General features: G+C 42.1%; 1 long non-coding RNA gene across 1 annotated transcript; it reads right to left on the bottom strand.

Annotated features, from left to right (window-relative positions):
- Positions 1 to 47,903: 47,903 nt before the first annotated feature.
- LOC116048445 lies at positions 47,904 to 70,044 on the bottom strand. Its single transcript, XR_004104640.2, has 3 exons — positions 69,937 to 70,044; positions 50,166 to 50,174; positions 47,904 to 47,915 (listed from the first exon to the last, which is right to left on the bottom strand). It is a non-coding gene; the product is annotated as an uncharacterized LOC116048445 (long non-coding RNA).
- Between the last annotated feature and the right edge of the window lie 2,045 nt (positions 70,045 to 72,089).

The raw sequence follows: 72,089 nt of genomic DNA, 5'->3' as shown, positions 1-72,089 counted from the left end.
TTCTGAGAAAAACATTCATTGTGACTATATGACCTCCCCATAATGCTAACTCAGTAATCTACAGTTGGTAATACAGCACCGTAAAGAAAAGACCTTTACGACAGCAGGTGTGGTAAAAACACTACTGCTTTTGTCCAAAGCGTCCGCTAGAATCAACACAAACTGAAAGTTACATATAGCCACTTTAATCTGAGTCTGTCAGTAGCAAATCGAGCACTTGTGAAGGTAAATACAAGCTGGACAATTGCCCTATTAACTTACATTGTAGCTTGTTTCACCGCTGCCGACTGCAGCGATCTCTCTTAATACTGGACCAATGTCAAAGATTGTTGTTCCCATCAGTCACTTAGACACAAAGACATAGGAAAATAGGGTTGAAAGGTTTGAAAAAAACAGTAGTTACCCTTTAACATCACTACCAGCAGGACTTGCAACCCCAACCATAAAGTGTTGTTATTTAGGCTTAAATTACAAAAAAATATGCTTGGCCGGTGGATTTTATCATCTACCCACTACCACTAGACATGACGTTAAATCACACCCTCTAGTGTAATTTTGCTATTATATAACAACGGATATCAACTAATTAACAGTTATTGTTACATCCCTACTGTGTCTTGGGGCGGAGGACGCTAACAGTTAAATAAAACCAGTGGTAAAACCAAGGGAAAGGCGGAAACAGTTCAAGATTAATCAAATCCTTTATTATTAAACTAACAAACAACTGAATATGATCTTTTTTCTTTTTTTATTATTATTTTTGGGGCTTTTAGTGCCTTTATTGGATAGGACAGATTAAGATGGGAAAGTGGGAGAGAGAGGGGGTCGACATGCAGCAAAGGGCCATGGTCATGCTCTATCAGGTGAGCTACCAGGGCACCCTCTGAAAGTGATCTTCAAAAGGAAGAATGCCATTTCTCAAAAAGGTAAAGAAAAACCTATGGCCCTATTATCACCAACACATTGGCCAACTTTAAACAGGTGGAGGAGCAACTACACTACACCAATAAGTGGCATTTGAATCCCCCAATATGGCACAATGCACACTTAATGTCTGGTAACAAACCCTTTGCTTATAAGCAGTGGAGTGACAGAGTTATTTATACTTTAGACCAGCTATTCAATGAGAAAGGTATGTTGAGTTTTGAAGACCTGAGAGCTAGCTTTGAGGTCCCCAGGACATCCTTCTACTTTTATCTTCGCTTAAGATCAGCCCTAAAATGTTATGGAGTGCCATGGGAGAACAGTCTTGAGGCACAGCCTCAGTCATTAAATGGTCTGTTGATTTTCCTGTGAGAGGATTAGTGTCTAGGATTTATGGTAAACTGATGCAAGTATCCATAGGAGAATTCCCAATAGTAAAGAAATAGGAGCGAGAGCTGAGCCCTGAGGGGAATGCAATTAATTGGGAGACAGTTTGGGACAACATTTTCCACTGTTCCAAGAACCCAAACCACCAGCAGATCCACTTCAACATATGTCATAGGACATACTGGATTCCCAGAAGAGATACGTCTCTAAAGTCATTCCAACTCCCTATTGCAAGTTCTGTCAACCTGAACAAACTGGAACTTTCCAGCATATGGTCTGGGAGTGTGAACAGGTGGTGGTGATGGCGCAGTGGATATGACGCATGCCTTTGGTGTGGGAGACCCAGGTTCAATTCCCACTGTGATACATCAACTAATGTGTCCCTGAGCAAGACACTTAACCCCTAGTTGCTCCAGAGGCGTGTGACCTCTGACATATATAGCAGTTGTAAGACGCTTTGGATAAAAGTGTCAGCTAAATGACATGTAATGTAACAGGTGCATAAGTTCTGGAATAAAACAACATCAATAATATCTGATGTGATAGGATGTCGAATTCCTACTGACCTGATTGTCTTGTTACTTAATGACGACTCTAAATTACACCTGCTTGGGAGACAGAGGAAAATTTGGCTAGCTGGCTCAACTGCAACCAAGAAAATGATAGCTCAGTGCTGGCTCCCCCCTCACTCACTTTGTATAAAACAGTGGTTGGTGTATTTTCTAGACATAGTAATGCTTGAGCTCTCTACAGCAAGGATTAACAAAGCCAAATCAACTATCAACCTATGGAAAAACACAGCAGCACAAATATCAGACCTAATGACCTCCTCTCTCTGGCTTCCACTGAAGCCATTTCCCACTCTTAGCTTGATGTGACAACTTAATACTCCTCCTGATTTCAGCCAAGCAGCTTCAGCTGTGGGAATGACGTCACCAACACACACTTGAAGAGGATCACACAGAAAGGAAAGACGGCAGAATACAAACAAAACACTACGGCACGTTATAATCAAACTGTATTCATATTGTTGGGCAGTTCTCTCTAAAAAAAATAAAAGCAATGGAGATGATATCTAGTCCCTCCCTGTTTAGTCAGCCAGCCAACTAAAACTTTAGCTTTGTAGACATCGTGGGATTTCCCAAACTGAATAAATACCACACATATAAACACAGAACTGCTTTGCTAGCTCAGTCATGTTGTAATTAACTACTAGGGCTGCATGATATGAGGAAAATACGCGATAGCGCTGTTCAATAGCGCAGTAACGATATTACTTGTGATACATAAACTGATATTAATGTGTACTCAATTCTGCTGCTTTTAGTATCTGCTAAAACTGCTTGTTGAATTTACTTTGTAAAACAAATGAAAGGGAATATTTTCCAACATTCTTTTATTGAACAAATTGAACATTGAATTAAATATAAACTATTAAATATTAACTGAACACGTTACTCCACTCCTTAAACAACTACACTGGCTCCCTGTCCAATACTGTATTGACTTTAAGATTCTTCTTCTCACCTTCAAAGCCCTCCATAATCTCGCTCCTCCATACCTCTCTACACTCCGATCCTCCTCTTCCTCACTGCTTTCCACTCCTTCTGCCCGCCTGTCCACAATGGGGTTTAGAGCCTTCAGCCATTCTGCTCCTCGCCTTTGGAACGCCCTCCCTCTATCCATCCGTACCATAGAGTCTCTACCCACATTTAAAACCTCCCTCAAAACCCACCTTTTCCCAAAGGCCTAGCCCACATGACTTCATTCTCCTTCAAAATAATGGATATATTGCTTTATTTTAATTTTCTATCTTAATCTTTTAAATGTGTTTGTTTTAATTTAATTCTATTTGCCTTTTTAACTGTATTTTTGCTTGTTTTAACTGTAAGGTGTCCTTGAGTGCTATGAAAGGTGCCCATAAATAACATTTATTATTATTATTATTATTATAAAAGTCAGCACTAAAAAAAAGCATGACAGTTAAATTTTTTTATCAACCAACACAAAAAATCTCTGAGTGTCTTTCGCGATATTTTGCAACCTTTAGCGATGTGGTTATTGCACAAGTTGATATGTATTTAGCTTCTGTACATCCACGAAATGTAGCAGGCTATTTTTAACATAGCACCGTGTTACCAGCTCAGCTAATGTGATCCAAACATTCCCAATACCAGTTAACTTAAAAGAGCGTTAAACCTCTGTGGTTCTTGATTTATTTTCATTAATACAAATGTTTAAAAGTTTTTGATTCAACTCTGCAATGTTGACATGGAAAAAGTGGAGTAATATTTTTAGAGATAAGCTTAGTTGACTAACCAGATTGCCTTGTTGGATCCATATTGTAAAATATTAGCTGGCCTGTTATGTCTTGTGTCATTGCACTTACTTGATATTTGGCTTTGTTAGCATAGTTGTAATTTTCCATAAAATCAAGCATACAGTCAAACATCGCTCATCAAACTGGAGTTAATGTTCTCTATAAGGTCACCTGATAAAATGGTGAACTCATTTGAAATGCAGTTTTCTCAGACTTTGTTTGAAAAAAATGCATTACTCATGGATCCTATTAACACTTGCATTATGCTTTTATACATCTCTTTCATCTAGAGATTGTTTTAAATTTCAAACAAGCCTAATTTGAAGCTCATTAACAGCACAATGCAACAGCTACTACACTGCTACTGCGTTGCTTTTGTCTACTTCTCTTCTAAAGATGCACACACACACAGAGAGAGTTAGGGTTATGTGGGACAAAGAAGTGGGATGTTGCCTGGAATGCCCCTTGTACAACCTCTTGAAATACAAATTAACTCTCATCTAATTTTAACTGTGCTGTAATCTGCAAGAGAGGAACAACAGAAAACCAGGCAAGTATTTTAAAAACTTTCGTAGCAATGGATTATGTGCATTATAGCCAGGCCCAGGGGAGACGGCATAATGTTTAAAGTGAAAGTTATTATTATTAGGTAAGATACAAAGTTTTGTGTTGACAACTTGTAAATTAATGTTAACTTGTTAATAGTCCTGCATGTTAGACCTTACTCTACAGTGCTGCTGAGTAGAGCCCTGTGCACTGTGTTTTCTTATAGGGCAACTATTATATAGCATTTTCAGGTTCATACTTGTATTTTGTGATTATACTAGAACATGTTTACATGCTTTAATGGTCAAAAAACACTGTATCTTTCTCATACTGCCCATGATGGCTGCACCTGTATTCACCCTGTGTATGAGACGCTTTGTTGGAGTGTCTGTCTCTTTAAGGACTTTGTACTGTGAAAAATCACAAATAAAGGCTTCTAAACCAAATACTACACAACTACACAATGTCCCAGCAGTAATGTGACCTGAAATTGGGGCGAAATTACCAACAACGGCCGCCAAGATTACAGCTATCTTGCGTCAACATGCAGCTGCTTAATATTTAGCAGCAGGATAACATAAGATTGTAATGGAACGAAGCAGCACTTTCATTTAAGTAAATGAGCTAGATACATGGTTAAACACATTGCTTTTACCAGTGTATTGCCGTTTGTGCTTGGTCCACAGCAATCCTGCCATTCAGTCCCAAACCGTCCCAGTTAGATCGTAAATGCCACAAACATATTCTTTGTAAATCTTTAGAATCATTCCCTGCAAGAACCAAGCAGGCCTGCTTTGTTGCACGATGAAAATGTTCTTCAAAACTTGCCATTTTTCAGCATTTAGTTTGAAGTTTGTTGTTGTTTCCCGAAACAAACAACGTTTGAGAACGGCAACACAGAGTGCGCAAGGCAAGGGACATCCAGATCCACCGGGTGTGAGGCATTTATCCTGGAAATGTACTGCCATTGATCCAGACTAACTTGTTAATAGCAATCAGCTGTCCAATAATAATACAATCGGGTATGTGTCTTTAGGCGAGAAATCGACTGTGTAGATTTTGAATATTGCCAGTTTACGAAAATGTATGGCGATTTGAAATTATGCTATTTTCGGAATCGAGAAGCTCCACAAACTGTTGCAACAGCTAGCTAGCGGGAGCTCTCTCATGAGACCGGCTTCACAGAGGCTTTTACTTCCACAGCAGTTCATATGTAGGTGAAATTAGTTTAAAACGTAAAGTGTTACATTTAGGATTTGTATTAGGTGTAACAATAGACCAGTGCTTTAATAATAATATATTACATTTGATGTGTTTCTCACAAGTTAGAAATAAAATGAGAGACAGCTACAGTATAACGTTCACAGGATCTCAGTGGTGGAGAAGGAACCGGAGGAATACATGTGAGTAACGTTAACACTTACATTTCTTTCTGGTCCTACTACCCAAACCAAAGCCATAACGTTTAGGTTGAGCCTGTTTAGACATCAGCGTTAACCATAGCGGGTTGTCAATAAAAAATAACACAACATAAATCTAACGTAACGTTATCTATTTATGTTATTTTAGACTGAGCAGGACACGGACACCCTCATTTCAGTGGCCGGTGGCAAGTGCATAGTGTATGTGGGGTACGCGGAGTACATGTCGCCCCACTTACAACATGTCTGAGCATGGAGCTCATTTTTCTGAGTTGACTTGAACACACCATAAGTAGGCGAGTGCTAGTGTCGTAAAGCAGCATGCACTAACCGTGGGCCATGGACTATTAGACTGACTGTTAGATTAAGGTGGGATAACTACATATCGTTGCTTAATTGTTAACTTGTAAGTTATTCCTGTCTTCTCAGACCAACACATTCTCACTCCCATCGCATACAATACGGACGCTTGGGCATGTGCCTTTGCCGTTGTTATTGATGCTAATCACGCTTGTTCGGGACTCTTGGTGTCACTTTTGACGCTCTGGACTGCTGCTCTAACTGGTGCGTTCCATACAGATGCTAAAGGGTGCTTTTTGCGTCGTATCTGACCCTGAGAGCCACTGCCCAAGCGTCCGTATTTGACGAGTTGGGAGTGAGAACAGGCTGCTCAGACATAATGTTTAGCAAACCAGCAAGAAAGAGACAAAAAAACCTTCGACTTGAAGTTGAGTTATGTTGTTTTTGATAACGTTAGCTAAATTATGTCAATTTAGGAACCACTCTCCCTTTCTGTACCCTGCAATTCACTATTTTTATACACTTTTTTTATACCCAGCGAGAGCAGGGGGAAGGCAGCTTTAATGGGAGATTTCAGGGAGCAGGCCTACTGGAGACTTCACAGGTAAGGGGATTGAATTGTCCTTTCTTCTTTACAGGAACATGTACTTCTTTTAGAGGACTTTTTGCAATAAATCCATATATTTAGATTCAATATTGATAGTCTTTTTGTCCGGAATCTATTCATTACATATCTGTGAGATTCAACTTCTGTTTTTGTTTTTCTTTTGTCTTTGTGGTCCTAACACTATTTTATTTATTTACATTTAAATGACATCACTGCAGCACAAATATTCCTTTAGCCCAGGTTGTCTTGTGTGTTTATAGCTGACTGCATATTATAGGGTGTATGTTACAAGCTTTATTAGATAATATCAAGGCAGACCAAAAATGGTCCAAAATAGCTTGGTGTTCAGAGGTTTTAAATTTTTATGATGATCAAAGGCACACACACAGTTATTATTATTATTATTTTTTTACCTAATACATTTCAGGCACACTCATGCAACCAATTAAAATATTTCTACTCTAAATATCTTTGCAGATTATTTTGTCTGTATTGCAGTAGCAAGAGCTGAGGGAAGGCAGCGCTGATGTCTTCTGTGGCTACTTTGAAACCACACCAGCCAAATCCTAAAACCATTGTGTCTCAGGAATTGACAAATAAAGAGGGACAGTGGTATGAGGACTACCCTTAGCTTCATTTTTATCCAGGTGTTGGAGTATTGGGCTTTTACTGTTGTGAAGCATATGAAAAGAAAACATCACAGAAGCCACATTTATTTCCATTGGTTTTAAAAACTAGATAAAGGCCTGTGAAAGGTTTGCATTTTATTTTGGGTCAGAATGACACAAAATTGCCATAACAACACAAATCTGAGACTAGATCAGTGGATGTGCAACTGTCTAATGTACAGGAATTACAGCAAGAGACAGGCAAGAACCTGTCTGTTAAAAATAATTAGTGCTGTGCAGTTCTTGGGAGGCAGGGTATACAGTAGCTCTCAGAGGATATGATGATATCAAGGGAAACTTTACCCAGATATTAAAATACAAGTCTGAGGATGACCCTGATCTAAAATAGTGGTTAAGTTCCCGGCTTGACTGTACATGCCCCCAAGTTCAAAACGTGATCCTGACTTTATTGGACAACTCAATAGTTTGGGAAATTGCAGACAACATCAAGTCACTTCCACAGCTGAAGTTTTCTGTGATTATGGATACGATGTGTCAGGAAAGGAGCAGAAAGCAATATGTCTGAGATACGTTGACCATGATCTGGTAGTTCATTAGGAATTTGTTGGCATGTATGAAGTGTTTGTGACAATAGGAGAGAACCTTGCAAAGGTGGTTATGGAGGTTTTGCTTGGTCTGAATTCGTCCGTCTCTGGTTTAAAAGGGCAGGCCTGTGATGGTGCTGCTAATATGGCAGGAACATATTCCGGAGCACAGGCCATTATTAAGCAGCATCAACCTCTTGCACCTTATATTGTGGGGCCCATTGTGTGGACCTAATTACAGAACATACCTGTACAGCTTGTCCGGTTGTAGCAGGCTAGCAAGAGACCATTATTTAGAAAAAAGAGACAAGAAACCATAGTAGCATCATAACTTACAAATAAAACTAAACATAAATCCTGACATTTTTTCACATCAATTCTTATAGAAACCCAAACTTATTACAAAAACTACAGTCCCCTCCAAAAGTATTGGAACTGTTTTTGTTGTTCACTGAAGACATTTGGGTTTAAGATCAAAGATGAAAATGAGACAAGAGTTCAGGATTTCAGCTTTTATTTCCTAGTATTTACATTTAGATGTGTTAAACAACTTACATTGCTGCCACTTCTATTCATGCTTCTGCAGTGCAGGGATGTTAGCCTGACAAACCAGACCCACATCAAGATGTTGGGTCTGGGAACTCACCATTGGCAGGGCTCAATCTGAGGGGCGGGATAAACGGTTGTCTGTCAAATTCCATCTCCACTCATAGCCAACTAGAGATTAAACTTTTGCCGTATCCGGTCGGCAAAACTCCGAACACATCTTGATTTTTAAGAATGACTTCAGTGCTCCAAGTCTTCCAGAGTCGCGGCCAAAGCCGATTCGAAAGACTGCTGTTCGCCAGCAGCAGCAGCCATCTTCTTTGTTTGCAAGTAGCAGGGAATTCACGTGGAACTGTCGCAACTCTGCCGTCATTATCTTAAGCCCGCCCACCGACTCTATACACGATGTGATTGGCCTGACCAGAATTTGGTTTTTCCAGCTCGCAATCCAACGGAGAGTTGCTAGACTGACCCTGGCTGCAAATTACATTTGCTGCCGCTAGGGTGCGTCCAGAATGATAGAGAAAGACAGAGTGGTGACACTCCCATTGGACTCCGTTGTACGCTTTTTGCCGCCTACTTCCGGGGTATGCAGCCTGGCATAGTTCCAAACAATCCATTCTACTTTGTTGGACATCATTCATTTCCATTGCTGGCCGTCGAGTAACTTCTGAGGTAAGTCAGGTTTCTTGCACCATTTTAAAAGTAAAATTTTGTGCTTTTTAAGACCTTTTTAAGACCTCAACAAATATAATATAAGACCCAAAAATGTCATAACAATTTCTTTGGACTACTCAATTTATTGCCTCCTACAATGGAAATCAAAACTTAAAGTTTTCCATTTGTTATCAATTATGTGCAGTGTGTAAACTCTGCAAAAATACGTTTTCATGAGACCTTTTTTTCAAATTAGGAGACAGTATAATAACTAACAGTAACACTTCCAACACTGTTTGGCCAATATAGATGTAAACACAATCAAAGCTCACAGTTGGCATTTTCATTTTTTTTCATTTTGTTCCTTTGTGATGCTGAACAGAGCCAACATAATTTACATAAATTGGATTACACTAAACAACACAATGCATTGCATGAAGGAACCATATAGAATAATGAAAATAATAACACTTAAAGCGGACTCCATCATGGCTCAGTGGGAGACAGAATAATAATACTTCCAGAAAGCAGTCTCCATCATAAATAAGCTCAATAATGAAAGTCCTCAAAACAGCCTGTCCCAAGCCAAAAAGTTGACAAATAATGTACATAACTGTTTGAAAACACAAATGTTATCACGTGACTCTTAATGAGAGAAACCAATGAAGGTCAATTGTTTTGTAACATCCCAAATTCTCCTCAAGACATGTGGCGTAGCTCTGCTGCTCTCTTCTTAATTTCACGGTCTAGGTCCACCAACTCCCCTCTCTTTTCCTTGCATCTTTTTCTCATGGAATTGGATTTAGTGATAAGTTCTGCCATCTTGGTCCCTGCTGTATTCTTAGCCTTCTCTGCAAGGCCATCTGCATCCTTTTCTAGAGTTTCACACACAGTTGAGATTGTTCTTCTTTTCTTGCATAGCTCTTCAAGCTCATCTTCAACCCCTTTTCTCTTGTTCATCTGTTTTGTCTTTTCCTTTTTCTTCCTCTCATCTTCCAAGAAGATCCTGTACCGGTTGCGTGCAGATGCACACTCATTTAGCAGCTCTTTAGTTAGTGGCACTTTGACCACTCCACCACACATCCTCACATAGTCGCAGATTAGTCTCTGTGAGACTATAGTGTCTTCGTTCATATTGCACATCTCCACCTCCTTGTTTATGGAGAACCCACACTCCACAGTAGCTTGTCCATGGGACAGAAGTAGCAGCTTTTCCACAAAGCTCCAAAGTTCTGCATATCCATTCATGGCCTTATGCAGGAAGCTGTCAACTCGCGCTTTTTCCATCCAATGCACTGAAGGCCATGAATTCCTCTCCTCTGGCCTCACTGAAGAGGAACTTCTGAAATTGTTGGGCAATCTTATCACCTGCATTTAGATAAAGACAAGCATATCTGTAATATTTTCCAGTTAAAATTATATTTTGTGGAAATCACAAGAGATTTATTTTCACTATACTCTGGAAAATTCATCTCATATTTCCAACTATATTTAAATTTTTATGTCTAAGAACATATATTAGGCCTACAGACATTTAATAGAACTCATACTAGGCTGTATTTCCAATAAAATAAAATACAACTAAAAAAATGAACTGCAAAATAATAGGCTAGTATAACTTGACATCTAAAATAGGACTCCTTTTGATAAACACTAGGCTAATTGTTCACAGGGTGCGCTGCCACATGGGTGGCGGTGAAGGTCAGGGGCCTCGACGGACCAGACCCGGGCGGCAGAGGCTGGCTCTGGGGACGTGGAATGTCACCTCTGTGTGGGGGAAGGAGCCGGAACTTGTGCGGGAGGTGGAGCACTACCAGTTGAATCTGGTGGGGCTTACTTCTACGCACAGTCTCGGTTCTGGAACCATACTCCTGGATAGGGGTTGGACTCTTTTCTTCTCCGGAGTTGCCCAGGGTGTGAGGCGCCAGGCGGGTGTGGGGATACTCACAAGCCCCCGGCTGAGCGCCGCTACGTTGGAGTTTACCCCGGTGGACGAGAGGGTCGCCTCCCTACGCCTGCGGGTTGTGGGGAGGAAAACTCTGACTGTTGTTTGTACATATGCACCAAACAAGAGTTCGGAGTATTCGGCCTATGGAGATACATGGAGAGGCGTGATTGGGAAGAACGGCCTCCCTGATCTAAACCAGAGTGGTTGTTTGTTGTTGGACTTCTGTGCTAGTCATGGATTGTCTATAACAAACACCATGTTCTAACACAGGGATGCTCATAAGTGTACTTGGTACCAGAGCACCCTAGGCCAAAGATCAATGATCGATTTTATAAGCGTTTCATCTGATCTGAGGCCGTAATTTTTGGAAACTCGGGTGAAGAGAGGGGTGGAGCTGTCAACTGATCACCATCTGGTGGTGAGTTGGGTCAGGGGGTGGGGGAAGACTCTGGACAGACCTGGTAAGCCCAAACGGGTAGTGCGGGTAAATTGGGAACGTCTGGAGGAGGCCCCTGTCCGACAGACTTTCAACTCACACCTCTGGAGGAGCTTTTCGTGCATCCCTGTGGAGGCTGGGGGTATTGAACCTGAGTGGACAATGTTCAAAGTTTCCATTGCTGAAGCTGCGGCGGGGAGCTGTGGTATTAGGGTCTTAGGTGCCTCAAGGGGCGGTAACCCACGAACACCGTGGTGGACACCGGTGGTCAGGGAAGCCGTCCGACTGAAGAAGGAGTCTTTCTGGGATATGTTATCCCAGAGGACTCTGGAGGCAGTTGCAAGGTACCGAAGGGCCCGAAGGGCTGCAAGTTTGGGGTCCCCTGCTGGAGCTGCTACCCCCGCGACCCGATACCGGATAAGCGGACGAAGATGGATGGAGATGGATGGATGGAATTGTTCACATTTCTGATATGTCTACAGATGTTACCCGCTGTGACTCCTCCTGACAGCTTCTTATCCTGCACAAATTTCGTGATGAGGGCCTTAATTTTTTGCAGGCACATGTCTGGTTCACTGTGCATATTTTGGGGGTCCAGGCACATCATATTTCGGACAGAGGGGTACTTCAGGGGGCACTTCAATAGAATGTTCTGACAAATTTTTGACAGAGCACTCTGGCTGTCTCACATGAACAGTAACACATCACGCTCACTTCCGCCACTCTGACTGCCTGACATTCCCTGACAAAAGCACAAAAGTCACATGTCACCTGAAACATCAAATAAACTCTCCCTATGTATAACTTACACTACACAACATTTGACAGATCCAGTTAATATGTCAACTGCTTGATGTCAAAACAATTAATCTGATCTCTTAATTTTTCAACATAAATACTTCACTAGTCAAGTGACTTTGCACCTGATATAGCACAATGATGAAGTAATCTAAGATAAATATTACCTTGAGGGCAGCTGTGGCTCCCATGCCAATGTCCACTTGCTTTGGACTGACCCAAAGCTTTTGGTCTGTCACATTAAGCTTGACCAGCTTTACTGGGGAAACATCAACCTGGACGTCTCGCTTTATGAAGCATCTGAGAAGGCTCTGAAAATAGAATAGCACAAGCATAATAATGATGATCATAATCAAAATTGGAAAAATATTGTAAAAAGTATTACAGTATTTACAATACTTTCTATAAACATCATCATGCTGAAAACTCAGTACTTTATTTTATTGTTCATATCCTCTGTAAATGACAGTGCTTGAATGATTAAACCATTAATATACTTTTAGTAGTCATTAGGCCTACCCTGATTAGAGCCTCCAAATCTCTGCCGAGGAAGGGAATCATCGGGGCATCTGTCTGGTATTTGGTGAGAAATGGCTGAAAACTTCTTGAGACACTCATGAAGAAGTGCAACATTGCCAAGATGAAGGGATCCATCCGGGCTTCTGCGATGGTGTCATATGACGATGACCTTGGATTGGGGAGCTTCTTGGCTTTGACCTGATCCACATAGGTGACAATATATGCCCAAATTTCAATGGCTCTCTCCACTGCTGGAAGGTTTTCCAGCCATCGATGACCACAAAATGGCAGAGGAAATGTATCACACTTGGTCACTAACACAAAGTCTTCTCTCCTTGCAGGTGCACAATGAAACAGGTAGTGCAGGGCTTTCAGGACTTTCTCAACTTGCCACACCACGAAGCCGTTCTTGAACGAGTTGTGCATTGTGTGAAGGCCACAACTCCCAATTATTTGAAGTTAGGCTCCACTGCACTGCTCTCTGTGTTCCTCTTGTAAGAGTTCAACAAACCTCCAATTTACAGCCGGCCAGAGAGATGTAGAGGTCCGTTTCTGTCACTTAAGAATTTGGGTTTGATTGATGACTGACAGGTCAAGAGGTCACGACCTGTCAAAATTTTGATTGATGTTCGACAGGTGTTTCTGACGCAATCCTTCCAGAACCTTCTAGAAAGAGGGCGTGCCTCAGACCGATGTTTCCTGGGAGGAGTCCGGAAACTGCATATTAATGCATCGAGACAGGAAATTGCGTGTTTTTAAATGAGCCAATGGGCGTGATACGGGAAATTGCATTTTTTAAAAATGAGCCAGTGAGAGAATGAGGGTGACAGGAAATACGTAGATGATGGTTTTGAATGAGTTAAATATCTTTATCAGTATTTGTTATACTATTAGTTTATGTTTAAGATTGTTAAATCCGATTGTTAATGCATTCAATGTCTTTTAATAATATAGGAATGAACGCAAACAAAAAATATTAAAGCTATTAAACTATTTAAGCTGACATCCCACAAAATATTGTCCAACGGTTACATTGTCATACTTGGTCCAACAAAGCGTGTTATCATTATATGAAATGGAACAGCTTAATAACTAATAACATGGGTCAAATTAGGTTTTACATTTTGTAGAAAATGTTGACGGTTCTGTGCATGCATCGCTCTGGTTCGTATTTTTGGTTCCCAGTGTCCTCTGCTGCTCCAAGTACATTACAATATTACAATATTGCAAAGGAGAAATTATTAAGGACTTGTTTCTGCAGCTCTTTCTGTATAAACTGAGTGCTCACCAAAAGCAGCTGTCTCCCGCGAGCCGGAGGAAGGCGCCTTATTTCTGGGGCAGCTGTTTCAGTGTCTACTGGTCTACTGGTCTAAGGTCAGGGGTCAACCTCTGCTCTGACACCCACACACATACACACACACACACACACACACACACACACAAACATGTAGACGCATAGAAGCTGTATTTTACTTTTTACCCGCGTCTCCATGTATCGTTTTCAAGAGCAAATGCATCCCTCAATCATGTACGAGAGATCGCGCTCAATTTTCGCACAAAAGACGGTGGTTAGGGATGTTCATTCAAACACTGACGGTCAAGTGGAGAGGGGAGAAAAAGATGCAGACTTCATCACTTCAGTTCCCTGGTGAGTCATATATTATTAATGATTATTATTATATTAAGGGTGTTGAAAATATTCTTTTTCATGCTATCCTCTCTCTCTGTTCCTAACAGTTACCAGTGATGAATTCACAGACATTCATTTGAGTCAATCAGATTACGGTAGGTTGTTTTCTCAACTAATGTTTTATCAACAAAAGTTTATGACGTAGATAAAATAAATGACACAGATTTTCTGTTAATCGACAGAGTTGATTGATCGCTGTACCAATGCATATTACAATCCAAACCCTGCTGTCTTTTACGGAGATCTTGAAATTGAAGAAATATCTGAAACATCAAATCCACAGATCAATGCCCGGTCAATTATGCAACCAAATAGACCTATTGTAACAGTGGAGACCCATTTCAGACATCCTATACAACCACTGCTCTCAAGACAGGATCGTTATAATGAAATTCTGCAAACGGTTCCTAATCGTCAGACAGCTCCTACCCCACTGACTGAGGGTAAGTTTCTATTTTAATATTATACCATTTAATGTAGATGTATGTCATAAATTGTTTATTTTTACTGGTTATGTTTTAAACAATGAATGTTAATTAGTGAGAGGCTTTAGTTAAAAACTGTATCGCGTTGTTTTTTTAAAACTAACTGTATTGAACATACCATATCTATATACTCAGATAATCCCCCCAACGCAGATGTCGAAATTGAAGAAATAACGAGCGAAGGAGAAGAAAATGCAGAAGATGTTCAAAGTCTGAATGTATCTGAAGAAGGAAATGCCCAATCGAGCACTCCTCCTGATATTGGACGAGAACCACCGGAGACCCTACAACAGCTGGACAGAGCTGAAGTCTTGACAGAGATACCTCATTCGGATCCTTCTCAAACTCCTACCCCAATGACTGAGGGTAAGTGTATCTACATTATAACTCTTAAATGTTTTTATCACCTTACATTTTAAACAATGAATATTACGCCGGTGAGAGAGAGAGAGAGAGGGAGAGAGGGAGGGTGAACCAGAGAGAGAGAGGGAGGGAGGGGCGAGGGTGTGTGTGTGTGTGTGTGTGTGTGTGTGTGAGAGAGAGGGAGGGGGTGAACAGAGAGAGAGAGGAAGGGAGGGGAGAGGGTGGTGTGTGTGTGTGTGTGTGTGTGGTGTGTGAGGAGAGGAGAGAGAGAGAGAGGAGGATGAGAGAGAGAGAGAGAGAGAGAGAGGGGAGGGGTAAACAGAGAGAATGGTTTCCGGAGGTAACAACTTTATTAACATTGTTAACATTGTTAGCTAGCTTTATTGAATTGAACATGAGTATATATGTATATTTTCAAATTGAACAGAGCTTGAAGCAGCACCCCCGGAGAACAGAGCCAGCACCTCCCGCACCACTGAACAAATCAGAGGTATTTTTATTTTATTATATTTATTCTATTCATTTATTTTATAATTAAATATATTTATTTACAGATGTATTTTCTCTGTTTTATGACAGAACCAGTACGGAGAGGCATTCGCAGAGTGAGGCTCCGTAGGGAGAGGATTCAACAAATCAGAGGTAATTTTTATCCATATATTTTATTATTTTCTTGATTAAAATTAAATTAAAATTTCTGATTAAACATTTTTTTTTTTTTTTTCCAACAGAAGCAGCGTTGAGGAACATTCAAAGACAACAGAGGGCGAGACGGGAGCGAGACCGTGGAAATAATTTGGACATTGCCAGATTGTTGTTGACCAATGTCCGGACAATTCTTCAGATATGTAAAAAGTTGTAAGAAGTGACTTTTTTTTTTTTTTTTTTTTTTTCATAATTCTTTTAAATCACACGCAAAATGGATCCTGAACAGTCATGTATAATTCCGTTCCAATTACTTCAGACTGTCGATGAATTAAATGAGCCAGTAAATTACGTGCCGACCCAACTGCATGAGGCTATCCGCAAATTGAATAATTCAAACACAGAACCTTCTTTAAATAATACTGCCACAGAAACACATCCATCAACAGTCAATCAAATTGACCCTCCCAATGAAAATTACTTTCGACCTTTAGAAGAAGCTTTACAACAAGTTGAAAATGACTTTCAACCTATAGAAGACGCTGTACAACAGGCTGAAAATTACTTTCGACCTATAGAAGACGCTGTACAACAGGATGAAAATGACTTTCGACCTATAGAAGACGCTTTACAACAGGTCGGAAATCTGAACAATGACATTTTGTCAAGAAGACGCGATAGCTTCGGCAATTTGGAATTCCGTCAAAACTTGGTCGTGCCACCCCTCGGAAATGCGCCAGATCTAGCCCGATTCTATCAAGAGGTTTCAGGGAATTTTACCGTCTTAGCAGAGAGAGTGAGACCTGAGGTTAGACCTAATGACATCGTGCAGGTCGAAATAATAGCTGAAAATTCTCAAGAACACGATATCATTCGAGTCAGCGAGAGGGGTATCGACTTTCAGACCGTTTTTGAAGGGTTACTGGAACGGTTGATACAATCTAACCGAAATATTGACGACGAGTCCAATCTAGAATTAGTTATTCAAGTGGTGCGAAACCCTCGAGGTGGTGGTGGTGTTAAACGAAAAATAAAAAAAACTTTGGACTGTGAAATTATTAATAAGAAAAGAAAACATTTGTATATAGTACACAATCGTAACAATAAACTATGCTTTGCCATCAGCCTGGCTCTGCTTATCAATCCTGATCTCACTGATAGACAAGCTTCTGAACAGGCTAGAGAATTTCAGCATCTCGCGGGTCTGAGCGATCAAACAGATGTAACCTTCAGTCAGGTCAATACATTTGAACAGATAGTAAAGCGCAAAATTGTAGTGTTTTACAGAGCCTCCGAGGATCGTGCTATCGCCCATTTTGAAACAGACTACCCAAAGTCTGACAATCCCTTGTTTTTATTCCTGCTTCAAGGCCACTACTACGGAATAAAAAATGTTAAAGGGTTTTTAGGGGTTGATAATGTCTGTCATTACTGCTACAGAAGCTACAGTCAGAGTGAGAAACACTATTGTCCGGGTCACTGTAACCTCTGCCTAGACCCTGAATGCCCTAATGACTATACCAATCCTGTGTACTGTGCGGATTGTAATAGAACTTGCCATACACACACGTGTTATGTTAAACACAAAAAGGGTAGAGCTTTGGCTGATTCAAACCTCAGTACATGTCAGAAGTTTCACAAATGTTCAAAATGTAAATACCTTTTCGACACTTGTAAAGAGCACAAATGCCCGCACGAAAAGTGTAGAGTTTGTGGGGAGGAAGCTAACGATTCAGAACCACATATGTGCTATATTAGGCCTCTGGAGGTGGTAGAAGAACACACACAGAATGTAGTTTTTTACGATTTTGAGACATTTAGCAACAGGGCCGGTGAACATCATGCCTACCTAGTGTGTACAAAATCGTTACAGGGTGAAGAATGGCAGTGTTATGGCCTGGACTGCGTCGAAAAGTTTCTCATGAAGTTCAGGAGACCTCACTATAGTAATGCAACATTTATTGCGCACAATGCAAAAGGATTTGACAGTTACCTGATCCTAAAAAGCATGGTCCGTTTAGGAATGACACCGACGATTCTGATGCAAGGAAGTAAGATTATCAGTTTCACTGAAACCGACTACCGGTTACGTTTTATCGACTCGTTATCTTTTCTTGGCATGAAACTCGCCGCAATGCCCAAAGCTTTGGGATTTGCAGACAAGTCCAAAGGTCACTTCCCGCACAAATTCAGCGCTCGCCAGCATCTAAACTACATCGGCGCCTACCCACCTCCGTCAGATTATGGGGTGGAAAACATGTCACCGACTCAGCGTGAGGAGTTTTACAGATGGTACAGAGAGGCCTCTCAGGGTGTCTTCAACTTTGAAAAAGAGTCTACGTACTATTGTAAAAATGACGTTGACATTCTTGTTAAGGGATGTCTGAAATTCAGAGAGGAGTTCATATGCGAGACGCGCGTGGATCCTTTTAGCTGCATCACAATAGCCTCTGCGTGTATGAAGGTTTTCCAGACAAACTTCCTGCCTGAAAAGGCGCTCGCGATTCCGTCGCCTGACGACTACAGGCGTCAATTCAAAAAATACTCATGCTGCTCGATTCAGTGGTTGGAATGGGTGATGTTTTCAGAAAACATTTTCATTCAGCATGCCCTAAACCGCGGGGAAAAAAAGATTGGACCGTACTATGTAGACGGATACTCTGTCATAGACGGTGTAGAGAAGGTATGGGAATTCCAGGGTTGCTTTTTTCACGGTTGCCCTACCTGTTTCAGGCCTCACGATATCTGCCCTATGACAGGAAAACCCTTTGAGGAGATGCATGCATCTAGCGAGGAGAAATTGCAACAGTTGAGAGTCACTCATGGTCTCCCTACGGAGGTGATGAGAGAGCACATTTGGACCGAAATGAAAAAAACACATCCAGGCGTCAGAGAGTTTATGAAGAAATTTGATTCTCCAGAACCTCTCTCTCCACGCTCGGCCCTTTACGGCGGTAGGACCAGCGCTATGCGGCTACGCTACACTGCATCGCCGGATGAAACTGTGCGCTACGTCGACGTTACCTCTCTGTATCCATACGTCAATGCCACAGGCTCTTACCCTTTAGGACATCCGGTCATCATTCACAGAGACTTTGATGAAATCCAAAACTACTTCGGCTTGGTAAGAGCGATCGTTTGCCCACCACGCGGCTTGTATTTTCCCGTTCTGCCTTATAAAACAACTCAAGGTAAATTAATGTTTACACTGTGTCGTACGTGCGCGGAAAACAATAACCAGAACAGCTCATGTACTCATGATGAGGAAGCCAGAGCTCTAACCGGAGTCTGGGTGACTGCGGAGTTACAAAAAGCCATAGAGCTAGGGTACGTTGTGATTAAAATCACAGAAGTCTGGCACTTTGAGACGCGCAGTAACGAGCTATTTGTGAGGTATGTACACACCTTTTTAAAGGGGAAGCAGGAGGCCTCAGGCTTTCCATCAGAGGCTGTGGACGCTGAGAGTAGACAGAAATACATCAGCGATTATGAATTGCATCAAGGCATCCGGTTAAACCCAGAAAAGATTGAGACAAATCCGGCCAAGAGACAAATGGCCAAATGTTGTCTAAATAATTTTTGGGGGAAATTTGCCCAGCGCAGTAATTTGGTTCAAACCACACTCGTCAAATCACCCGAACACCTTTTCAGTCTAGCGTTTTCAGGGCAATATAATCTAAGACACGTGTCTTTCTTACCGACAAACAACAGCGAGGATGACATTGCACTGATTCAGTGGACTCACAATGAACGTACCGTCGTACCTCCCGGGCGAACCAATAACGTTTTCATTGCGGCGTTTACTACAGCTTATGGGCGTCTAAAACTGTACAGTTATTTAGAAAAGTTGCAGCAGAACGTTCTGTATACAGATACAGACAGTCTGATATATGTGACAAAAGAGGGTGAGGCACCTCTGGAGCTGGGTAATCTTCTCGGGGATCTTACCGATGAGTTGGACGGGGACACAATTCAGGAATTTGTAGCAGCGGGACCAAAGAGCTATGCCTACCAGACCAAAAATCAGAAAAAAGTGGTTATGAAGGTGAAAGGCATAACGCAAACTCGCGAGTGCTGCGAACAGATCAACTTTGATAGCGTGTCAGAGCTGGTGGAGGGTTACCTCAGGGGTTCTAAAGAAATGTCCCTTGAGACACCTCAACAGAATATTAAACGAGATAAAAAAGGGTTTCTGTTGAAAAACGCGTCATTCCGGAAAAAATTTAGAGTCATTTATGACAAGAGGAGGTTATGTCCTGACGGTACAACTCTACCTTTTGGTTACTAACGACGCATGATGGAAGAGGTTGATTTTGATCCGAGGTTAAAGGGTCCATTTTCGTGTCTGATAGTTGGCCCCAGTGGATGTGGCAAGACGTATTTTCTGAAATCTGTACTGGAAAAATGTGAACGTGTGATGGATATTGTACCTCAAAATATTGTTTGGATTTATACAAGTTATCAACCCATGTATGACGAAATGAAGAAAATGAATAAAAAAATCAAGTTTGTCCAAGGTCTACCTGATTCTTTTGAAGATGCAAGTATGTTTCCTCCTGAACAATCACATCTGGTCATACTAGACGACGTCATATTTCAGGCATCTGATCATCCTGAGGTGGTGAAAATCTTCACACAATACAGACATCATCGAAATATGAGTGTTTTTATGTTAACCCAAAATGTATTCCATAAAGGCAGATACAGTCGTACCATAAGTTTAAACAGTAATTATCTGGTGCTATTTAAAAATCCCAGAGATCAGCTTCAGATTAGGATACTAGCGCATCAGATGTTTCCCTCACAAAAACATTTTTTCCTGGAAAGTTTTGAAGATGCTACGAGAGAACCACACGGTTATATAATCCTCGACCTCACACCTTCATGCCCAGAACGTTACAGGGTGCGTACAGGGTTACTTCCCCACCAGCAAACGACGATTTACATATCAAAAACAAAGTAGGACGTCGTTATGTCAGAGCGTATAAAAAGGAATGCTCTGTTGCTGAAAGCACTGTACCACGCCACGCCTTCAAAACGTAAAGACATTTTGAAACACTGTTCACCCGATTTTCTCCAAGCCTTGTGTGAGGTGGCTCTAAATCTGTTAAAAGGGAATCTGCCTGTATCGCCTTCTCAATACAAACAACTGAAACGTCAAAAGAAGATTATCAGACTGCTGGCCGATAAAAAAACCAGTTTAAAGCGTAAACATCAGGCTCTGAAAAAACAGACGGGGGGCTTTATCCTACCATTACTGTCGGCCGCCATTCCAATATTGGGAAATTTGTTAGGAGGTCTGCTTCCAAAAAAATAAAAGATGTCTCTGAGGGCTGCCAAGAAAATGTATTTGATTTCACCTCAACAGCTGAGCAAAATAACTAGACCAGAGCCGTCCATCAGACAGACGGCTGAAGATGTTTTGAATGAGAAAATGAGCGCGGTACTAAATGATCCAGGATTAAATTCATATGAAAAAGCTAAAAGGTACGAAGCTTTACTGCTACGATATCTCACTTTGCTTAAACAAAGTAAGAATGATGTTCACAACGTTACACTCAGCCTGCAACAGGGTGCATCAGAAACTGAACACTCAGCATCAGCACCATCAGCAGCTGCAGATGCAGTAGATGCAGTAGCAGCTGCTAGTCCCCATACCACATTGGATGACGCTGCAGACGAGGTGATAAAAAACCTACCCCCACGTGATCGTAAAAATGCCCTCTACATTTTGCAGAAATTAGCCGCAAGTGACGAGGGTTGGACATCGAGAGGTGAATTTATATATAAGGGAGATGTAGTTAAAGGATCTCATATGCTTGACTTAATAAAAAACCTCTCACTGACCAATAAAAGAAGAACCCAATCAATCCCAAAAGGTTGGGTTAGTTTCTTAAATACGTTGGATGGGTTAAATATCCCTGTGGCCATGTTTAAAAATCCCCAAGCACGCGCTCAGTACAGTCAGCTCAAAATGGCGGTGATGCTTTTGAAGAAAAATCACCGCGGGAAAAAAGAAAAAAAACGTACATATTATCACCGCGATGGACAACTTCTGAAGAAAAATCACCGCGGGAAAAAAGAAGAAAAACATTCCTATTATCCCCGCGATGGTCAACTTTGGATTAACGAGACCATACACTCATGTCATTTTCAATAAAATGTTTTATTAATCACAAGTTTATGGTTACAGAGTCTTTCTTACAAGCGGTAACAATCTCTAAACATGTCTAAAGAGCACACACTATGGTGAAAAGATTCTGAACGGTTACGACTGACGCACCTTTGATATTTATTCACAAAATTAGATACCATACGGTCATTTTTATTGACATCATCGTAATACAGAGTCAACATTTCTTTATATGATAAGCCGCAGGCCCGATGGCAGAGATAAAAAACACAATGCTGGCCACATACGGTAGACAGCGGGTGCTGAAGTTGACGGTCGTGGTACTGTATATTCTTTGAACGGTTTTCCAGAAACTGTAGAATGCTCGAGGGGTAATGAGCAAAATCAGGCGGGAATCCGTACGAGTCGAAAAAGGTCGCTCCGCCGTCCTCTTCCAACGTCAATCCAAGCCAATGTTCCCCGGGCATGTGGGATGGGTGAGTGTTGACGATAAAGTAAGCAGGTAGACGGTAGGTATGACTCAGCGAGGGTAGTTGATCAGAAGCCCACACTCCGTGAAATAAATGACCCATAAGATGATGCAACAGTCGTTCTAGTTGATGATTATCCATCTTTTTAATAATAATCCACCAGCACCTGTCTTTTAGCGTTGATCTCCAGAATGGAATCGTAGCATGCGTATACTATAAGTGTTGTAGTGTAAGGCAGCGGTACCCTAAATCTCATTTCCAAACGCAAATTTCCGTTGGAAATGGGAGATAAGGCGTCGCTGTCTTCGGTCGCCCCAAGATTGAAGACAAACAGAGAATAACCTTGGTTAAAATCGCTGCGGTTGATGCTAAGAGGTAAATCCTTAAGATGTCGTCCTGTGGCAGTAAACATATTGTAAAATTCTCTGACTGAATTTCCGGTATTGAAACGGGGCTGAAAGGCTTTAGCAGGTACCTGTCTGCCGTCCTGACACAAAGCCAAATATTCCACATCATTATGTTTGAAATTAAACGGTGACAGGTCCCGTCTTCCCTACAAAAGCATCGTGGTGTACCATGGCTAAAGCTAAATAGCGTGGCATAGCACCCAGAAAGAGATTTTCCTGGTTACATATCCTGGAATTTTCAGGGATGGAGTACGTTTTCACACTGACACGCGAGAGCGGGTAGAGTGCATTTCCTTTCATCAGGGCGGCTGCGTGACCCAGGCGTACAGCAGGGGAAACGGTGACCTTTTTAACAAACAGGGAGGCTGATAATATCTTCAGGGTGAACTCTGAGTCACGAGCCCCCATAAGGCAAAACGCATCATTGCAACGAATAAGTTTGATTCTCAAATCGACAGAGTTTAACAGCTGACGCTCGCAGAAAAAAATGTCGCTGTGGAGAGGTCCTAGTAAGTCAACTTCCCCAGATTCTGCGCTGAATTGCGCTCTCTGGACTAATCCTTTGTTCGGTCCGTTAGTCACTATGATAGAATCCATTGACCCCGGAGTGTCTTTGTAAAACAGGCCGGCGCTAAATTGACTCTTTAATGTGTCCTCTGAAAAGTTGAGTAAGGTTTCTATCATGGCTCTGTAAGGATGAGTGGCGCTGGATTGTGAAATCAATCTATCGCCCAGAATAACGTCGCATTGGCTAAAAATTGTATTGAGAGGATAATTGATGAGCCCCACCGCTGTATCGACAGGGATGTCCGTCCCATCCTTCTCTGTGATTTTAACTCGGAGGTGCAGCAACGTATCGTTCAAGTCCAAATACTTTTCACCATCTCCGGGTATAAAGAATTCAATTGGAGAGTTGTCGCTCAGTGCAGAGAGAGGTTGGTATTCTTGATATTTTTTATCTTCTACAGATAGTTGAGTCATGGGAGCTGAAGGCAAGGCAAGGCAAGGCAGCTTTATTTGTATAGCACATTTCAGCAACAGGGCAATTCAAAGTGCTTTACATGAAAACAGAATAAAAAATTTAAAACAGTTAAAATACAAGAATAAAAGTTACAGTGCAGTATAAGAAATGAAACATTAAAGAGCAATTAAAACAGTTAAATATATAAAAGCAGATAAAATAGGAATTTCTCTTTATAAGCTTATATAGAAAGAAAGGCAACATCAAATAGATAAGTCTTCAGCCTTGATTTAAAAGAACTGAGAGTTGCGGCAGACCTGCAGTTTTCTGGGAGTTTGTTCCAGATATGTGGAGCATAGAAACTAAACGCTGCTTCCCCCTGTTTAGTTCTGACTCTAGGGACAACAAGCAGACCTGTCCCAGACGACCTGAGAGGTCTGGGTGGGTCATACTGTACTAGCAGATCAGAAATGTATTTAGGCCCTAAACCGTTTAGTGATTTATAAACCAACAAAAGTATTTTGAAATCAATTCTTTGAGGCACTGGAAGCCAGTGTAGAGACTTCAGTACTGGAGAGATGTGATCCACCTTCTTGGTCTTAGTGAGGACTCGAGCAGCAGCGTTCTGAATCAGCTGCAGCTGTCTGATTGATTTTTTAGGGAGACCTGTAAAGACTCCGTTACAGTAGTCTAGTCTACTGAAGATAAAAGCATGGATAAGTTTTTCCAAGTCCTGCTGAGACATAAGTCCTTTAACCCTTGATATATATTTTTAAGGTGGTAATAGGCTGACTTAGTAATTGTCTTAATGTGGCTGTTAAAATTCAGGTCTGAGTCCATGACTACACCAAGATTTCTGGCTTTGTCTGTTGTTTTTAACATTATCGTTTGAAGCTGAGTGCTGACTTTCAATCGTTCCTCTTTTGCTCCAAAAACAACCACCTCAGTTTTTTCTTCATTTAATTTAAGAAAGTTCTGGCACATCCAGTCTTTAATTTTCTCAAGGCACTTAGTCAGTTGTTGTATTGGACTATAGTCCCCTGGCGATAAGGTTATATACAGTTGTGTGTCATCCGCATAACTGTGGTAGCTTATTTTGTTGTTTTCCATAATTTGAGCCAGTGGAAGCATGTAGATGTTAAACAGGAGAGGCCCCAGAACGGAGCCTTGGGGAACTCCGCACGTCATATTTGTATGCTCAGATGTATAATTCCCTATCGACACAAAGTAGTCCCTATTCTTTAAATAAGACTCAAACCACTTTAGTACTGAGCCCGAAATGCCAACCCAATTTTCCAATCGGTCTAGTAATATGTCATGGTCGACCGTATCAAATGCAGCACTGAGATCAAGTAGTACCAAGACTGAAATTTTGCCACTATCTGTGTTTAAGTGGATGTCATTAAAGACTTTAACAAGAGCTGTCTCAGTGCTGTGGTGTGGTCGAAAACCCAACTGGAAGGTATCAAAACTGTTGTTTAGTGACAAGAAAAGGGTCAATTGTTGAGAAACCGTTTTTTCAATGATTTTACTTAAAAATGGAAGGTTTGATATCGGCCTATAGTTGGTCATTAGTGACGTGTCTAGATTGTTCTTCTTTAAGAGTGGCTTAATGACTGCAGTTTTCAGGGGCTGTGGGAAGATACCTGAGAGAAGAGACGTGTTTACAATCTGTAGAAGATCTGGAGCCAAACAATTTGCAACATTTTTGAAAAGGCCCGTTGGTAGAATATCAAGGCAACATGAGGAGGTTTTCAGATGTTGTATAATGTCCTCCAGGTTTTTATAGTTAATCATACGAAATTGGGTCATGTTGGAATCTGTTTTGCTTGGACACTGTGACAACACATACCCTGTACTCGATATGGAAGCACTGACTGTTTGTCTAATTTTCTGAATTTTGTCATTGAAGAAGGTGGCAAAATCATTGCAGGCCTTTGTGGATAAAAGTTCAGATGCTACTGGTACTGGAGGGTTTGTTAACCTATCGACAGTAGCAAACAAAGCACGTGAATTATTATTGTTTTTGGCAATAATGTCCGAGAAGAAGGACCGCCTTGCATTCCTCAGTTCCAAATTATAAATGCGAAGTCTCTCTTTAAAAGTGTTGTAGTGGACCTGGAGATTAGTTTTTCGCCACCTGCGTTCTGCTTTTCGACACTCTCTTTTTTCTGTTCTTACCAGTATGGCATTTCTCCATGGAGATCTTTTCTTATCAGAGACAGTTTTTATCTTAATTGGAGCAATGGTATCAATAACATTTGTAATTTTACAATTGAAATTGTCTACAAGCTCAGTGACTGAGACCCCTGAGAGGGCGGGTGTGGACGAGAAAAGCTGACTGAATGTTTCACTGGTGTTGTCAGTGATATACCGTTTTCGTATTAACTTTGTTTGGACACTTTTTTGCACAGAGATAGTGCCATTAAAGAAAACACAGGAATGATCAGATAGAGCAGCATCAGTCACCACAACCTTGGAAATGTTCAAACCCTTCGAGATAATCAAGTCCAGAGTGTGCCCCTTGTTGTGTGTGGGCTCCGTCACATGCTGAGTCAGTCCATAGTTCTCAAAAATACAACACAGTTCTTTTGTCCCTCTATCCTGGGGGTTGTCAACATGAATGTTGAAATCACCAGCAATAACTACACAGTCAAAGTTAATACAGATTAAAGACAGCAGTCCACTAAAGTCGTCAAAGAAGGATGCACAGTATTTAGGTGGCCTGTAGATAATTAGAAATAAAGGTCGAGAGGGGGACCTTAACTGAAGAGCCACATATTCAAAAGAAGCAAAGTTTCCATAAGCTATTTGAGTACATTGGAACGAGTCGTTAAACAAAATGGCGACTCCACCTCCTTTCTTATTTGCTCTATTCTCACTCATAAAACTGAAGTTAGGGGGAGTTGACTCAATGAGAACAGCATCACTGTTGTTATGGTCTAACCAGGTTTCAGTTAAAAACATAAAATCAAGATTGTGTTTACTAATAAAATCATTGATTAAAAATGATTTACCCGCCAAAGACCTGACGTTTAGTAAGGCTAGTGTTAGTGTGTTAAAATAGTTATCTGTCTCATTTTTTGGGACAGGCTGTGGCTGACGAGGAATGGATGCTAAATTTGCTAAGTTGGCAGTTAAGTGCTTCTTTTTCTTACTTAGCGGAGTCACCATTCTTTTTCTATTACCTATCACAACATAGATTGACGAAGAATTGAATACACAGGACCCAGGCTTGTCCTGGAAAGAGTCATGAGTGCCACTAGGCATGCAGCCTGGGCCCAGCACATATCAGTTAAAGCTTGTTTCATTCTGTACACAAGCATACTTACCAGTCTGTTGAGAAGGAGTTAGCTGCCGTCCTTGAGGGGGCAGAGGTGCCTGGCGTTTTACTTTCAGTGGTTGATGCTGGGGGCGAGTGATGGGAGAATGTAGTGGGGTAAACTTGGTTCCAGCATCTACCAGCTGCTCCATCCGGTCAGTGAACCCCAACATGTGGCAGGGGGACACAGGGGAAAGGGTGAATGGGGAGAGCGATGGATCCTCAAAGGCGTCGGTGATGGTACGGGGGTTTGAGGAGTGTTGGACGGGTGAAGGGGGTTGAGATTTCTCGTCTCCGCTCTGAGGTCCTCCATGGTCAAATCTTTGCTCAGGTGGGGGCTGTGGTGGATCACTGCCGCTCTTTGTTGTGTCTTCCTCCTGTTTTGTTTGTGTTGATTTATCTTGTCCTGTGTCCTTGGCCGAGGGAGCAGATGTGTGGTGCAGAAAGTAATGTAGGCTAGAGGTGAACAGCTTTACTCCTGGCTTGTTAAGGAAAAGTCCATCTGCTTTAAAAAGATGTCTGCGGTCCCAAAAAATGTTAAAATTGTCAATGAACCGCAGAGAGTGGACGGTACATGCAGTTGAAAGCCATTTGTTCAGTGCCAACAGTCTGCTGAATCTCTCAGCTCCTATTCTGACTGGTGGTATAGGGCCACTGATAAACACCTTCGCGTTTAGGGAGCTGACTGTGTTCAGCAGAATCATGAAGTCACGATTCAGCACTTCAGACTGTTGCTTTACAACATCATGTGACCCTATATGCAGTATAATGTTTTTCACAGTTGGGTGTGCTGCCATGATATCCGGGATTCTTTGGGCTAAGTCAGAAACCATGTCTTTGGGAAAACAGAGAATTTTGGTGTTTTTACTGCTTTTTATGTCTTTTACAGCAGAGTCACCCACAATCAGAGTTTGGTGCCCAGTCGTTAGCTTTCCCTGTAGCTTTTTACTTTTTGAATTGCTCTCAGTCCTTACCCTGCTGTGTGACGATGAGACGCAATCCAGGTCATGTCCAGGGTCCTGCAGCAGAGGAGCAAATCTGTTATCCAGTTGCACACTCAGTTGTTGGGGAGGCATTTTGTTGCTAATTCTCCCTTTTGCAGCTGTCCACGGCTGTGTCCTACTGAGTACAGGGGTAGAAGAGGCGCTCTGCCTGGATGGTAATGCAGGCCAGCCGTTCATATCACAAATCTCAGGGCGCTGTGCCCTGCCCGTTAGTCGTCCTTTCCAGGAAAAGGATTTACTCTTAGGCTTTGCACCAAAAGAGTTCCAGGGAGGACTATCACTTGTTGATTTGTTACTTATTCCACAGCCCTCCTGTTTGTCCGTAGTCTTGCTGGTGCTAGTTAGCCGTGTGTTGGCATGCTTCTGTCCATTGTTTTGGGTCAATGGTAAAGTGGTGTCATTCCCACATGATCCGTTCACTTCCAGGTTTACTTCTAACCGTTGAAGTTTGGTTTCCAGAATAACAATCTTCTGAAGGAGTTTGTAGTAGTCCTCCACGGAGAAGGGAGGCATCTTGCTGCTAATTAGCTTTAGCTACAATCACTTTGGGACAGGCTTGAGCTATTGGTAGGCCACGCTCACGCACAAAAATGTTGAAATATGACAAAAGTCTACTATGTCTACAAAAAATGTATAGTCCAGTGATTTGTAAGTATCCAAGAGCCGCTGCTCATAGTTTTCTCTCAGAGGAAAAGTAAGATTATCAGCAGAAATATGCAAGCAAAGGCAGGAGCAAGTAGCAAAGCGTCTGCACTGTAAGAAGCAGGAAGCAGTCTCTGAAAAGAGATCCAGTTCCGCCAGGGTGCACTCCGCTGATTTCTGATGTAAAAGAGCCATTGTCTACTGCGCTAAAATATGTCAGAGCTCTGAGCAGACTTCCTCCTCTTGGGTGCGCGTCTCTTGACTGATTTGCTCTTCTTAACCGCCGCACGTTTTTTAAATGCTGAGGAAACAACACGCTCACCTGGCGGGCGTTTCCTTGTTCTACGGGACAAGACCAAAATACCTCCCGAACCTTCTTGATTCTTATGCTCGGTCAGTTTTCCCATCACTCCTTTGACAGCGTCCGCAGCAATGTTTGTAGCGGCTGTTTTAAGATGCGGTTTTGCCACAGCGAAACCTTTTTTCAGCAGAGGGGATACGAACCTGAACAATTTAGAAAAGATAGAGCCTATGCCTCTCCCGTACATCACCTGGGCTCCGTAAAAACCGGGTAAAGCTCCACCTACTTGACCTTCATAGTACGCTACAAAGCGCCGAGGATCTTCTTTGATATGTATCATCTTACCGGGAACTTACAAAGAGCGTTGGACGGGTTTAAAGTGTAATTTCACAATTGTCTTTCCAAAAACAAAGTCTATGTTCCTGTTGCGATCGGTTTTAATTTCTATGCGTATGTTTTTGATGTAATTTTTAGACAAAGGTATATAATGTATCGTATTGTATCTGATGCTAGTCACGTCTCCAAAGTCACCTTTCACATTCACCACACAAAGCATCGGTGAGTAGCTGTCGCCGACCGCTTGATACTGAATAATGTCGGTGTATACAAAGAGGTTATATACTCCAGCATTTAAATCACAAGGATAGGTAGATGGTCTCTTGGAGAGCGTCCACCATTCGGCGGGTTTTAATCCTAACATGTAAGCCAGCGGGGGATAGGTTCGTATTTTGTAAAGACCGTCGCCTTTGAAGTCGATGCATTTGGTTGCGCTGTTGAAAGAAGCATCAAAAGAGGGATCGTGCTTTTTGAGCGCCGGGGTCAGGTATTCCAGGAGATCTTTTGGCCGATTATAGTAAGCGCCGCGATTGAATTTCACGATCACCAGCGGTTGAGGTTCGTCCGTCACACGGTTCAGTTCAAAATAGCTCGAGTCTGCGGGTAAATTGTACCACGTACGAGGATATATGATTTCGCATAGACCCACCACCCATTCACCGCTCAGTTCAATCGGTTTAGCCAAATCGATTGTATAACAACTGCTGGTATTACTTTTAAATACTTCCTTACTGGCGTTGGAAGGCAGGGTCACGTAAAAACCCTCGGCGGTTGTGTGTTCCATGATTCTCTTTTGAAATCGAGTGATGGACTTTTTATATACTGACCATATCAGACAATTTAACCCAACTGTTGAACTTCTCTGGCCAGTTTTTCCATTGCACGAAAACTTGTTTTTCACCCTTGAAGGTACGTCGTTTTAAGATTTTCTCCACTTGAAACATTTTGTTTGCGGCCATTTTTACTTTTTGCAGCTCCGCTTCATAAAATGAACCCTCGATAGGTTCGCCGTCGTAGTCTTCTAATTTGTATACGGGGGGTGTACGAGGGATACGATCCGTCACTGTAAAGACTTTGTCCGTAAAACTCTGTTCATATTTTTTATCAAACACGTCTCTCACCTTGGATAAACGTACCAGATCCCCCTTCTTAAATGTCATCTTTATTTTACTCCTGTGACGCGAGGAGAAGGTGCCGTACAGGTTGCGAAACATCTGATCGGCGTTCTCGGATGTGACATCCATTGGTGTCATTTTTATAGAGCTGTGATAACTGTTATTATAACTATCTACCAGGTCTGGTAAGACGTCCAAGTAACGTCTGGTGTTGCGAGCCGTAAAATATTTAAACATGCGAGATTTCAGGGTACGGTTATATCTCTCGATGACCGATGCCTTTAAGTCACTGGCCGTTCTAAAATGATTGATACCGTATTTCTTCATGAGAGCCTCAAATTTCTTGTTGAAAAATTCTTTGCCTGCGTCAGTTTGTAGCTTGGCGGGTATTAAGCTCTCTCGAAACACTGATTCAAACGCTTTTACGACCTCAGCAGCCGTCTTCCTCTTCAAGGGACGCACATATGCTTTTTTAGAAAATACGTCTATAACGGTCAGTAAATAATTAAATCCGTCATTATGTGCAGCCAAGGCTTGCATGTCGCATAGGTCGGCTTGAAACTGATTTAAAGGTTTTGTAACAAACACTCTATTTCTCTTAAAATGTACTCGCGCTGGTTTATGCAATGTATAGGCATCTTGCTCAGATAAAAAATCTTTAACTTCCCGAACACTGACTTTTTCACCAGTTTCATCCTGTACACCCTGCTGGAGACGCTGTACGCCTCCAAAGCTACCGGGATGCTGTGGATTGTAATAGATGTTTTCCATCACCCGTTTCTCCGACATCCTTTCCTCTGAAACCGCTAATGTTTTCTAAGACGTCCCGTACGCATGAATGACTCTTTATTCATTTTATTTTTTATTATTCTTTATTTTCAAAAGATGGAAAAATACAATTCTTAAAACAGGTTATATTAAAAAGTAGAAATCACTCGTTTAAAAAACATTGTTTTTTCTGTTCAAAAGGAAATACAATTCTTAAAACAGGTTACATACAGGATTATATATATGAAAATGTAGATTTTTTTTTTTTTTTTCTTTTCTGTTTTGTTTTCTTCATAAAGCAGGGAACATATACCCCTTACGAACCCTTGAAACGCTCTGTGACCAGCCGCAGTTGAAAGATTTTCACAGAATCTTGCCCAATCAAATTATCATACATGTCCGTGATGGGGTCAAAGATTTTCTTTGCTAATTTCAGTTCGTGGAGTAGCGTCTCGGCGACTACACGGACTCTGAAATCCTCTGTTTTGATGTTGCGGGCAAGCAACAGACTCTGAATAGCGGGAATAAAGCGTGGTGTGATGAGTCTTCTCATCAGGCGGTAAAAGCGGCGCTCGTAAAAGTCGTCCTCAAGTACTTCCAGACATGCGTGCTGCCGTTGGCTAGGATGATCAACCTTACAGCCATAGCACTCAGAGCGTCTGTCGTCGTGAATAATTAGATTGAGAAGATGAAAAACCGCCGATTTGATGGTATCGATGATGAGAGAAGACCCCCAACCGTCTACCTCATCCTCCTGGCCAGGAGGAGGAGGGCTCTCCTCCTGAGCATTTGGAGGACTTTCTGGATTCTCCTCCTGATCGCCTTCCTCGCCCTGTTCATCTGGGATTTCTGACTCCATCTCATCTTCTGAAGAACCAGGGTTTTCGTCTTCCTCCTCCTCCTCCTCCTCCTCCTCCTCCGATGAATCAGGGATTCCCTCATCCGGAGTTGTAGCGACTGTCCTGGCCTCATTAGTGTAGTCCTGAGTGACCTCATCCTCATTAGAGTCACACACACCCGTGTAGTCCTGAGTCGCTGTCTCGGGAGAGGGAGGCGGACACACCAGGTTTTGACCGTCCGCCTCTGAGGAGGCGAAGAGTACCCGCGGGGTAAGGGTCCTCATCCATAGGGTAGGGGATCTCTTTGCTGTTGTTGTTGTTGTTGTTGAGCCGGGCATCGTTGCGATTTTCTTCTGTTCGCCGTTGAACATCTTGTCAAGTTCTGTTGTCGTCTGCTTCGGAAGGGCCTGGAACCACCATCGGCCTGAGGTTGTGGTAACAGACGGCCATGTTGATCCAAAGACGATGTTCATCTTAGCCAAGTCGCTATCGCTGGGGTAATTGGCCGATCTAGGAGACTCCGCCTCGGTATTCTCTTCATCATTGCCACAAATGTTTACATCCGTCTCCTCCTCCTTACATTCTACCATAACCGTTTGAGTCTCTTTATCTTGGGTCGCTCCAGCCACACCCTCATTTTCCTTATTGGCGTTACTCTGAGAAGTACCAAATTGTAGCAACGTCTTCATCACACCCCAGTCATCAAAGGTCATTTTCACCATGACGGTTGAAGGAGATAATTTCTCCCCTTTCTTCAGCTGATAAAAGCAGAGTTCACCTTCTTCGTACTTGAAGACATAGCCCCAGTCTCCACACATACCACTCGGCTGTAGAGACCATTCCTCATGCAGAGATTCAGTCGGGGGCAACTGGCTACGACACAGATACAACGTGCATTTCTTTGGAGCTCCGGGTGCAGTATGAGCGTCTTGGAATATCGTTATCGGAGTCTCGCAGGTCAGCGAAGAAGACCACCTGCTGGAGACATCTCCTTGATACGGACTCAGTGGAGAGCCAACTTCTTCATCAGCCATCTCTGAAGCAGTGCTATTGAAGTTTACATTCATGATGAGTAGAATGAAAGGTCGTCTTTCTATGTTTTAGACCAGAAAAGACACCCTTTTTATCCTTGAACCATACTACTTGTTGATCCACCCCTCTTCTCTCACTGGCTCATTTTAAAAAATGCATTTTCCCGTATCACGCCCATTGGTTCATTTAAAAACATGCAATTTCCTGTCTTGATGCATTAATATGCAGTTTCTGGACTCCTCCTCGGTCTGAGGCACGCCCTCTTTCAGGAAGGTTCTGGAAGGATTGCGTCAGAAACACCTGTCGAACATCAATCAAAATTTTGAGTCAATATTTTCTACAAAATGTAAAGCCTAATTTGACCCAAGTTATTAGTTATTAAGCTGTTCCATTTCATATAATGATAACACGCTTTGTTGGACCAAGTATGCCAATGTTGCCGTTGGACAATATTTTTGTGGGATGTCAGCTTAAATAGTTTAATAGCTTTAATATTTTTTGTTTGCGGTTCATTCCTATATTATTAAAAGACATTGAATGCAGTGCCAATTGGATTTAACAATCTTAAACATAAACTAATACTATAACAAATACTGATAAAGATATTTAACTCATTCAAAACCATCATCTACGTATTTCCTATCACCTATCATCATCATTTCTCATTGGCTCATTTGAAAACCGCATTTCCTGTCTCGATGCATTAATATGCAGTTTCCGGACTCCTCCTCGGTCTGAGACACACCCTCTTTCTGGAAGGTTCTGGAAGGATTGCGTCAGAAACACCTGTCGAACATCAATCAAAATTTTGACAGGTCGTGACCTCTTGACCTGTCAGTCATCAATCAAACCCAAATTCTTAAGTGACAGAAACGGACCTCTACATCTCTCTCGGGCCCATCCATTGACAGTGAGAGCATGTTGTTCAGATTCAGCTCCTTTGTACAAAAAAACATTTGGAAAAAAAGAAAAAGATCAATTCAATGTGCCAAGTAAACCACAGTAGGTTGTGTAATTATGATGATAATAATAATATTAATACTACACCTACCACTACTACTACTACTACTACTACTAATAATAATAATAATAACAACAAAAACAACAATAATAATGATTGTGCTTATATAGCAGAGAGAGATCAAAACCCCTGACAACTTAATTGTGATAATTGCAATTATTCTGCTGTTATTATTTGTTATTAATGATTTCTTGCTTATATATACACATACACACATACACATACAAAATCACACACACACGAATACATACACCTAAACAACAATAAAATGCAAACATACACAAACACACGCGATAATTAACGTTAATCATTATATAATTGGTATATGGGACACTGAATTTAATTCAGTGTTCAGTGAATTCAATTCAGGTTTGTTTTATTACAAACGGCAGACATGTAGTTATGATACAGGATGCCTTCGTACATTAAAAATGTGAGCTTTGATATTAAAATACTTTATGCAGATAGTAACAGTACTGGTTATGTGCTCTATTCAAGTCAGTCTATGGTCACTGTGGTCTTTCTATGTGTGTGGCCTATAAATGTAATGGTAAATTTTGCAAATTAAACTAATTATTTTCTATAGGTTTACTAACTGGTAAAATCATGTATTTTGTGATAAAATACAACATATCTAATGTGTATTTACAACATAGCTTGATTCTGCATCTCTATTTACAGCTCATTAACCCTTACGTGAATGTTTACTGTTGCTATGGCAACAAGCGACAGCCTACATTAGCAGCTACATTTGCCCGACAACCCATAAAATCACAATTCGGCATAATTACATATAATTATATATATATATATATATATATATATATATATATATATATATATATATATATATATATATATATGGTATAATTCGGTTTATAGCACATAAACCACATCTACCAACAGTTACACCCCTTAAACTCTGAGCTAATGTGTTGTTACCTGTTAGATTGTCAAAGTGACCACAGACCTGTGACCTGACTGGAGCACATAACCAGTCCTCTGCCGACTCTGCCCGGAGTGGGAGCACTGAGCACTGGGGGAGTGTTGGTGTTTACACCGCTAGCATATGAGCTTTGGACCGCACTAACGTTACTCAATTTTACACCACACTTAGTATGAATAATAGTATGGGATTTCAAACACAATCGTAACGTTACTTACACTGAAATGACCCAACATGTCCTTGGCTCTGGAGTGACCCATGAACTCCGACCCATAGTAGGGGGAGATGACGTGGTGTGTGCCAGTCTCATCATCAGTACTCCAGAACCGCAAATGAAGGTCCATTTGTTTGCTCTTTGTCGTTTTATTCATGCTTTCACCAAACATGACACCATATGGCTTCTCACTAATGCTGCACGATAGCTCCTTTTTGATGAATGAAGCGATGCCATATTTAGCGACATATGCCGTTTTATTTTCACCACAGGTGAATGACTTTGCAAGCTGCGAATCGGGGAACATGGCAGCAAATACAAGTATGTCCTCGTTAGCTTTAAATGAATTGTGCCTCGTCACAGTATGGAGAACCCACAGTACCTCTGCCTTTTGGATGTCTGGCGGTGAAATGAAACCCACTATGGCTAGCTGCTGCCACGTACCGCTGGTGCTTTCCTCCTTTCATATGCGACTCGACGGCTTTGAGCCCCATGGTCCCTAATGAAAAAGTCTTTTTTGCAGAATTTACACATTGCCTCATTGTTGTTTGTCATTAAATTTGTACTTCCCCATCTTCTTTGCATGTTGATCCTCACCTCGACAACCTCGTAATGGCGGCACGCAGCCCAACGTCAGCGCCTGTAGCCGACGTACCGTAAAACAGCTATTAATCGCGGAGACTGTCATTTCACACCATACTAAATTAATCAACTATTAGATGTTTTACGGTGGGCCACTGTGCTTTCCCATCGTCATTAAGCGCACAGGCTGAAACTGTAATATCTACAGCAACTTTACGGTAAATTTAAGACAATTTAAGACTTTAATTACCCAAATTTTAATTTAAGACTTTTTAAGGACCCACGGGAACCCTGTAAGTTGATTAAATAGCTACCTCTTTTGAATTGTCAACTGTCTATATTTTATCAGAGGCCCTTTATGATGCATATACTGATCTTTATTTGTATGTGCACAGCGTAATTATATATATTTTTATCTTGGTAGACGATTGCCTGCTAGTTTGTTAGCTCGTTTGCTAGTTTGTTAGCTTGACTTCGCCAGCTGTGAAGGTATCGCTACACCAACAACTTTAAATAAGGTTAATATTATTATTAACTTTTATTTAGTTAGTTATTGATGTTGGATTACTAGGATCATTAAGGTTGATTAAAGGGGTGGTTCAGAATGTTGGACATAGGACCTCATTTCCAAGTTAGCCAGTGTGTTATTTATCACTGGAGACCGTTTTCAACACTTTTCATCCAGTCCTTCTAGTTGCAGAGTTCGCTGGTGCTAGGCTAGCGCAAGTCAACAGTATCTGCTAGCCTGCTTGTTAACTGTGTGCTCTCAACTTGTATTATGTTTTTGTTTTGTGGAGCAAACATGATAATGCTGTTTTTGTTTTGTTTTGTTTATTGATTAATTTTAGACTATCCTGAGTTGATTGAATGATTGAACAAGACACCTGTGATAATGTGGGTGTGTACCTGTACTGTGATTGAAGTGTTGAATAAATCACCTTGTGTGAGCGCAGCTGAGCTGTGTGTTCGAAGTCAGTCACGTCGCTGCGTCTACTCTGTTAACAGGTTATGGGCCCAGAGTAAGTCAAGAAATACCGCGTTTCTTGTTTAATAGCGTGCTGATGTAGCACCATGAGTAACGCGAGAAAATCATCAGAACATAGCGGTCGCTGGTCGCGGCTTTTGTTTGATGGAGATGAGAAGAATTATGAACTCTGGGAGATTAAGTTTTTGGGCCACCTCCGGCTGCAAGGCCTGAAAGGAATTATCACGACGGAGCCCGAGGGTGTGGAGACAGAGGAGGAAGCGGCCTCAAATGCTGAGGCATATGCTGAATTGATTCAGTTCTTGGACGATAAAAGTTTATCGCTAGTGATGCGAGAGGCTGCCGATGATGGGCGCACAGCGCTAAAGATTTTGAGAGACTATTATGCAGGTAAAGGAAAGCCACGAGTGATAAGCCTGTACACTGAGCTGACCTCGCTTCAAAAATCAAGCAGCGAGAGTGTGACGGAATATGTTATTCGTGCGGAAACTGCTATCACGGCATTGAGAAATGCTGGAGAAACTTTGAGTGACGGGCTGCTGGTGGCTATGGTTCTGAAGGGGCTTCCTGAGACGTTTAAACCGTTTGCCATCCATGTAACGCAATCAGATGAGACAATAACGTTTGCCGAATTTAAAACGAAGCTTCGAAGCTACGAGGACATCAAAAAGATGCGTGCCCCAGCCGCTGAGGACAACGTAATGGTGGTGCGGGCGCGACAAAGGGCTGCGAGACCCGCCAGTGAAGGCCCAACTGAACGTGGAGCTGAACGGGCTGCAGCGGACGTGGTGTGCTATAGGTGCGGCCTGAAAGGACACATGGCCCGCGCTTGTCGACGCAAACTGTGGTGCAGCTACTGCAAAAGCAACACACACCGCGACACAACCTGCAGAAGGAGACGGCGCCAGGACGCAACATGGAGGGCCGCTGAGGAAGTGACCGACGAGTACGTATTCCTGGTGACCGATGGGGCGGCAGGATCCCAGCCAAGCAGCCAGGGTATCTGCATGAGGGGCCTGATGGTCGACTGCGGGGCAACTTCGCATATCGTCACAGACATCGCCAAGTTCAAGAGGTTTGATGACGAGTTCCAGGCCGGGACGCATTGCATGGAGCTGGCTGACGGCACACGGTGCAAGGGAGTGGCAGAGCGCCACGGTGATGCAGAGGTCTGCTTGATGGACAGCCGAGGACGCCACCTCAAAACAGTCCTGAGACGGGCGCTGTACATTCCCTCTTACCCGCAGGACATATTCTCGGTGCAAGCAGCGGCTGCCAACGGAGCAACCTTGACTTTCAAGAAAGGCGAGGACATTCTGGTCCACAAAGACGGTACAAAATTTCCCATTCATGTACATGATAGACTATATTACTTGCATACAGTACCTGATGGATGTGATGACCAAGTTAAGGGATGTTATGATTTAAAGACATGGCATGAGATACTGGGACACTGTAATTTTGATGATGTACAGAGGTTAGAAGGTGTTGTTGATGGCATGAAAATTGAAGGGCCAATAGACAAACCTCCATCTTGTGAAGTGTGCACCCAAGGCAAGTTTACGCAAACCAGAAACAGAAAGCCTGATGTTAGGGCTAAAAGACCTCTAGAACTAGTGCACACAGATTTGGCAGGTCCAATTAACCCAGAGTCCAGAGAGGGGTACAAATATGTCCTGTCGTTCACTGATGATTTTTCCAGTGCAGTGTTTGTATATGCCCTTAAGAATAAAACTGACACACTACAAGCAACAGAGAGGTTTCTTGCAGATACAGCCCCATATGGTAAAATTCAACGTCTTAGATCTGATAATGGCACTGAGTTTACTGCAAAGCATTACAAAACTCTGTTGGTTAAGAATGGTATTAGACACGAGACCTCTGCACCATATTCTCCCCACCAAAATGGTACAGCAGAGCGAAATTGGCGCACACTTTTTGACATGGCACAGTGCATGTTGATAGAGAGCAGATTACCTAAGGGTTTGTGGCCTTACGCGGTGCAGACAGCAGCCATAACCAGGAACAGATGTTTTAACAAACGCAACAAACAGACACCAGTTCAGATGTTAACAGGAAGACGGCCCAATCTATCTAGGATGCAAAGGTTTGGTTCAGAGTGTTTTGCTTATAAACAAGATAAAAGAAAGCTAGATCCAAGATGTGAAAAAGGTGTTTTTATTGGTTATGACAAAAGCAGTCCAGCATATCTTATCTATTTCCCTGAAAGCAGAAAAGTGCAAAAGCACAGGTTAGTCAAATTTATTTCTAAGACCTGTGTTGAGCAACAGACTCAGACCAACATTGTTGATGATGATGATGATGATCTGGAACAGAATAGGACTAATAGGACTAGGGCTAATAGGACTAGGCAGAATGTGACTGCAAGTCCAGTAAGTGACCAGGTTCCAGTCAAAGAGGAGGAACTGAGTAGCAGTCCTCAGACCCAGACAGTTGAAGCTATGCCTGAGCCTACAAGGTACCCTTCTAGAGTGAGGAGGAGGCCAGACTATCTCCATGACTATGTTTATCACCAGGCATCTGATGAGGAAACTGATCAGGTACAGATTAAAATAGATTACTGTTATAGAGTGACATGTAACATACCGGTAACTTTCACAGAAGCTGTAACCTCAGACAGATCAAAAGAGTGGGCCGCAGCAATGGATGAGGAGATGCAGTCACTTAGAGAAAATAACACATTTACCCTAAGTAGCTTGCCTGAGGGTAAGAAAGCAGTGGGGGGTAGATGGGTTTATGCAATCAAGAACAACATAGATGGATCTGAAAAGTGCAAAGCACGTTATGTGGCAAAAGGATACAGTCAGAAGAAAGGTGTAGACTATGAGGAGACATTTTCCCCTACAGCTAACTTGACAAGTATCCGAGTGATAATGCAAAAAGCAGCGCAAGAAAACCTGATTCTGCACCAAATGGATGTTAAAACTGCCTACCTGAACGCACCGATAGACCATGAAATTTACATAGAACAGCCAGAGGGCTATGAGGTGAAATCTGGCACAAATGAAAAATTGGTTTGGAAATTAGAAAGATCATTGTATGGGCTAAAGCAATCTGGCAGAAATTGGAACAGGTACTTCATGAGTACCTAACGAAAAACCATTTTGAGCAGAATGAAGCTGACAACTGTGTTTATACATGGGAAACAGAAAATGTAAAAGTGATAATTGTAATATGGGTTGATGATTTGTTGATTGCTGCAAGTGAAGAAAATGTTCTCAAGGATGTGAAGGACATGATTACAAAAAGATTCAAAATGAAGGACTTGGGCAAACTAAGGCATTTTTTAGGTATTGATTTTGACCAGAGTGACAACTGTGTGAGAATGTCACAAACAAAATATGTGGGAAAAATAATGGAAAGGTTTAACATGCAGGATTGCAAACCTAGATCGACACCCTGTGAACAAAAATTGGACTATACCAATGGTGCCGAAAAGATGACTGATGTGAAAAAATATTGAGAGGCAGTGGGAAGCCTCATCTATCTGACCATCTGTACTAGACCTGATTTAAGTTTTGTGGTAAGCAAACTGGCACAGTATTTCTCAGAGCCAACTGTTGAGCAATGGGCCACAGTTAAACATGTACTGAGGTATCTTAAAGGTACAATTGACAGAGAGCTGTGTTACAGAAAATGTAATGAGACACTGGGAATAGAAGCATACAGTGATGCAGATTGGGCGGCTAGTAATGACAGACGTAGTACAACAGGCTATTGTGTAAGTCTAACCAAATGTGGTGCTTTGATTTCATGGAAAACCAAGAAATAACCCACTGTCGCACTGTCCACATGTGAGGCAGAGTATATAGCCCTAGCCACAACCATACAAGAGTGTCTCTATCTTAAACAGCTGTTAGAAAATCTTGATAAATGTCAGTACTCACCACCTAGGGTATATGAAGATAACCAAGGTACAGTAGCCTTAGCAAAAAATCCCGTGAGCAGACAAAGATGCAAACATGTAGATATCAAGTATCACTTTATTAGATCTACTGTAAATAATGGTACAATTGTGTTAGAATATTGCCCAACTAATGAGATGGTAGCAGATGTACTGACAAAGCCTGCAACCAAGTATAAGTTGATGAAGTTTGCTGCATTCAATTTTGGAAAATGATGTTATATTAACAATGTGAGAGCAAGTGGGGGTGTTAACTGTGTGCTCTCAACTTGTATTATGTTTTTGTTTTGTGGAGCAAACATGATAATGCTGTTTTTGTTTTGTTTTGTTTATTGATTAATTTTAGACTATCCTGAGTAGATTGAATGATTGAACAAGACACCTGTGATAATGTGGGTGTGTACCTGTACTGTGATTGAAGTGTTGAATAAATCACCTTGTGTGAGCGCAGCTGAGCTGTGTGTTCGAAGTCAGTCACGTCGCTGCGTCTACTCTGTTAACACTGCCACTAAAAACAGTCTTACCCACTCCACAGTACACCCAAGGCAAATAAATTATAACGCCAGACTATCGATGTAAATGTCTGTTGATAGAATAATGTTAGAAATAAAACTACCCTTGCATTTCAATGATCGCATTACATATTGAGGGACTAGTTTCTCAGCAGCAGCGGAATTTTACTTTGCTCTGGTTAGTAGTACTGCGCCGAAAAGTAAACAGAGAAGCGCACTACAGTCGGGACACCTAGTAGCCTACATTGGTATTGAAGCATTGGATTGGAAACAAAGGACTAGGCAACATGGTGTTTCAGTGTGCATTTAGACATTGTAAAAATAAATCAAACAGATGGGCACCACAAAGTTTCCACAAATTTCCATTGGGAGATCCAGAAAGGAACCAACTGTGGCTTCTTGCTGCTGGCTTGGACATCAAGACACCGGCCGAGATCAGGGCTCTCAAGTGTCACGATTGAGCATGACAGTCACTCATTTCGGTCTTTTGTCACGCACTCCCACCACACATTGTATTTCTCACGCGGAAAAAAGATTTATAATATATTTAACATGCCGCAGCGCCCAAAATTTCTCTGGCGCGCTGCTCTCACTATGGAACCAGCAGGAATCAAGCGCGTCTCCCCTGGAGTTCTTTGTTGAGCCTGCCACTTATCAGCCAATCAAAAATAAGAAAGCGCCTACACAATAGCCAATCAGAAAATAGCACTATTGTATCTGGGTAAGATTTAACGCAACAACCAATGAAAAAAAAGCATAGAGCAGCGTACAGACACTTCCAATAGCCTTATCATGGAGACCAGAGTCTCAAACGGGGCTCTGAGTCTGTCAGACGGTCTGAGATCTACCGCATCAGCAGAGCAATCACGTAATGCACAGCAGACTATGGTGCAGGTAGATTATTTTCTGAAATGTAGTGACTATTATAACTTTATTTTTTTCAAAATATCACGACCCAAATCTCAGAGAACACAGATATATTTTGAATGTACACAAAGTTGTAGACTGTCACTCTTGCCTGTCTTCAAAACTTGAGAGCCCTGCGAGACTCTACTCAAGTTGCGAATTTGTAGTGATCATTTTAGACCAGACAAATTTGAAAAACCCTGCAATCTAAAGGACCACAAGCAACTGACAACGAATGCAGTTCCATCCGTCTTTCCAGATGCACCAACAGTTACTGATGAACAGGTAATAACTTTTGGTAGGCTACTCTAGCTAATAAAGCTAGCCCCTTTCATAACGTTAGCCTAGCTGTTACTGATAGATTGAGACTGACAACGTTAGTGGAGATAATGTTACAGTTCAATGCATTGTGGAGAGTGACAACGTTAGCTAACGGTATAGCTACACTCTTGGTAGATACCTGGCTGGGCTAACCGCTAACTTTAGGTAATTGCTGACAGAAGAGTCATGTAACCTCGGACAGTTTACATGCAAATTGTAGCGGCAGGTAAATAAACTTGCGTGATGGTGATTGTCATGGAAACCGGCTTCCTCAGTAGCCTAGGTAATATCACTCCGCCGCTGCTGTAGCCTATGCTACCAACTACAGGGAACAAAGTAGAACTATTGCAATGCGATGCAAGGGTAGTTTTATTTCTAACATTATTCTATCAACAGACATTTACATTGATAGTCTGGCGTTATAATTTATTTGCCTCGGGTGTACTCTGGAGTGGGTAAGACTGTTTTTAGTGGCAGGCTAGCAGTTACTGTTGACTTGCGCTAGCCTAGCACCAGCGAACTCTGCAACTAGAAGGACTGGATGAAAAGTGTTGAAAACGGTCTCCACTGATAAATAACACACTGGCTAACTTGGAAATGAGGTCCTATGTCCAAAATTCTGAACCACCCCTTTAATCAACCTTAATGATCCTAGTAATCCAGGTTTTATTTAGGTTTAATTAGGTTTTATCTGCTGAACCTGACAGTGTTAGCTAGTCAGCTGAGTACTGTGTGTATAATGCTAGTAGGGTTACCTAGTAGAAATAAGGTTGCGTTTGTTTAATTATACCCTGACAGGAAAATGTCTCGGGCTGTGGAAAGACTCAGACTGATGATCAATCACCTTGATCGATCATCTGCCACGATTGTATCCTTGTGTTCTGCTTGTTTATGTTGGATCATCGGGGGATTCGGGGCTGCACAGAGCGGAGCAGGCTAAGACGTTATCCGACTGCTGCACATCTAACAGCGGACAGCTCTGATGGGATAGACCGGGGTCCCGCCGTGTACTGCAGGCCTCATTTAATGCTAACTATTATTGTTTAGTTCAAGGTCATGTTGAAAGGGCTGTTGGATTACATGTATGAATACATATTATTCCACACAAAAAATATCATCAGCCATGATGAGCTTTAAAATGTTTATTACACAGACAGTAGTGTGACTAATGTCTTCCCCAATTTAATTTAAACACTAATTTGGTCTCTGTTAAACATTTGTGTGAACTTCTGGTTAACCAATTAAAAAATTTAAAAACACAAGACGAAGAAGAAGTAAAACAAGACAAGACAAGACAGAAAAACAGACTACCAAAATAAAACAGGAAACAGAAACATACACAAACATAACACCTGCCCATGCAGCCCCTTATATAAAGTCAGGTAATGGGTGTCAGCACTATCAGAATAATAAAATGGTTTAGTGTGTTTTTTATGTCTCAGGATTGTGATATACAGTCACAAAAACACTGAATGAGTCTGAAAGCTTTATGGGTTCTCAGTTGAATCCACATTTAGTGTTTTACAATACGTATTGTAACAGTGCTGCAAATGATTGGAAATTACTTTGGAACAAAATGACTGGGCAATGATCCAATTCAATCAAGTCAAGAAGTGAGAAGGCATACATATTCATGACTTTCCTTTGTTAGTTTTGTCAATAACAGAATTGGAAAGACAAAACCACATTAACTGTTGCTATGCTGAGATATATTTGTAAACAATGACAATATTTGCAAATGTGCTTACCACGAGGTGCAGAATGCAAATTCTTTTCTGTAAACCAATCAATCTCCAAGCCAAGAATCGTTGGCAAGACAAGAAGTGTCAAGTGAAACTCTGCCATCCACTGGGAAGTTTAGAGGGTTTCAGAGGAGATTAATAACTAGAGCTGTTATATGTCCTGCAAAGGACCCATAAGGCCATTCCAGCAACAATCTGTCTCCTCAGTGTCAGGTAAATAAAAAATAAAAAAATATTAAATTGAGGAGATTAATCTCTGCTGTCTGGAGCACTAAGGTTTGGGTCACCTGGTTTCTGTTTGCCCACAATTCCATAAGCAACAAAGACATTTATCAAATCTCCCAAGTCTCCCTCATTTTTGGAGCTACTTTGAAGCCACTGTTTGTTCGTGGACGCTTCTGTGACAATGCATATTACTTTCAGCAATGTCCTTTTTCATTTTCAGAATGTTCCACTCCTTGACACCTGAAAGTCTTCTACTGTTGTCCACTGAGCAGGGTCATGGCTAGAAAGGATCTGTCTTCTGTAAATATGGCGTCACGTTCTCGCAATCGGAACGACTTGGGGGATAAAAAGCTTGGAAAAGCTCAGAATGTCAAATCATTTTACGACCCATTTTAAATGAAACCAGGCCCACTTGGGTATGACAAAAGACTAGCTCGTTTGCAAACGTCTGCTCCTCCGCCTCCCTAACGCTGGCAGACTTTGCCATTGAGACCTCAAAACGTACCATCAGTTTCAGTCTTAAAAAAAGCAATGCAAACAAAACTGACTGCTTTATTCTGTGAAACTTGCCCAGCATGGTGTCACTGTCAGTACGAAGGTTGGATGTTTTCTCAGCCTTCTTAGCCTTCTGTTTGGCTTTCTTATAATCTGCTGTGGAGGAAGAAAAATATGCACAGTATCAGGCTTTGATTGGCAGAACTCTGCTGAGCTGAACTTCAGTCGAACGTTACTCTCTCTTTACAAATGAAAAATTCTTCAGGCACTCATAGATACTCAATGGTAGAGCAAGTAAAAACTTAAAATTTAAAAGCTATTTTCCAGTTTTGTTTGACTGTTAGCACACATTTGTGGCAGTTTGAACGGGTCATACAACACACCATTGATAAGTCTGTGGAACCCTTGACTGTTGACCTCAACAAGCTGCTCTGTTGCGTCTGTTGTGATACAAGTTAAACAAACCCATGGGCCCTGTTTTGTGCAGGATCTCCCATCCACAGGTTAATCCCACAGTGCATCTTAGTACCCTGACCCAACTTCATGCACTTATTTCCCAATAGGGTAGGAGCATACCCATACCTAATTTAACAAAACACCTATAACCAACGACATGCTTTCTCTTTTTTAAACTCCTGCACATTATGATTTTTGTCTCCCTCTTTAGTATAGTCTACCCTTTCTTCATCCTCAGACCAAGAGAAACTTTTGACAGGTGCAGGGGGAACAGCCCACTGGCCCCCAGGGCCAGTAGATCAGGGTCAGGGTTTTACAGGGCCCCTTGTTTATTTTTTTAGTTTGTTTATTTTTTTATTTTTTTAAATTAAAGAGGGGAAAAATTTAAGAGGAAAAAACTACTCTGCATCTACAAATATGAGTTCAGTCAATTTAGTTGGATTTGCACTCTAATAATTAATAACTATTCTAGAGCAATGGTTGTTTTAATTTACGTGTAAAGGCCAGAATGAGATTATAGTTTCAGTGCTGCCTTCACTCACTATTTGTTAACTCCAATATTGATGATTGTTATCATGAATCAATATTGTGTATTTTGGTTAAAAAACAGCAATCGAAAACTTAGTGAAAGCTAACTACAGCCCAATGGTGGCACCTATATCCAAATCAATCGCGGGATGGTCCGGTCTTCCTATCTCTCTGATTGGTAGAATTAATATACTTAAAATGAACATTCTCCCCAAACTTTTATATTTATTTCAGAATATCTCCCTGCTACCTCCTTCAGACTTTTTCCCCAGAATGAAAAAAATGTTCAATAATTTTATATGGAATAATAAACGCCCTAGGCTTCGTCTGTCTCTTTTATATCTACCTTACGACAGAGGGGAGTTACAATGCCCTAATTTGCTGTGGTAATTTTGGGCAGTACAGCTAAGAATGTTAATGTTTTACTTCACCACAGACGGACCCTTGACATGGAAGGATATTGAATCATACTCCCTAAGTCTCCCATTCCCCACTTATCTATACTCAGATGAAACTAAAAAACTCAAAATATTGTGTTCTAATCCTATAGTTAAAAACATGATTGGTGTCTGGCAAAAAGTTAGGAAATACTTAAAAGACCCCCCCTCCCTCTCTTACTTCAGCCCAGTCTGGGGCAACAACTTCTTCAGTCCAGGGAGAGCCGATGCTGGTTTCAAATTGTGGACAGATAGAGGGGTAAAACAAGTAAAAGATATTTATGGTAACGATGGGAATATTTTCACCTTTGAGGAGATCTACAGATCTACAGGAGGATCTATCATTGGAACATTGGCATAATGCATGTAAAGCAGCCCAGACAGGGTCAGGTAATACACGCCTAAGACTCTTACAATATAATTGGTTAATGAGTATGGAGGAAATATTTATTCATAATTCAAATTGAAAGTCCAAAGAGAAATTGAAAGTCCAAAGAGAAAACAAAGCAAGATCAAATTAAAAATATTATAATTTTTTTAAATTTTCCATTGATCAAATTAAAAATATTATTATTTTTTTTAAATTTTCCATTTGGCTTTTCCATTTGGATTTAATATTTGGCTTTTGAATTTAAATTTAACATTGGCTTTTCCATTTGGATTTAATATTTGGCTTTTGAATTTAAATTTAACATTGGCTTTTAATTTGGATTTAATATTTGGCTTTTCGATTTCAATTTAACATTGGATTTTCATTTGGATTTAATATTTGGCTTTTGAATTTACATTTAACATTGGCTTTTCATTTGGACTGACACATGTCAATGTAAATGAGGAGGCGTGGCCCAAAGGCTGGTGGGAGGGTCTGAAACGAAAGGGGTGCAGAGGCCCCTTATGACCAGCAGGGGGAGCTGACTGCTGGGGAGCTCACTGTTGAGGAGCATCTGTCTGCAGCTTGGCCACCAGGCTGGCTTAGCCTCTTATTTCACATGATAGAAACTGATGATGTAGGCTAAACACAAACCACATTTCATGCAACAACAGTGAAGTTTTCATGTAGATACTATAATTGGGCCCGTGTTAGTGAGGACTAGATTAGGACTGGATTTAAAGCTGATTCTGGTTTCCAACTTCGCCCCAGGTGTGTCTGTTTAAAACACGGACGGAGACAACTTCTCTCTTCTGATCTTTTATTTAATTAAGCAACAGTACAAACATGGTTGTGGGTAGCTCTGCTACGTGTGTTTGTGTGTTGTCAGATCTCGAGGACACACACACACACACACAATCTCAACCGGGTAGTCATCGTCCGAACTGCGACCTCTCCTTTTTTATTTCTCTCACTTTTTTCTCCGGGTGGTGCGTCAGTGTGAGGTGCGTGTCCGCGCTATTCTCCGACACGTACTCACAACAATCACTCCTGATTGACAGCCTTTTGTACAGCCTGTGTACTTTTTCGTTCATTTGATTTCCGATTTTGAAACGCTATCCAAATTTGAAAAATGGGTCATTTTAAACCTTGTTAATATTGATGACAATGTGTTCAAACGGAAAACGAGCCATATTTCAGGAAATAAACATGATTCTATTGAGAGACTTCCAGCTGACAGCGGTGTCTGTGAGCATCACTGGCCGGCCGGCAGAGAGGCGATCCCGGCCGCCACCAGCTGGCTGTCCTGTCAGACTGGAGCTTCTGACAACATCGGAGAAAATGTGCAGTTGGCCATCAATGTTTGTAAAACTGCCCATATTCAAACTCTACACAATTAATTGCTCGCATAAAAAAGTCTCAATAGTGAATTTAGACAAAAATTGTAAGAAGTTTCCAGTTGTTTGCTGCTGCTGCTACGGCAAACTCCCGATCTAGATTATAGAATTGATTTCTTTTTTATAATTTCCATCTGCTGTTTCACACACGTTTTCCGTTTGAACACATTGTCATCAATATTAACAAGGTTTAAAATGACCCATTTTTCAAATTTGGATATCGTTTCAAAATCGGAAATCAAATGAACAAAAAAGTACACAGGCTGTACAAAAGGCCGTCAATCAGGAGTGATTGTTGTGAGTACATGTCGGAGAATAGCGCGGACACGCTCCTCACACTGACGCACCACCCGGAGAAAAAAGTGAGAGAAAGAAAAAGGAGAGGTCGCAGTTCGGACGATGACTACCCGGTTGAGATTGTGTGTGTATGTGTGTGTGTGTGTGTGTCCTCGAGATCTGACAACACACAAACACACGTAGCAGAGCTACCCACACCCATGTTTGTACTGTTGCTTAATTAAATAAAACATCAGAAGAGAGAAGTTGTCTCCGTCCGTGTTTTAAACAGACACACCTGGGGCGAAGTTGGAAACCAGAATCAGCTTTAAATCCAGTCCTAATCTAGTCCTCACTAACACGGGCCCAATTATAGTATCTACATGAAAACTTCACTGTTGTTGCATGAAATGTGGTTTGTGTTTAGCCTACATCATCAGTTTCTATCATGTGAAATAAGAGGATAAGCCAGCCTGGTGGCCAAGCTGCAGACAGATGCTCCTCAACAGTGAGCTCCCCAGCAGTCAGCTCCCCCTGCTGGTCATAAGGGGCCTCTGCACCCCTTTCGTTTCAGACCCTCCCACCAGCCTTTGGGCCACGCCTCCTCATTTACATTGACTTGTGTCAGTCCAAATGAAAAGCCAATGTTAAATGTAAATTCAAAAGCCAAATATTAAATCCAAATGAAAATCCAATGTTAAATTGAAATCGAAAAGCCAAATATTAAATCCAAATTAAAAGCCAATGTTAAATTTAAATTCAAAAGCCAAATATTAAATCCAAATGGAAAAGCCAATGTTAAATTTAAATTCAAAAGCCAAATATTAAATCCAAATGGAAAAGCCAAATGGAAAATTTAAAAAAAATAATAATATTTTTAATTTGATCAATGGAAAATTTAAAAAAATAATATTTTTAATTTGATCTCGCTTCGTTTTCTCTTTGGACTTTCAATTTGAATTATGAATAAATATTTCCTCCATAAATGAGGGTGTATATTACTCCAGCAAAATTAAACAAATGTAATTCTAATATCCCAGACACCTGTAATAGATGTGGGGTAAATAAGGGCACTTATTATTTATATTAAGAGTGAGGGCGTTTTGGGAGGAGGTTGTACAGGAGATTCTCTCAATTAGATTACATCTGGAACCTAGGATTTTTCTGCTAGGTCTATATCCAGAGGGACATAGAATAAAGCTTCATGAAAAAATGTTTATGAACAAGCAAAAACAAAAACTACAAGCAAAAAGGACAATAGCCTTATCATGGAAAAACTTTGGTAAACCTGCTATCGCTGTGTGGTTTAGATAACTAACTTCTTGTTTACCTCTGGAAAAAAATTTTTACACTCTTAAGGGCAGACAGGAGGTATTTCAAAATGTATGGGGTCGTTTCATCAATTATATGAAGGACAATGATTTGTCACGCCTGATAGACGGGCCTGGAACAGTATAGGTGCACCCTCTGCACGACCCAGTTTTTTCCTCTTCTCCTGTTCTCTGGACTATATGTTAATGTATCTTCTGTGGACCCATGATTATGTGCTCTCATTGGGGAGGCCTCCTGACTGCCATGTTGTTGTTGTTTTTTTGTTTCATCTTATTGGTACGGTTGTATGGAGCAAGTGTGTATAGTGTGAACAATATGTTCTGACGGAGTATGTTTGTACAATTCTGTACCATTTTACACACTTCTCTGCTGTTATTGGTTCTTGTATGTCTTTTTTATAAAATGAAAATCTAATAAAGATATTGTTAAAAAAAAACAAAAAAAAAAACAGCAATCATTGATAACTGTTGTGATATGGTTTTGGTATATATTAATTATTGTTCGTAAATTATGCAACATAGCTAATTTGCCACAATGTTATAAAGAGAAGACATGCTGATCAGGCAAATATCAGATATTTAAAGTAAAATTATTTTATTAAAACAACAGGCATCTGGTAATAAGTCTGTTTCCCCTTCATGTTCATGTTGTAGTTACCTGAATATCTCCCATGTTAACTGGGCTATTTTATGCGTTGATTGTGAAATGATTGTAAAACTTCCGACAGCGTTTGACCGCAGCACTGGGGAAGCTTACTTTGCAGTTAGCTAAAGTTAGCTAGTAATTGTTAGCGCACCCCACGGGGTACTACTTCCCTGGGATGAGAACGGCAGCAGCAAACAGCAGTTGTTGCAGCTGCAACAACTCAAGCCCAGCCAGACCGGAGCTGCTGGCCAGTGGAGACGGAGGCACCGCAATGTTCGCTAATATTGCTAGCTAGCAACCCGGCGAGGCAGGAGAGCGGGCAGCAGCTCCGGTCTGGCTGGGTATGAGTTGCTGCAGCTGCTACTGAAAGTCCAAAGCATGTGTGAACTCTTTGTGGCGGGTGCCAGCCATCATTTGTTGACTTTAGCAAACTCCATTTCTAATCAACGTTACGTTACAACAACATGTTGCACTTAACGTTAGCATCAAATTACTAAGAACTGATTAGGGCTATTACTTCATTTTAGCGAAAATAATTTGATTATGACCTTTTGAACATTTAAGTAATTAAGTTGCAGGAAACATCTCACAGACACACCTGGGGCGAAGTTGGAAACCAGAATCAGCTTTAAATCCAGTCCTAATCTAGTCCTCACTAACACGGGCCCAATTATAGTATCTACATGAAAACTTCACTGTTGTTGCATGAAATGTGGTTTGTGTTTAGCCTACATCATCAGTTTCTATCATGTGAAATAAGAGGATAAGCCAGCCTGGTGGCCAAGCTGCAGACAGATGCTCCTCAACAGTGAGCTCCCCAGCAGTCAGCTCCCCCTGCTGTTCATAAGGGGCCTCTGCACCCCTTTAGTTTCAGACCCTCCCACCAGCCTTTGGGCCACGCCTCCTCATTTACATTGACTTGTGTCAGTCCAAATGAAAAGCCAATGTTAAATGTAAATTCAAAAGCCAAATATTAAATCCAAATGAAAATCCAATGTTAAATTGAAATCGAAAAGCCAAATATTAAATCCAAATTAAAAGCCAATGTTAAATTGAAATTCAAAAGCCAAATATTAAATCCAAATTAAAAGCCAATGTTAAATTTAAATTCAAAAGCCAAATATTAAATCCAAATGGAAAAGCCAATGTTAAATTTAAAGTCCAGAAAGTCCAAAGCATGTGTGAACTCTTTGTGGCGGGTGCCAGCCATCATTTGTTGACTTTAGCAAACTCCATTTCTAATCAACGTTACGTTACAACAACATGTTGCACTTAATGTTAGCATCAAATTACTAAGAACTGATTAGGGCTATTACTTCATTTTAGCGAAAATAATTTGATTATGACCTTTTGAACATTTAAGTAATTAAGTTGCAGGAAACATTCAGCTGTTGCGCAGATTCCCGGGCAGTTAGGTGCTTGTTTCGTTTTGAACCACATGGTTCATGTGGCTGCCTCATAATATAGCTCAAAAACACTGTAATTCTAGCAGGGGGTTCTTGCCAAAGCCCCTAGGAACAGCGCCATATCTTGAAGCACCCATGGGCTTCGTGGCCAGTGGTGGAATTGCAACGTCTGACAACGTGCTGGCCCAGAAAGACTTTTGCCATAGACTGTATTTCACGGTTTACTTTTTTTTTTTTTTTTTTTTTAAATAAATAATTACTAAAAAATAAAAACAGACATTGCACTGCTATGCAGGCTCATATGACAGTTCTCCTGAGTTCATGTAGCTGTAATTATGGTTATAATGCCTGTGGATAATCATGTGTGTTATCTTAAGGTGCATCCGAGCACTGTATGCTGTAAAGCCTGTAAAAGCTGTAACGTGTTCTGTTCCCAAGCTGCTGGGTCTAGCTAACATTAGCAGTGGCAAGTAATGAACGTGTATCAGACCCACAGGAATGTGCAAGGGCAGAGCCGCCTCCACGTAACGTAACGTTATTGGCATCTCTGTTCACAAACTGCCTGGGGTACAGCTACAACATAATGATTACATCTCCTTGGTTCTCTTAATACATCCATTGTTTATTAAGATAAGCATGAAAATATTTTAGACAATGAACGACGAGTTCTCTGCATATAGTTGTTTCCGCAAGACAGAAGCTCATGAACGAGCGGAGTGGCTACAACAACTCAAACAAACAGTTGCTTGTCCATCTTGATGTTATGGGCCAGTCAATGCAGAAGATCCGGGTATTTTAGAGCTCCATGAAGGCATCATGTGCTTTAAGCAACTCTCACTGGAATGAATGCTATATCCACTTCTCTTAATGCAACATGGTTCCTGCTAATGCTGCTCTCCCTGCTTAAGGCTTTCCATGTATGCACATGAAAGGGCAGGAAGCTGTGGTCTTCCTGCCTCATACTTTCAACATGTGCATGTGGAAGTGCGGTGTTACTGCTGCCCTCCCTGCTAATGCTTTCCATGTAAGCTCGTGGATGGGCAGAGAGGTTTTGCCTGGTATGGGGGTTTTGGGGAATCCTGCACTGCTGCTCTCCCCGCTTAAGGCTTTCCATACATGCACATGGAAGGGCAGGGAGGTGTGCTCTCCCTGCCTCATGCTCTCCACGTATGCACGTAGAAGTGAGGGGAGGCCCCAGAACAGAGCCATACCGCCAAATACAAATTGCGGATGAATGAATCTATTATGACAAAGTGGTCCTGACTGAAATGAAGCATAGCGTAAGTTCTGCCAGGTCACGGAGTCAAGCTAGGCTATTATCTCAGCTCATAGCTGACAGTTCCTAAGCCAGCACACCAGCTGATGGCTCAGCTGATTCCCTCTTTTGATTGGATTTCCAAATAGCGTGTTCTATTTAAACAGCTTTTGCCAGCCTACCTTGCTGCATCTCTGCTAGCGCTTGCAAGTAGGGATGCACCGAATCCAGGGTTCGGGCTCGGATTCGGCCGAATATTGGGCTTTTTGACGTGGTTCGGTTTCGGTCGAACCTTAAAATTTTTTTCCACCGAACTGAACCCTACGCTTGCACTGCGCGTGCTACGCTGGTCGAAGTAATGACGGCACCGTTGATTGCGGGAAGGTGTTCACATAGGTGGACTGTTCAATGCAGTAGGCTGTGAGAAAGTGGAAATGGAACTCGTGAGTAGAAAAAGCGCCGCCCGGCAGCAAACCCAGCCAAAAGAAAGCGACCCAAGCCGAGCCATACACCAACCCGCAATGCCGACCTGTCCCGTGGCAGCAAGGACCCCAAACAACACACTACATCATCGCTGCCAAAACACCTGCGCATGAAACATCCGAAAGAATACGAGCCGTGCATGAAGGAATCCACAGACAGCAGCCAAAACACAGCAACTCCAGGTACGGCAAAGGAAGGACAGTCACAGCTAAAAACTTGCGTTAACCAGACAGCCTCTGCCAGGCTCTCTCAGAGTCTCCCTACAGTGGGAGCAGAGCGACTGCTGCTCGTTAGCTAACGTTAGCTTTCTAATTTCACCCACCCAACATGCCTTCATCATACACTGGTTAGCGAAAATTTGCAAAAGTACAGTAACAGTAACAAACAGTAACAAAATTGTCACTCATCAGGCGATAGCGATGTGCTTTCCTACGATGTGAAAAGAGCGTGTGAATTCAACATTAAGTTGTTATATTTAAGGTATTTTATTGTGTAACCTCTCAGTTGAAGGTTAAGAGGAAATTACAGTAAACATAGAGCTTTTATTGTGACGGGAAAAACGGAAGTGAATAAAGTGTTGAATTTTCTGACAGTTGACTGTGATGGGGTGGAATAAAGTGAGACGTGCAGCGCCGTCTTGGTTCCGGCATTGGAAGCCTGTGTCTTTATTTTAAAGCCAAACCTGAGTCTAGACGATATAAGAAACCCTTGGTTACACATTGAACTATTTTAGAGGCTGTGGACGTTGTTTACTTCATTAATGTGTTTACTGTATTAATGGACTGAGGATGGGAGTAGGATTCCCAGCTCCTCCTTTTAAATTCATGTTGTCTGACTTAATCAATGAATGAATGAATCCAAGATGGCGTAACCGTGCAGACGTGTGTTTTGTCTTGTCCTGTGTAAATATTTTGTAAATATTGTCCTATTGTATTTTATTAAAACAACATGGCGGCTCGTTGAGAATACGATCTCATATTTTAAGATAGTTCACTGAAACGTGTTTCTGAAAACATTTTAAGCGAGAAATAGGCCATACAGTTGCTAAATCTGTCTTCATTTCAGATTGTCAAAGGTCAGTTTGAAAGACTTTCGTCTACTTCTACTGGATAGTTGTATCGCGTTCAACGGATTCATTTGCATAAAGATGGGCATCGGCCGCCTTCCCGGGATGCTTTGCGGGCACGTTAAAGTCGCTTGATGTCACCCGTAGGAATAGAGTGGAGCACGGCGAGACAGAAGCATCGCACGGCCAGGTGGATCTGCACTGTTAGGCACATGGAAGGGCAGGGAGGTGTGCTCTCCCTGCCACATGCTTTCCACGTATTCACATGGAAGTGCGGGGAGGCCCCAGAAGAGACCCATACCACCAAATACAAATTGCAGATGAATGAATCATGGAGATTTATATGCAAAGGATGGTTAGTCAATAGGGGTGGTCAGGTAAGGGTTAGTCAGGATTTAGCGTGAAATGTACATTTTAACACAAAAACATCCATGTCCCAGAAATGCTCGTTACTAAGCTCTGGGGAGCTTATTCCCCCGGAGTCCTTATGTTTTTTTTTTCGCCCAGCATGTTTCCTTGTATTAGGGTGGCACCTAAACCATAGTTGCAGCTGTCGCCGTGGTCCTGCTGTGCACCCTGCTATGCCCTGTTACACACTGCTACGCTCTACAGTGCCCTGCTACGTCCTGTGACGCCCTATTCGCCACTATTCATCACACCCCCAACCAGCACCTTCAGACACCGCCTACCAAGAGCCTGGGTCTGTCCCAGGTTTCTCCCAGTTTTTCCTCACCACTGTCGCGCTAAATGCTTTCTCTTGGGGGAATTACTAGAATTGTTGGGTCTTTGTATATTATAGAGTGTGGTCTAGTACCTACTCTATCTGTAAATTATCCTGAGATAACTCTTGTTAGGGCCCGAGCGCCGACAGCGGCGAAGGCCGTATTGAAACTGAAGGAATTATTATTATTATGGCAAATTAATTGGCATTTTGAGGAGCTTAACATATTCAAAAACTCACCAAAATTGGCGGCCGCATCAAGTCTGGTGAAAATGTACGTATTTTAAGGGTTTCAGGAATAGGCGCACAAAAATGGCTCGCTAGCGCCCCCTACAATGTTAAAAAAATTTAGCCCCTGCAGTGTGTTTAACGTAGACTCGCGGAAGTTGGTAAACATATGTAACATGTCAAGACGTACAGAAAACGTCATTGGAGCCATACCCTAAACCCAACAGGAAGTCCGCCATTTTGATTTCAAAGTTTGAAATTAGTGCGATTTTGGCCATTTCCACATGTCGTACTTTAACGAACTCCTCCTAAAGATTTCATCCGATCAACTTCAAATTCCCTATAATATAACCACGCCCACTTACTCAGGCCACGCCCCCTTTCATAACATTTGAACCGTTTAAGGTAGACCCTTGTGTAAGGTATCATTGAACTCAGCAGAGTTCCTTCTTCATTGGTGATGGTTTGGCCCGCCCCCTATGTTTAAGCCACGCCCCCTTTCATAACTGGTGACCCATTTAAGGTAGAGTCTTGTGTGAGGTATCGTTGAACTCAGCAGAGAGTTACTTTTTAATTGGTGATGGTTTGACCCGCCCCATAAGCTTTAGCCACGCCCACTTTCATAACTTATGACCCGTTTGATGTAGACCCTTGTGTGAGGTATCATTGAACTCAGCAGAGAGTCCCTTATTCATTGGTGATGGTTTGGCCCGCCCCTCTCTGCTTAGCCACGCCCTCTTTCATAAATGTGACCCGTTTAAGGTAGACCCTTCTGTGAGGTATCATTGAACTCAGCAGAGAGTCCCTTATTCATTGGTGATGGTGTGGCCCGCCCCTCTCTGCTTAGCCACGCCCTCTTTCATAACTGGTGACCCGTTTAAGGTAGAGTCTTATATGAGGTATCAATGAACTCAGCAGAGACTCTTTTTTATTGGTAAAGGTTTGCCCCGACCCCTATACTTTGACCATGCCCCCTTTCACAGCTAATGAACTGTATGACGTAGAGTCTTGTGTGAGGTATCATTGAACTCAGCGGGGAGTTCCCTTCTCATTGGTGACGATTTGCAGTGTCTGAGTGCCGCGCAAATGCACGGTCACAAGGAGCGGCGTCCGCCAGTAACCCCGACGCACGCAGAGGTGCGAGGGCCCGTCCATCATTGCTTGCAGCTTTAATTATGATTTGATACTATAAAACTATAAATTTAATTGAATAATGCTCACCTAGCTGCTAGCGTGGAACGCCCTCATACTCTGCTTCTGACTGGCTAGTAGTCTTTACCTAGGTACTGTCAGGGCATGCCCTCATACTCTGCTTCTGACTGGCTAGTAGTCCTTACCTAGCTACTGAGCATGTGCGACTCCCAACAAAGATGGAACAGAAGTGAGATGTCTCACTCTGTAGCTAAAACAGAGAGCTCAACACACAGGGTGAAAAGAGGAGCTGCAGCAATGTGCAGTACAACAAAAATATGGTGTTTTTTGAAAATTAAACCACAAACATATTCTGGTACAACCTCAATACAATTATGAACCTGAAAATGAGCATAATATGAGCACTTTAAGTAACGAGTACCCTCCTTGTCTTATTAATCTTAGAAAGAAACTTGAGACCATCTTGCAAAGAGGGATCGCACCAGCACCGGCGCCAAATGGGGCCAGGGGTGTAAAGTGGCTTCCCTACTTCCTAGTCCTTGCTCGTACCACACCCATTTTCGAAACTGCCCCTTCATTTTTACCCCAACTACTGAATGATGCACAGTAGCGATGCTATTGCGGTGACAAAATCTGGCCGCAGGCATAAACACCTGGTAAGGTACTCAAAACCACTACAGTAGGTGTCTCCAGGAACATATTTTGCCATGATGACACACAAACCCACACACATCAAACACACACACACACACACACACAGACTCACAAGGTATAAAGAATACCAGCGTTGCTGCACTGGCTGGTAACTGGATGCTAATCTGGTGCTTCTTTTATATGTTAAATACACCACAACCTGCCTGTGAAATGTGCAGTGTATTGCTTTACTGAAAAACACCACAGTGTGTAACAAACGCTGTAAAGAATGAATATAGGAAATAAAATCCATGACGACGCAGTATCTCCATCTTGTGAAAACTTACTTTGATCTCAAATCCATCTCCCCAATCAAAGCCACGTTTAACTGCAAGCAAGACAGAATACAACTGCGCTGTAAATGTGCTGGGTAATTGGTGCACCATTTTGTCACTGTATGAATTATTCATTTCTGGTTGTTGCTTCTCCAAGTTGTAGTTACCTTGTCTTAAACGGTCCAAGGAGAGATTTATCACTTTGCCTGCTGTCAAATGAGAATATATTAAAGTGAGGTTTGTGGATCGCTTCTGTGATAAATGCCATATTTATAATGCCCTAGGAGAGATGATGGCAGCTGATAATTTGCCTTCTTGATATCTGGCCCTATGCTGACTTTGACTCTGGGTCTCTCAGAGACAGATGTAATAAAAAAAAGGAAAAAGTCTACCAACAGAGCATGGGTGATTGTAAATGAATAATGGAGGTGAAATTTCACCAAGACAGGAGGGTATATTGTTTAGGATCAGAACACAGTAGGAAAGATGCATTTGGTGACTCAACAAAAAATGCAAAGACAGGGACCAGACATTTATTAAGTCATTTATACTTTCATTTGTCACTGCTGTCTCATATATGTGGACTTCTTGTTAATCTAAAGGACATGCAGGTTGAAATTGTGATGACTAATGAACTGTAATAAAGTTGAAGTTTGGTGAGAAGCAAGAACTTGTCTAATATTGTTGTGTTGAATTTAATTATTTAAAGTGGAGAGGGCATCTATTTTCAGATAATGTTGTTTTCCTTTCAGCAGAGCCCTTCAGCAGTGTCTGAATTGTATAACCTTTAGATAGAACCTAATGTGTCTAATTCTTTCAGATATGTCAAAGTGAACAACATTGACCTGTTTGTTTTTGACAGGGCTCTAGCCAGATGCCCTTTTGCGTCCACTCGTGGATAATCACAGCGTTCCGACTTTAGGCCACACCTTTGCTTTTCTCTTTATACATTGACATTTAACCTATCACACTGACAGACTGGGGTCTTTTCTGCCCTCTTCACATTGGAAAATGTCCATTTTGTCAATTGAACAAAGTTCTTTAAGATTCTGAACTGCACTTTGCCATAGGTCTTGTAGCCAGCATTTTTTAGGAGTGTGTGGCATAGGGTGCTAAGGAACCCAGCTGGTGTTTGAGCACTTTAGTTGCACAGTGTAGACCTATTAGTGATACCAAAGATTCTCCATTACTAAAGAGCTGTGCTAACGGTATGAAACAGTAAACACTTCCTGTCTCCTAAATGGGCGTGGCATTGTTTTAAAGTGTAGTGAACGTTGTGTGGCTGGATGAAAAGATTATATTATTTATAAATATTTTCTGTTGCTAACATTCAAAATTTATACAGCTAAAAGCTATCTTTAGCATTACGAACATTAGTTTTGTTAGGGCGTTTGTGAATGTTAGATGATGTTAGCTTATCTGTGTTGTCAGATCTCGCGAGAGTTTGGTCCTGAGACAGAAACAGGTCTCAAACAAAGCTAATGTCATTTTACTGTCAGAATGTTCAGGAGATATGTGGATTGTGAAGAATGGGTCCAATATCTACTTTGGTGACTATGTGGCTAAAGAACCACCTCACATCACTTCTCCCGTTACGTTACACATTTATTTCACACGTCATCATTGTATCATTAAACACAATTTCAGAAGGTACAATGATCATATATAAGCCACGTGAAATGGGGAACCCCAAATAAGCTACTAAAAGCTTTTCGGAGGGGGCCCGATAACAATAAACAACAACAGATAATATACAAACCAAAACTCAATTTACCATAGACACAAAAATAAACAATACAAAATACAACAAAATACAGATACTTAGACTAACATAGACAAATACTACAAACAGACAGACCATCCCAGCACAAACTATAGCACTTAAGAAATAATCAACAATCATATGTTATGAGCAATTTTCCCTTGAGACTTTTCTTGAAGATGGAGACAGAATACGACACTTTCAAGTTTTCCTCAAGCTCGTTCCAGATCTGCGGTCCCCTACAAACTACACTCAAGCTCGTACACTTTAATCGTCGTTTTTTGCCAGTGATTAGGTATTTTTTCCTTGTGTCATAAGTGTGCAGGGCATGACTGATTGGAATAAGCTCACACAAACGGTAGTTTAACCTATGAATAACCTGGAATATCATGCAGGCATTATGAAAGACATTATATTCGGTAAGCCTTAATAAACTCAGGCAACGAAATAGAGGACGAGTGGGGGTATTGGGCTCAGACCACGTTAATGTCCCTATGATTTTTTTCTGTAAAATCTGTAGTTTTCTCAAGTGGCTGGGAAAAGTGTTACACCATATGACATTACAATAGTTTAAATGGGGCTCAAACAAAGTTTTATATAAGGTGAGAAGTGCTGATCAAGACCTGCTGCTAGTCTCCTAAAGAGGCGTGGCCGTGGCAGAGCAGATACAGGAAACTACTCTGAGTTGGGGCGTCTCGGTTCTAAAGTGTCTCTGATAATACCTCTGTTTTGTTATTGTTTAGCTGCAGGTAGTTTTGAGGCATCTACTCTTTCTTAAACAATTCTGCAGGGGAATAAGGCTATTAAGGTCATGAGCGATGATGGGTATAACTGACTGTTTTGCCCAGTTTCCAGTGTTTGCGCTGAGCTAGACAAAGTTAATAAGCTGCAAGCCGTAGCTTCATTATTTACCAAGTGGTATCGATCTTTCCATCTAACTTTTGAGTGTTTCACAAAATGTCACTATTCATTTAAAATTAAACAAACAGTATTATGTAAAAAAAAAAGATAAATAGATTTTTTATGTATATAAAAGATTTTTTGGGGGCATTTTAGGCCTTTATTTATATAGGACAGGAGGGGGAATGACATGCAGCAAAGGGCCACAGGTCGGAGTCAAACCTGCAGCCACTGAGTCGAGGAGTTAACCTCTGTATATGGGCACGCGATACCAGGTGAGCTACCCAGGCAACCATGTATATAAAAGATTTGATGGACAATTAAAAGGGTAGGGTATGCAGATCAGACAATAATCAGTCTCACATACAACTTGGAAATATTTTCATAAGCTTGAAGAAAAATAAACCAAAATTAATGTTAGAAGTCTCCTATTGAAGGCAATGACAATAGACTGTAAATGTAAAAATAGTTTTTGAGAATTAAAAATTGTTTAAAAGGATTTATTTTTGTAATGTTATTTAATTACCTTATTGTCTGGAGTAAGATGAGAGGATTGATAGCACTTATATCTGTCTGATAAATAGGCCTATGAGCTGTTTAGGATATTATTAGCTAGCTGGCTGTAGTCAACAAAACAAACAAACAACCTCCTATAAAGGCGTATTGTCATTTTTACACTTTGTAGTTTGTACAAAATTACACAAACAAGATATAATGTGTTAATTAGTGAGCTTCAGAGGTGCCAGTAGGTGGATTTCTTTACCTTTTGATGGAGCAAGGCTAGCTGTTTCCCATTCCTCATGTTAAGCTGAGCTAACCCACTGCTGGCTTTAATGTGGTATTAAACAGACAGGTATTAAAGTAGTATTAATCTTCTAATGTAACTCTAGGCAAGAAAGTGAATAAGAGTAATTCCCAAAATGTGTATTCCTTTTAAGGTATTATTAGGTAAATATCCTGACAAAAAATGATGCAAGACCAAAAATCCAAGAACCTTTTCTTTCACGAGTGCAAAAATGCAGTGTAACCTTGTGCCCTGTCTCCATTTTGAGTCTTCGATGCCCAGGGCTGTATCATTAGAGTAGTAGCCAGGATCAATGACAGTACATTTCCAGGATAACTGCCTCACACACATTTCCTCTCCTTCTGCTCTCTGTGTTGCCGTTCTCAAACTCTGTTTGCCTCTGGAAACAAAAGACTAGCAAGCTACATACTTAAAATTTACAAAACTAAAGTTTTGAAGAAAATTTGGATCGTGCAACAAAGCAGGCCTGCTTGGTTCTTTAGGGGAACGATTTTAAAGATTTACAAAGAATATGTTTACGGCATTTACTCATTAACTGGGACATTATGGCACTGATTGTGACAGGATTGCTGTTGATGAAGAAAAAAGTTACACACAGTGATACACTGGTAGAGCAAATGAGGTTAAACCATGTATCCAGCTAATTTAAATAGCTCACGTTACTGTATTGTGTGAACAGTTAATATTGTATTTGATGTTTCTTTTGTAGGGTGCAAATGTTCCACCAAAATAAGTTCTTCCCAAGAATTTTTTGCAGAGCCACCGTCGCGGCGTTGAAATTAAAACAACCCAGAGTGTTTTTTTTCTCCTATCCTAGAATGTATGTGTGGTGTAGCAAGACCAATGCGTGACTATTAGAATAGCAAGTAGAATTGCATTTCTCTCCCACAGTCCCCAGACACACCCAAGAAATACAAATAACTTTAGACACATAAGCTTTACTTCTCCCATTTGTCATGAGCCTTTTTTATTGGTTGGCATTCTGAAGAGCGGACATGTTCCCAGGCTGCTTGTTATGAATGAACATCACTTTATGCTGACGATCATGACATGCTGTTTTATTTGCAGGGTTGTCCTTTGGGATGATTTACAATGGCAGAGTGTTCAAAATGACCACCCACATAAATCATATTCTAGTGTAATGAAAACTCATTATGAAAACCAGTCACATCTCAGGCTGATCAGAGTGAGGTTTATGGGTGAGGCTATTACATGGCAGGGTATACCTTTGCTTCTGGCTACAGTGACACGTAGAGCACTGTAAGGTGTTAGAGAAAGAGAGTAGTGCTCAGCTGGTTTGTGTGTTTTGTTTTTTATCAGTCTGTCTCCCGTGTATCTCATGCATCCTGATCTGAGTGATTCTCATAGCAAAGTGCTACATTTTTAATCTGTGGTTCTTCTGAGGAGCTGAAAGTAAAGCAGCAGCTTTTCTTTTTGCTGATGTGGAACAGGCCATGTTGGCTCCCCTCCTACAACATTAATTAACGCTATAGCTCATGATGGATGACCTCAGCTTTAGCTACCATTCATCACAACACGTAGGAGGATGAACTCCAAATCTTTTATTTCACTCCTTTGTTTTTAGTCTCACCACAGTCAAGTTGTGTTTTTTCCCCCTTGTAATCACAATGTAAAGATGATCCACTGTCAGATTTGCAACAGCAAAAAGGTTGTTGCTTAACATTCATGTTGCTTATCATGAGACTTTTGATCCATTACCAGCCATAAATCATTCGTTATAAAAGCTGTAGGCCTAATGCATCTCCAACGTTTGTTTTCACTGGAGAATTGTCTTTGAACACTTTGCCATTAGAAATAATGTAATATTTAGTAATAACTTTTTCATAACTTTAGCACCACTTTGGATTAAACAACCTTTGTAGTCCAGAGGCCCGTACATCGAAGTAAGGTCAATATACCCAGAATCTTTTAGTTTTCTGGCTTCACTAACCCTTATAACCACAATCACGCAAAGCGGTCACATGACGGTGGTTATCAACTCGTCCCGACCCATGGTTTCCCAATTTAGCCAGTAGCACATTCACATAAAAGGGGCAGTGTTTGCAGCATATGACCAATCGCAAACACACAGTCTACTGGCAGCAGGATGGCATATGTTAAACTGTTATGGAACGGCACAGGAGGTGGAACCCAAAAGCAGACGAAAAACACAATAATCAAGATTAAGTGTTTAATGAGTGAAAATATATACAATAATTGTGCTGGTGGCAAAAGGAGGGTTGTGTCGAGGGAATCCAGTGGTGAGTGGTGGGTGCAGTGCGCTCTCCAGAGCGTACCCAGTGAAGTGGTGGCGTTGACCATGTGCTAAGGCCTCCTCCAGAGTCCAACAAACAATTGAGTCCAATCCTTACAGAGAGAGAGGAGCAGGCGGGGTAAGCAGGCAGGCAGGAGTAGGAGCAAGCAAGGCAGGCTGCAACAAGAGATAAACACAGATAATTCTTTAGCTACACAAGCTAAAACACCAGGAAAACAAATAACACAGGGAGCCAGGAGTGCAACTATACCACACTGGTAGACGGTACGATCTGGCGACGAGTGGATCACAGAGCCAGCCTTAAATACTGCAGGAGGTTGATTAGGGAATGAGCTTCATCTGGTGTCACCTGCCGGCTAAGCCGCGCCCACAGTAATTGGCACAGAAGGGAGGGACATGAGAGAAAAACAAAAACACAGAACAAAAAAGAAGCATGGGCTGCCATGACGACATCATGACAGTACCCCCCCCTCAACGACCGCCTCCAGGCGGACCACCGGGCTTCCCAGGATGGGCCCGGTAAAAGTCACTGAGGAGAGAGGGGTCGAGAATGAGAGCCCGGGAAACCCAGCTCCTCTCCTCAGGACCGTACCCCTCCCAATCGACCAGAAACTGGAATCCCCTACCCCGACGTCTCACATCCATAATCCGCCGAACAGTATAGGCAGGATGTCCATCAATGACCCGGGTGGGTGGTGGGGCGACGGTAGGAGGGCTGGTGGAAACTAGTTTCAGTTGGGAAACGTGAAAGGTGGGATGAATCCTGAGAGCAGGAGGAAGCTTGAGGCGAACAGCACAGGGGTTAATAACCTTCAACCTCAAATGGACCAATGAAGCAAGGGGCCAACTTTGTAGAGGTACCACTGAGGTGAATGTCCTTGGAACTGAGCCATACCTGCTGACCGGGTCTGTAAACAGGAACAGGGATGCGATGGCGGTCGGCCACCCGCTGGTTGTGTTCCCGTGTTCGGAGAAGGGCCTGCCGAGTCTCCCTCCATATTCTCCGCATCCGGCGGTAGTGATGTTGAACGGAGGGAACTGCAATCTCCGATTCCTGAACAGGAAAGAGAGGAGGAGAGTAGCCCAGAGAAACTTCAAATGGAGACAGACCGGTAGCCGAGCAGGAAAGTGAATTGTGAGTGTATTCAATCCATGTGAGTTGTGAACTCCAGGCAGAGGGATTGCGGGCACATACGTACCGCAGAGCAGACTCAAGATCCTGGTTAGCCCTCTCCGTCTGACCATTGGACTGAGGGTGATAACCAGAGGAGAGACTAACCTTGGTGCCCAGAGCCTGGCAAAACGCTTTCCACACGAGAGGTGAACTGGGGACCACGGTCGGAAACGACATCCAGAGGAATACCGTGGATTCTGAAGACGTGGTTCACCATGAGGTCGGCCGTCTCTGCAGCCGACGGCAGTTTAGGGAGAGCCACGAAATGGACTGCCTTAGAAAAACGATCAACAATGGTCAAAATTGTGTCGTTACCTCTTGAGGGCGGTAGTCCCGTGACAAAGTCCAGAGCAATATGTGACCAGGATCGACCAGGTAGAGGGAGGGGACGGAGAAGACCAGTCAGTGGGCGATGAGACGCCTTGCCCCTGGCGCAGATGGTACAGGCCCCGACGAACTCCCGTACGTCCACCGCCATGGTGGACCACCAGAAGTGTCTCCAGATGAGGGAGAGAGTACGAGCCACTCCAGGATGGCAGGAAAACTTGGAGGCGTGACCCCACTGGAGGACCTGGGAGCGAACAGAATCGGGAACAAACATACACCCCGGTGGGCCACCACCAGGGTCAGGGTTAGTGCGGAGTGCTTGTCTTACCCTAGATTCCACCTCCCAGGTCAGGGACGCCACCAAGCAGGTAGAAAGGATGATGTGTCGGGAGTGATGGGTTCCTCCAGAACCGTCTTGAGAGGGCATCGGGCTTGACATTCTTACTGCCGGGACGGTAGGTGAGGGAGAAGTTGAATCGACCAAAAAACAAGGCCCACCGGGCCAGGCGGGAGTTCAGGTGCTTGCCGTCTGAATATATGCAAGGTTTTTATGATCGGTCCAAACCAGGAACGGAACAACGGCCCCCTCCAGCCAGTGTCTCCACTCCTCCAAAGCTAGTTTTACAGCCAGCTACTCCCGATTCCCAAAATCATAGTTCCTCTCAGCAGGCGATAACTTCTTGGAGAAGAATGCACAAGGGTGTAGCTTGTTATCACCTGCTGAACGTTGGGAGAGAACAGCTCCAACCCCAACGTTCGATGTGTCCACCTCCACCACGAACTGGCTGGAGGAATCGGGCTGAGCGAGAATGGGGGCAGAGGAGAAACTGTCATTGAGTTCCATGAAAGCCTTGGCAGCTGCTGCAGACCACACAAAAGGGAATAGAGGGAGGTTAGTCTTGTCATAAGAGCAACCAGAGAACTGTAGTTCCGAATAAAACGGCGGTAAAAGTTAGCAAAGCCTAAGAACTGCTGTAACTGTTTCCTGGTGGTGGGAACTGGCCACTCAGTTACAGCCTGTACCTTGCTCGGGTCCGTCTTCACCTGCCCGCTCTCCACAATACATCCCAGGAAGGAAACAGAAGAAGAGTGGAACTCGCATTTCTCAGCCTTGACGTACAGTTTGTTTTCCAGTAGCCTCATCAAAACTTGTCGAACATGCTGGACATGGTCCTCCATGTTCTTGAAGGTAAGTATGTCGTCAAGGTACACGAAGACTGACCGGTTGAGCAGATCACGGAGAACATCATTGACTAGCACCTGGAACACAGCGGGAGCGTTGGTGAGTCCGAATGGCATGACCAGATATTCGAAGTGGCCGAGAGGAGTGTTGAAGGCCGTCTTCCATTCGTCCCCCTCCTTGATTCTGACCAGGTGGTAGGCATTCCGTAGGTCCAGCTTGGTGAAAACGGTGGCTCCCACCAGAGGCTCAAAAGCAGAACTAAGCAGAGGCAGGGGATATTTGTTCTTTACAGTTATGTTATTCAAACCACGAAAATCAATACAAGGTCTGAGAGTCTTATCTTTCTTTGACACGAAGAAAAATCCAGCACCCACAGGAGACGAGGAGGAATGAATAATGCCAGACTTGAGGGACTCACCAATGTACTGCTCCATTGCTTCGCGTTCAGGCGCAGAGAGGTTGTACAACCTACTGGTGGGAAGCGGAGCCCCGGGCAGCAGGTCGATGGAGCAGTCATAAGGTCGATGAGGTGGTAAAGATAAGGCCTTTTCTTTACTGAACACCTCTGCCAGGTCATGATAGATAGGAACAGTAGACAAATCCGTAGGTTCTGGTGGTTGAGATCTGAGTGTGTTAATGCATGTAGTTTGGGCTGACTTGAGACAGGTGGAATGACAAAAAGAGCTCCAGCTGGTAATTTTACCAGCTGACCAGTCAATAATGGGATTGTGGAGCTGTAACTAGGGGAGACCCAAAACAATGGGGGCATTAGTTGAGGGCAAAACGTGGAAGCTGAGTTGCTCGTGATGGTTGCTAGCTAACAACAAGGGCAGAGGAAATGTTTCATGAGAGACTCAAGCTAAAATCTCCCCATTGATTGTTCTGACCACTAGGGGTGTCTCAAGTGAGGCTAGGGGAATCTGGTGATGGTTGACTAACTCAGAATCCATAATGTTAGCATCAGAACCTGAATCAACTAGAGCTTGGAGAGGAATCTCTTTACCATTAACACATAATACAGCCTTTATGTTAATGCGTCTACGGGGAATATCGGAAATTACTGATTGACTCACCAGGACCCCGTCCTTGGCTGGTGAGCTTGAGTGTTTAAATGGTTCGGACAGGAAGGACAGGAGACCAGTTGGTGATTATTCTCCCCACAGTATAAGCACAGTTTCTCTTTGAACCGCTGGTTCCTCTCAACAGGGGTAAGCCGATTGCGTCCCAGCTGCATGGGTTCCTCCTTGGGTAACACGGAAGCAGAGTTAGCACAGGCAGAAGAAGAACTGGAAGCAATCCGAGAAGCTGGACTGGGTACAGGCGGGTAGGCAAAGGGGTTTGAACTGGCCGCTCTCTCTACGTCTCTTAACCGGTTGTCAATACGGATGGCTAGGGAGATTAAGTCTGGTAGAGTACTTGATTCGGCCCGACCCACTAAACTGTCCTTGACATTCTCATTGAGACCCTTAAAGAAAATGCTTTGTAACGCCCTATCATCCCATCCCAATTCTGCCGATAACGTTCTGAACTCAACAGAATAGTCAGCAGCACTGAGGGTTCCCTGACGTAGGCTTAGCAGGCGGTTACTGGTATCACTGCTAGTAACTGGGTGATCACAAACTGTGGTAATTTCAGTCACAAATTGTTGATATGTGGCGTTAATTGTCACTGGGCTGTTCCAAAAAGCCACCCCCCAGTCTCTCGCCCTCCCAGAAAGTAACCCGAGTACATAAGCTATCTTAGTAGCATCAAGAGAATAGGTTAGAGGCTGCTGACTTAACACTAGTGAACATTGAAACAGGAAAGATTTACATTCTCTTAACTTTCCACTATAGCGTTCAGGAGCGGGCACAAAAGGTTCACGGGGTTGAAAATTACTCACGGGTACAGCTTGGGAAGGTGAAAAAACCGGTGGAGACTGAGCTGGAAGCTGAGGGGAACGGTTTTCCACACGAGGCATGTTGGTTGAGAGCTGTTGAAGGGATTCCATGATTCCTTGTAGCAACTGAGAGTGTTGGCCGAGCAGGATGCCTTGAGAGGCCACTGCATGGTGGAGCGAAAAATCTTGAGGGTTAGAGTCAGAATCTGCTGGGTCCATTCTTTTTGGCCAGATCGTTCGGTTATGGAACGGCACAGGAGGTGGAACCCAAAAGCAGACGAAAAACACAATAATCAAGATTAAGTGTTTAATGAGTGAAAATATATACAATAATTGTGCTGGTGGCAAAAGGAGGGTTGTGTCGAGGGAATCCAGTGGTGAGTGGTGGGTGCAGTGCGCTCTCCAGAGCGTACCCAGTGAAGTGGTGGCGTTGACCATGTGCTAAGGCCTCCTCCAGAGTCCAACAAACAATTGAGTTTGAGTCCAATCCTTACAGAGAGAGAGAGGAGCAGGCAGGGTGAGCAAGCAGGCAGGCAGGCAGGAGTAGGCGCAAGCAAGGCAGGCTGCAACAAGAGATAAACACAGATAATTCTTTAGCTACACAAGCTAAAACACCAGGAAAACAAATAACACAGGGAGCCAGGAGTGCAACTACACCACACTGGTAGACGGTACGATCTGGCGACGAGTGGATCACAGAGCCAGCCTTAAATACTGCAGGAGGTTGATTAGGGAATGAGCTTCATCTGGTGCCACCTGCCAGCTAAGCCGCGCCCACAGCTCACAGTAATCGGCACAGAAGGGAGGGACATGAGAGAAAACAAACAAAAACACACAGAACAAAAAAGAAGCACGGGCTGCCATGATGACATCATGACACAAACTAAGAGCAAACTATAATATTAGACAAATACAAAGAAGTTAAACACATAATTCAGGCTGACTATTACATTTGTTTATTCCATTAAATGAATGTGTTGCTTAGATGTGAAATCATTCAAAGTAGGGATAGACCAATTATCAGGCCGTTTTTTTTGGCAGTTTGCAGATTATCTGTATTAGCGTATTATTTGCCTGATAACTGATGAAGTAAAAGTAATTAAAAAGTGTTGTACTTTGGCTCGGCTACAGCTCTGTGTCTGTCCCTCTGCTTCGGTTTCACTCACCACTGAGTCTGACTTAATGTCCCTCCCACAACACTATCTGACTATCTCTTACTGTGTATTATGTTGAAAGTTTCTAATTTATTAAATATTTGCTTAAAGCATTTAAACAAAGTTTTGTGTTGGAGTTTGTAGCATTCCAAAATCTTAATTTTAATTTAAAGATTTTCATTTTCACTGTAAATGCACATCGGTTCCAAATATCGGTTACCAGTTTCATTAATTACTAATAATTTAAAAACTAGTATCGGTCGATCCCTAATTCAATGTGAACTTTTGTCAGGCTTTGTGCAATAGCAGACCTGGACCCAAAATGCAGATTGGAGACGAGGAGACAGCAGGGAGTTTTTAAAGGTTTAATAAATGAAAAAAGCTTACAAACAAACGATGTCCTAAAGCAGGCAGGTAAAAACTGGCAACCGAGAGCCAAACAAATATCAATACACTGAAAACTAAGAAGAGCAAAAACCACAAGGAATACACTACACAGGTGAAACGAAGGGAATGACAACGTTCGGACAACAGGCAAAGAAAGCACAGAGACTAAATACACAAGGTAATGAGGGTAGTAACAAGGGACAGGTGACATGAGTGCCAATGAACAGGTGAAACACATCAAGGCCGGGCAGACAATCACAACGGCGGGAAAACACACAAGCCAGGAAGTAAAACAAGACATGACACAGGAGAAACAGAGACTACAAAATAAAACCACAACTGAAAACCACAACCATTACACTAGTGATGTTACCCATGAACCTCCTGCTTCGAGGCATGTATCGAAGAAATGAACCAATTTGGAATGAAGCTTTGTATCAGAGCTTGATTGGTTTTGTGATTATCACGTGACCAGTGACGTCTGAAACTTCGTTTCACACCCCCCCACGTGACTGCTTCGAAGTTGAATTCAAAGCGGTTCACTGGGTGCGTCTTTGTGGGTTGTTGCAGTAGAAGAGTCAACAGAGTCAGGAAAGTTAGTTAATAGAGCGATTATTATAGCGATTATTATAGCCAGTAGAGAGTTTATAGTATAGAGTTTATAAAAGAGAGTTTATAGCGAGTAGAAAGTTTATAAAAGAGTTTAGAGCGAGTAGAAAGTTGCTCTAGTCTAGGCTATGTACTCAATATAATAATATAATGTGCAATGTGTTCTTCATTCATTTCCCTCCCACATTGATGTATTTGTTTACAAACACAACCAAAATCCTAACTGTATTGTTTGTGGAGAAGGCAATTACATTTTTACTTATGCAAAGTCCCAAATAGGCTTAGTTATTTATGTCATTATTTATTTATCCATGAATTCATACTAAAAATGTATTCATCTTCGACTCAAAGACATTCATGGATAATATCTGTGAAACAGTTTGTGACACAATGCTATCCTTAACTTCACCACCAGATGTCCTCGTAGAGTTCTGAAGCTTCGAGTATTGAACCTTTTTTTCGATACAATTGGATTGAAAGCTTCACTGGTTCAGAAAGCTTCAGTTCGCCACCACTACATTACACCTTTAACATAAATAAAACAGCATAGTTGGAAAAAACTGCTGTCCCCTATGTACAAAGAAAAGCTAGAAATGGCCCTGCTAGCTGGTGTGTCTAATAGTAGGAGCTGCTGGACAAGATGCACCTGTCATCAGGAGAGGTGCGGCATGTTGCCAAAGACAAAATGCAATGAAGATATATCATTGCATCCTTATGTCCCATGTCCATGTTGTCAAGGAGGTTTAATAGGAACTATGTGCTACACAAAACGTGCAGTCAGTTTTATTTTCATCGCTGTTCATTGTAACGTTAGCAGGGTTTATTCTCTCGTCCCAAAATGTATTTCCTGCCTCCCTGATTGATACCCGGAAAATTGTTTAGCCCTCAACAATGGAAACGACCTCCTCTGGAATGCTTTTTGGAGCCATGAAGGCCTCTGTTGCATGTCATAGGCATTCCAGGTATCCCAGGCTGTCTTCTTGCCCCTGGTTGTAGACACGTCCAGTGAAGGCATGAAACACAGCAATCTGCTGACTTGTTCAAACATTTTTGTTCTTGTCCCCTTTACCTGCTTTTGTCTTCTGTGGGACTTTAAGCTGTTGACTCTCAATGTTCTCAGGACACACCACCGCGTCAAAACAATGCTTTAACAATGTTTCTATTATCTCAGCGATATTACGGTGCAGAAATTAGGTTTAAATGTCTCCCGATTCGGCGGAACATCAGCTTGCCAGGAAATCACCTACCACCATTGTAAATCTTGGCTGCATTCATCTTGACTTCAAACTAACATCTTTGGCCAGCTTCATAGCAGTCCCAAACAGCATCCACTCTGTTGGTCCCTTCAAGTTTCACTTTGATATAAGGTACGAAGGTCTTGTTGGAAAAGTCCTTTAAGGTTTTAGCTACACCTGGTTTCAGCACGTTGATGATTGCCGAGTCACCCATGGACCACACTGTGTCTTGGGCAGCGTTTTCTAGGCAACCTAATAGATTAGGTTTGTTCCCCAAGCGTAGTCCACAATGAAGGGAGAGTGATGGAGGGTAGGACTGATTTTCATCTTTGAAGAAGTTTTCTAGGTTCCCATCACGTTATTCACCGGTCTGACAGGTGTTGTAGAGTCTAGGAAACAATAGGTATTCTTCTGCTACTGTGTGTGTAGTAATCTAGCTCATTAGCGCCTCCACTGGAGCGGTGGTAGAATCAATCAGGAAATGGGCTACCTAGACCGCGCACCAGGCTACTGAATGAGACCGAATGTAACCGTGCAACCAGCCGCTCGAGTCTAATGTAATCAAGCGGTGTCTCGGTTCTCGGCAAGTTTGAGTTATTAACCAAGCCTTGTTTCTGGTGCATCTTAGATGATTGTGTTCATGGTAATTCACACATTATCGATGGGGAAG

This window comes from Sander lucioperca, chromosome 4 (genome assembly GCF_008315115.2).
Source record: "Sander lucioperca isolate FBNREF2018 chromosome 4, SLUC_FBN_1.2, whole genome shotgun sequence".
Taxonomy (NCBI): Eukaryota; Metazoa; Chordata; class Actinopteri; order Perciformes; family Percidae; genus Sander; species Sander lucioperca.
This window is presented reverse-complemented; position numbering and strand designations above follow the sequence as displayed.